Raw genomic sequence first — 72,089 nt, 5'->3', positions numbered from 1 at the left:
AGCCACAACTCAAGAATTTGGAATGAAATCTGAGATGATGATGATCATCGTTCACATTTTATAAATTGTGATGTAGCATGAAATGACCCAATAATTTAACATAATTTTACGTAATGCTTGCATGTATTGAGCTGTACAACTGTCCTTGCACATGTTAGTTTACCATCAAACTTTGTTGTGTGGTTTTTACATGCTCATTTAAAATAAATGCAAGCTTTTTTTCCCTGTGTTTCTACTTGTATAAGTACTTACTAAGTGTGAATGTTTTCTGTTGCAGGTAGGAGACAGTATATATGAAGACTTTGGTTTGAGTGACGATACATTGAATTTGGGTGTGACGTTTGCCTCAACAGACTCTAGACTTATTAGCAAGTTGAACATGGTGAATGATAATGTGAGAGCAAGAAAGAAGAGTCGTTTAAGAGAGGGTCGAATACAAGGGAACTATGTTTGTAAGTCTGTGGCTGGTTCAGCAAATCAGACTGTCAGGCGGAAAATGCCATATTTTTTTCACACATCTGTTTCACCAATGGTGAAACTAGAGGACCCAATTTCTCCCATATTAAAACTAGAAAGCCCCATTTCACCTATCATAAAGCTGGAAGACCAATAGACACTGCTATGTGTTATGTTTGTGTCAAGTGCTGCACTTGCCTTCATATTTTCTTATTTTAGGAATGTTTTACAGATATTTATGAAAAATGGTGTTCTCGAACGTTTGCAGAGCGAAATGAATTGTTACATGAAGCACGTTAATGCTATCATGAAACAGCAAGCGTACATAGGTAAGATTTCAGTATTCATCACAGGAAATTAAATACGGTAATTTAATAGTGAAGCTGTCAAAGCCAACGCTTACCAACCAGTGCTTTAAGACTGAAAATATTTAAGGGTCAGAGTTTAATAAACCTTCTTTGCATGAGGCCTAAAACAAATTAAATATCTAGCTTTGTATCATCTGTATTGATACATTCCAGTTTTTTGATTTGGATGTTTATTTCTTATTAATTTTCTAGTCTTTAAAAAAATTAAAGCTAACATAGATGGCGGTGGAGACAACAGTTCTTATATATGCAGGTATACTCTGATTTATGACACACTCAACTTATGTAAAACTTCAGAACTATTAATCAAGTAAAACTACAGGAGTGAGACATTTTAAAAATAATCTGTTTCTGTAAAATAATTTGTGTTAATGTGGTGATTAAAATGCTGTAACTCTTTCAACTGATACTGGCTTAGAACTTGAATTAGAATTTAATTAGTTTATTTAGTCGACTCATAAAACAATTAACAATAACTAACAATAGTGTGTGCATGACTGAGAACTGCTCAAGATAAGAGGCCAAGGGAAAAGCTGCATGCAGCAAATAAATGTAATTCACTGTTGTTCATATTTTCAGAATTTATGTAACCACAGATTTATCTAAGTTGCTTCCAGGAACAGATGCAGAATTTATTTCTGGAGGAGATTTGAAAAAATAAATTAAGAATTTTTGTATTAAAAAAAACTTTACATTAATAAAAATGGGTTTAGTTACATTATCATTCTAACATGCTTCACTGCCTTGGTAGTGTGATTCCAGGTGTAACATACTGCTTTCACCAAGATCTTACATATTTTATATTATCTCATAACTTGGAAGGGGAATGTAACCTCCATGTCTGCCACTGGTTGTTTGTATGATACTCTGTGGTCCAGGAAAAGTAAGATCTGCTGGCATTTTACCAGCCACCCATTGACTATAGTTTTTGAAGGATTACATAATTACATCTGATGCATATGCTACATATTTAGATTTAGGTTTTAAGCCTCATGCAGACAGTGTATTTTCACTTGTGATCATGTTTTCTGTCCAGATTGTTAGAACTGGGTTATATCAGATTGACAACATAGACTGAAGGTGCTAAATGCTGATTAGTGGTCTTTATTGAGGGTAATATGCATTATTGTGGTGATGAGAACCTCTAGTTGGCTTAGTGAAGAGATGGGCAGTATTAAGACACCCATGTGTTCACTAGCGGGGGAGATGCTAATCAAGCTGTGGCAGTCCTTCGTCATACGTACACCGATGCTGTGCTGTCAGTGCCTGCTTGTGAAATGTTGTGGCAGGTTGGAGATATCAGCACAAGCTTTTCTTAAGCAGTGTATTATATAATTTAAAGTTTGGAACAGACTCCCCCCCACCCCTCCCCATTCTTTAAACTTCCTGAAAAGGTGCACTGTGTGTATTATTTTTCATCATTTTTTCTCCCTAGGAAAACTTGTGTTAAGTTAGGTAAAGACAGTGTTCACATGAAATGAAATGCAGCTAGTTCTAAACAAATAGAGCAAACATGAATATTTAATAAGCAATTGATAGTACATTTCTGCAATTTTCATTGTGCAGTGTGTTTAGATGTTTTATTATATTAGATACTAAACACAATTTTATTTTATTTAAAAAAAAAACTACAATACATCTGTTAAGAAGTATCTCAAGGTGCTTAGAAATTTAGACTTCTTAACGGGGAAAAAATTGTATGTGTTTTAGGAACATGTCAAATTCTAACTTATTGTGCAGACTATTTTTGTAATAGGGATTTCCTTAACAGGGTTTAACTGTAATTATAATGAATTTGCAAGCTTTTGTTAGCTACAGTAAAGCCATCTTAAGAAAATTTCTTGCATAGTAAGTGTAATTAAAAAACATTGATACAAACAATTTTAAATAAGTTTTCCCTGTTAATGATTCTAAATTTTTAAATACCTAGAGAAACTTCACCACGGGGTTTTACAGTACCCCAATCCCTCAGTTAGCACGTCTTCAAATTGCGCAAATTCATTTAGTGTGATGTTCATTTTACTGCCCCAGTCTTGAATAACACATCTGTAAATTTCAGTTAGCAATAAATCGCCACATGCAAAAAAGAAGTCTGCTTCAACTTGGTAAACAACAGATGTACCATGTTATACAGTTAGCTCTGTGAAGTATTTATCGTTGAATGTTATTCTACACATTTATAATATGTGAAGAATATTTGCCTACACATTTTGGAACGCATTAAGTAAATTAACCTTGCTAATATGGAGACTAATGCTTCAGAATACGTAATTTCAAATAACCCAAACATTTTTAGGAACACGTTAGTTGTGCTAAGTGAGGGATTGGTGTATATTATATATTAAAGGCAGAGATTTTGTTGGATTTTTGCCTTAAAGCAAACCATCTTTTCTTTATAATTTGCTTATCTTGTGAAGAAAAAAATGTTTTTGTTTTAATACTTAATGTTTAATTCATTCAATTTCTTTGATATCAGAAGCAAGTTAAATGTAATTACATACTTTGTTACTCTTGCATCATGTGAACTGTGCCGAACATGTCAGTCAAAATAATGAGTAATTAAGTGCATAATTGATAGATAAGTGCAGCATTTGACTTGCCGGGGACTGTAGAGCCTTGTGCCTTTATGATTCCCAAGGGACCAAATGATCGCAAATAGTTAAAATAGATTTTGAGTGGCAGCTGCTGAATAGATTGGATATAACATCATCGTAGTGTGTGGACTTGTGATATCAGTATTAATAATTGTAAATTAATTCCGAGTGTGTGTGAACATCAACTTAGCTCAATTTTTTTTACGTATGTATTGAAATTATTTTACTTTTAATATATCCACATGAAAAATTTGCATTATTGTTTTTTTTTAACTTTTAATTTAACTGCTGCATCTAAATTTTTAAACTGCTATTTGTTGCACAATGCAATTCAACTTTGGTTATCAAAAACCTGCAAAGATGAACAGTTCAATTTTGGATGATTATTATGTATTATATTTGATTATTTATTCTTTGTGTGCATGTTATGTGTTGCTCAGCCACATTCTTGTGTAATTTTTGGCCAACACAATGACTATCAAACAACCATTTATTGGACTGATGTTTTTTTTTTTAAGAAAATTAAAACTTACTTGCATTAAAACATTTCTTGAATCTACAATATCCTTCTTTTGATCCTTGCTCTAAAAAGAAAAAGTTTACCAACCATTATAAGATCATTGTTTGTTAAGTGTCATTCTAATTTATAATGCATAGGAATAGATGTTAATATTTGTGTCATTTATTTTGAGTTGTTAATTAGTACTGCATAAAAGGTGTACCAAGGCTGTTCTGGTAAACCTTGGATTTATTTGGCTATGTCAACCCTAAATAAGAACAGATTGTTCTTTAACATGCTAAGTCTATCTGAAAAAAGCACAGTGGTGCACCTTTGGTTAACATTTTATATTTATGTGACATTTGACTAGTAACCCCTGTTTCTTAGTAAATAATCTGCTATGTATGTTTGTACTTTTTTTAAAAAGTTGAGTATGTAAATGCATGGGCGTCGCAATCGGGTGGGATTGGGGGGGGGGGGGGGGACACACGTCCCCTCCAATAATAAAAGTCTTCAATTTCGTCCCCTCCAATAATATATTTAGTTTCGTAGTTTCTCTTGATGTTTAAATTAATGATTTTGTGTGGATATAGCACCAGCAGATATGTTAACTGTGTTTTTAAAAATTTGTTCTCTGAAAATATTTTTTATAAAAAATAAATTATATAGTGCAACCAACTATAATTAGAATATTTAGGAAAGAAAAATGCCTAAAAACTACCTTTTTGCAGCTTCAAACCCCAAATATCACGGGGGAGGACCCCTGGACCCCCGCTTGTTTTCCAGGGGATGGATATTCCTCAAACAACTAAATCAATTGAAGTCCCCCCAAAAAAATATATCCTTGTGACACCCATGTGTAAATGTAAGAAGTCAGTAGAAATGTAAAGCACTACCCCATTATCAAATCTTAAAAAGTCAGTAACTTGCTGCATCTTAGAATAGAACAAATTTTGCGAAAGAAAGGTATTGTTTATTGTACAATAAAACCCATTTTCTGAGCTTAAAAAGTTACAAAAATGATTTCTTTTATAATTGAGTATTTTTGGCTGTTATTTATAGCAAGTACTATTTGAGTGTCCTCTATATTGGTATATTTTTTTGACAGATACAAGTTTGGTGTTTGTTGTACAATTTAGCATTTTATGTCACAGGTACAGAAGGGACTGTTTGGAATGCAAGATGCAAGCACATAAAATAAATATTAAGAGAGTTATGTTGCATAGTATGAAATGTGCCAGATTTAGCCACAATGAGACTCAATCATAGTTATCGCTTCCAAAATTAATAATAATTCCAATTTATTGTGGTAGAGGGAGCTCGAAAACTAGTCATGGTGTTTTTTAAAATTTAATTGTATTTTGGCAATGAATTGGTATCTTGTAAATGATAATGTATGGTTATTTTACATACTTTATAGATAAATTACTACACTGTCATGTTGCTTTTTGTGTGATAATTCACTTTTAATGGAGCAGATTTATTACACTAGTAGTTATTATAGAGGACCATGGATACATTTTTACTGAACTAATGAACTTTTTTTTTTAATGAAAACATTTTCCTAATATTTATGATCTCTAAATCTTCCTTTTGTACAATTCATTTGTATTTTTGGTATTGCAGAAGCCCTCTTTTGTAGAAAAACAGTATGTTCTTGAGCATTTTGATTTTAGGAAAATACTGAGAAACTGGTTGGAAGGCATTTCTGTTAGCAGTTATTAGTATTGTTGAATGCCTGCATCTCTATCAAGTAAGTGAAATTATAAACATTTTTAATTCAAGGGGCATAGTAAAAAATGTAGTGTAAAAGGTTCCTGCCCCTCCCCCATTTTTCTAAATTTTTAAATACTTTTTGTGGGACCAATTGCACTTGCAACTTTGTGAAAACTACTGACAGAAAGAAAAAAAATGTAAATAATATGCTAACTTTGTACAGATTAAATATATTTTTGATACAATGTAGCAGTGAGGTGAAGTGTGCACTGTTGTGTGTGGGGCAAAGTTATGATTGCTGTACAATTGCATACATTGATTTTATACAATATGTAATGATTTAGTGATGATAAAAACAAATTGCTGTGAATATGGTCATCAGTCTATGCATATGCCTTCAAACTAATGCTTTTTCCCCCCCGTAGGTATGTGGCATGTTGAATTGAAGTGAATGTAGTTGATATTCCATCCGACTAATAACAGTTGAAAAGTTATCAAATAGTATGTGCAGAGTAATGAACAGGAATCCTCTTATAAAAATTTCCTGCATAATAAGTTTAAAAATTTTAGCACTTCACCTATAAATACATAAACACTTGTAATAAGATTTCCCTGTTAGTAAGTCTAAATTGAATATCTTAACATGAATTTACTATTCATGTTCATACATAGATTTTACATGATAAACTACACATGGAAAAAACATTATGAACATTAATTTATATAATATATTAAAAGTAAATTTCTTATAATATTGAGCATGAATGTAATAAATTCTGACTTTTTGTTTACTCTGCAAAGTGAGATACAGAAATTAAACTAAAAAAAGCCCCTGTAATGATTTTGGTTTCTAGAAAGAGAGCAAAAGCATCATGCTTAACCTCTTGATGCATTATACAGCCAATTATAGGTTATACAGAACAATAATGGTGGTTATGTGTGCTATAATGTATACATTCCCATGTTTTGTAAGGGATTTTAAATGCAATCTACGTGTAAAGGAGGTACTGTAAAAACTGGCAACATTTGTTTGTGGCCACTACTAGTGTGCCAATATCAAAATACTGTTGTGACATCTATACTGATTACATATATCAAACCATTATTAAAATTAATAAACACCCTTAAATTTATTTTTGTAAAATTTAGGCCCACAAATATAAAATTACAAAAAAAAATTAAGAAAAGTGGTATTACAACTTCTCTACATTAGTATATGGTTATTTTGTAGTTAATATTACAATTAAAAAAATTGTTATATACATAATTATTTCTGAATGTAAAGTGGCTATGAAAATGCTAAGTTTGTAAACAACCTACTATATGAAATAGTTAAGAACCAACATACTAATTTACTGTTTGATATAGTAATTTAAGAACTTAAAGGGGATTTATTCTGAATCGAGAACAAACACTGGTAGAATTTCCTGTCTGCAGCCTATCACTAGTCACAGTAGTAAACTGTTGCCATTTTACCATCTTTCCACTATTTCTCTACCACCACACTTGCCCAGTATGCTATTTTAACACACAAAATCTGTTTGGTTTGTTAGCATTAGACACCAACAACACCGGGTATTCAGTCTTTTTTTAAACCAGCGTTAATTTTTTTCCTTTATAGTATTTAAGTTGTATGACATTTCAAAGTCACAAAATAATCCTCTACAGTAAGGTGTTCTGTGATAAATTCACATAGATCATACAAAAATATAATGTATTTTGGCAGCTGTTGTAAAATATCTGAATAATGAGGTGAAACATACTGATTAAAATTCAAAACACCGGGAGGGAAATAATTGTTCCCCGTGTAATTTTTTAAAAAAAAAGTTGTTTTTCTGTAGTGACAAAAGCATATAACTAAATACTGTAGTTAAATGAATGCTTGTGTCTATTCTTTTTTTCTGATTGTACTGATTTGTTGTTTTGTAAATTGGTTGTCTCTATGGGTTATGTCAACTACAGCTATCAAAACTAAAGTTGTTGACAAAATCCATATTTCCTGAAGGCTAGTATCAGCTATTTTCCATTTAGTTTTTAGTATTTTTCTGCAGAACATTCTTCATGATATATTTAAAATAACTCAGGCTTTCCGACTGAAAAAAATTCTGTTCATAAGTTAAATACTTTAAAAATTGCTAAGGCAATAATAAATATCCTGGTCAATTTGAAGTGGTGAAGAGCAGGATTGTTATAGTGGATTGCTTATGAGGCATGTTTTGTTGGCTGACAACATGGCCAATATCCTCCAAGCAGGAAATCAAAATAAGCTGTCACCTAGCACTGTATAAAGAAGATCTTTTCCAAAAAAAATTTAATCTGATTAAGTTTGAGCAGAAAAATTGAATTGTTCGAAGGGCTATGAAAGTAACTTAGAACAGGATCATTAATAAAACATATGTATCCCATCAACTCCAAATTATAAAAAAATTATTTCAATCTAGAAATGTAAGATGGTTGTGATAGTTTCTCAGGTACAGATGTTTTTAAGTTTTTTTTTTTTTTCTGTGGCACACAGTTCAATGAAAATGTAAGTGTTTATTGTAATGAAAAAATATGTCACATGCCTTATTGGCTCAAGTTATAGTTTGTTGAACTATAAAAGCCAGATATTTATTTTTTATGAATACACAGTAAGGTGGCCGGGTTTATAAACTATATGTAAGGAACACTATATGACACCAATGAAAGAAAATCATGGTTATTTATGAGGCACAAAAGATGCAAAATATCACCAACCTTAACAACTTTAAATTTAATAAAACAGTATATAACAAAATTTAAAAAAAACACTGGCCTACTACATACATAACATTTGCATCTTTAATAGGAACTCCTCTCTTCACGTATGGGAGGTGGTAATGCAAGAAATTGATAATTACTTTTTTTTTTGTTCCTCATAGTTTAAAAACCTGGCCTAAATGTACCTGTAAATATTGCCAGTGGTTTTTCTACTGCTTGTAAAATGGTTGTTTCTTAAGTATGTAGTTAAAATTATTTTTTGCCCAAAGTTTTATAATGGACTAGCATGCTTTTTATTTTTGTGATTGTTACCGTATTGGTCCGAATATAAGGCGACCATTTTTACATAAACGAGAGATGCAAAAATTGGAAGTCGCCTTATTTTCGCACCCAAGACGTCAGAACCGCAAACATTAGTTCCAAGCTGAAAGCTACAGTAGAAACATTGTTTAACAAAACGTTCACAATTTTTTATATTAACTAAAACTTTGTTACCTCACACGGGGAAAAATGATAAATCCACCTAATATTGCAGTAATTGACAATTGTTTGAAGTTGAAAATTAAAATATTTGTTCTTGAGTAAAAACGTGAATGTTGAAGCATCTCAAAATGGCAACCTTTTATTTCACAATTCATATTTGTACTTTGTGTACAATCGCGTGTTAACATTTACGGTAATTTATCTTCAGATTTTTAACGGAAATATTTGTACTAAAATATCACAGTTATTTTCAGAACGATTGTTTACGTTTACAAACATTTCGGATGTAATGTTTGGAAATTCACGGCTGCCAACTGTCTTTCCACAATATTTTTTTGTTGTAAAACGAACATTGCCGAACACGCACGAAGACGCCATATTAACAGGAATTTGGTACGTTGCTTCAAAAGCTATTTTAATAATCCACTCTTTATTTATGTAAAAACCTTTCATAATTATAATAGATTATTCTTTCAAATTCATAGAACAGACTCTCTCTGTCAGAGAGTAATATGGACAAATATACGCGGTCACGTAACCGAAGTTATTCTTGGCCGTATGCTTCATCATGTCAGCTAGCCACTTGTTTTGTTCCGGCAAGATGCATTCTTTGTTTGCTTTTTTTACGTTTAACACACTACTAAATAGTAATACGCCTTGTTCTGTGGTAATATGTAGCTTAAGTCAAACGGAAAGTTAAATGCTGTATTTTAAGAGGGATTAATAGCCATTGTAAAAATTGTGAAAAATGAACAATCACACATCGGTGGAACGGCGGGGAACGAGCCCTAGACAAATAAACAGCTCTGAAGATGACAATTATGCAGCTTCATTAGAGTAAACATACGAAAAAATTTCTAGTGTAATACTTAAAAATGTAAATATTTTCTAATTGCTTTCTTTTGACTTTTAGGGTAGGCCATTCAAACTTATTTTAAATAAGTAATGTGATAAATATAAATTAATTGTTATACATAAATGCAAAAACAATTTATCAACACAAAATGTATGTCTAATGAATTTTCACATTAATTTCTACCAAAAATTATTTTTACATTTGTTTGGCCTCCTGAAACTGCAGGTCGCCTTATATTCGGGCCAATACGGTATTTTGTTGTGTATGTGTCACATCTTCAGTGTTGTATTTCTAACATGTCATACAAATATAACTGATTGTTGTGTTTCTACTGACTAAAACATGGGTTAGTAAATTTGAAGAGAAAAAAAAAGTTTATTAGGCATATCTATGACCCTGAAAATATAAATGCTCTCAAAGAATTTTTTTTCTACTTTTTCTTCATTAGCTTGAACACAGCTAAAGGCATGCTGAAAAATAATTTTTTTCAACAGCTGGATTTTGCTTACAAAGAGGATACCACTGAACTGACGAGTAAGTAATCTGCACATTCTTGAATTTTGAGCTAAGGTGTTTGTAAATCTTGAACTCGTGGTATTTTAAAAATTTAGAAATTTAAGTGGAAGACAGGAGTGAGTTTGAGCTTGTGCCAGCAGATTTTCACTAATGATTTGCAAATGAGTCTTTGCTGTTAAATTTGAGCCAGGACTTGGGGAAAAAAAAAAAAAAGTTTGAAAGTGATTTAAACTTTTTAATCAAAGTCATTACAGGTGATGAGAGTTGATGTTACGGGTACAACCCAGAAACCGCGTCAAGCCAGTGGAAGACTCCCAACTCCCCCAGACAAAAAAAAACAAGCCAGACTTAACCAGCACTTTTATTTGGAAGTTTTAAGACGTTTTCGAGAGAACGTGTGAAGGAAACTTTGGCGATCAGGTCAGTCTACATTATGACAATGCTCCCGCACACACTGTCTTATGAGCAAACTATTTGTACTCTCGGGTATTGTCGCTCCCCACCCTCTGCTGTATTCACCAGTCCTAGCCTGGTGCGAATCTTTCCTGTTCCTGAGAATAAAGAAAAATCTTAAAAGGGAAGCATTTTGATGATGTGGTGGGGGTAAAAACAGCTTCACAAAGGGCACTGGAGGATATCAAAGTTGAAAAGTTCCAGAGGTGCTTCAAACAGTGGGGAAAAATACTTGACGAGTGCATCTAATAGAGAGTACTTTGAAAGCAACTAAATGAATTTTGTAAAAAAAAAAAAAAATTAATTTTTTTTAGACAAAAAACCACCTGTATTATCACATTTATATTGCCCTACCTTGAATAAACTTAAGACCAATCTTTATTTACTCATTTGTCTGTTCAATACACGCAGTTTAAAAAAAAAAAAAAACACAGATTAAGTTTAAAAAGTAAAGTAGCATAACAGTGCAAAATCAGGTTCAGGGAAAATTATAATTAGATCACGGAATTTCATATGATATTTTGTGTGGCCACACTAAAATACATCAATAAATATACATTCTAACTTAGTTTCATCTACACAACATAAACAATGAAACAGATCAGTAACAAATAACCACTAAGTACAAAATGTACATAAATATTTGGTGTCTTCAAGTCTACAATTAAATAATTTGTATGAGGAAAGCAGTGTCCTGCATATTTTTGGTTGACATTACCATTTAGTATGTAAAACAATTTATGTCAAAAAAACAGCATGATATAAAATACAAAAAATCCCATACAATGTGAAGAAATCATATTTGGTTACATTTTCATAGCCAAGCAGTAATTATTTAGAGAAATCTAGTTTCAAATGCCACAGTTATTTTCTATTATTAACTATGTCGGGACCGGGCCATGGTCGGAACGGCTAAAAAGTTAGATATCCGTAGAAGAAAAAAAACGCCTTTCCCAGCTATACAGTATGTACAGTAATACAACTTTATTTGTAAAAATGTTGCAGTATACATTTCAAACATTTACTGTTGTTAAATTATAAATGAGATTTAAAGAATTCAGTAATGGTTTTTTGTTTCAGTTTTGTCAATCTTGATTTTGCAGAAGTGTCCCTCCACTTTTTTGCCCACAATACATCCATTGGGGTTGCTTTTGGATGTTGCTTGATGTATTTCAGCATAACTTCAAAGGTGTCCTTAGCAGCAGAATGACTTACTACATTGTCACTGGCTGTTTTGTCTTCATCCGAGTCAATTTCTTTCTCGGATTTGTTCTGCACAACAGCGATGATTTGGTCGTCGTTGAGATCTTCATTGGTAACTTTCAAAACATCAGCCTCAACAAGCCACTCTTCTACATGTCATCTGGAGATCACACTGATACACTTGTAGATTTTGTAATGTTTCTGTTGTGTCTGTCTCAACTTCTGTTTCTGTCGAGGTCGGCTCATGATCAGTCTCAGGTTCTTCTTGTTTCATAGATGGCCAAATTTATTTCCAAGCCTTCTGAAGGGTGGTTTGATGAATTTCGTCCCAAGCTGAAGCAATGGTGTAGATAGCGTCTTTGATGTTAAAACTTTTCATTGCCTCAAAAAGGTTACATCCTTCTTCTGTTTTGTCCAACAGAGCCGATATATTTTCTTCAGTATCTTCCTTTTAACCACTCAATGACGCCCTGATCCATGAGTTGTATTAAAGGTGTCACATGGGGCGGTAAAAATATAGCCTTGATGTTTCCTTTCTTTAGTTCACATTCAGAGGGGTGACTGGGAGCGTTATCTAAGAGCAAAACAGCACGAGCAGGTAAGTTTTTAGACTTTAAATGTTTTCTTACTGCAGAGACAAATTCATCGAAAAACCACTCCTTCAAACAATGCAGCATCCATCCGAGCAGATGATTGATTCCGATAGTAAACTGGAAGTGTTGCAATGTTTAGATTTTTAAATATCTTGGATTTTCCTATGATGAACAACAGCATTTTGTGGCATCCATTGGCATTGCTAAAAAGTTGTAATTGTGAGTCTGTCTTTAGCAAGCTATGTTCCTAACACAGGTTCATTGTTAGCAAGAGTGGTTTCTGGAAGCATTTTGTAATTTAGGCCCATTTCGTCTACATTGTAGACTTGTTCAGGTACAAGATTCTGTTCTGTAACCAACTGCTCAAATTTTGATACAAATCCTTCAGCAGCATAATCATCAGCTGAGTGTTTTTCCCCGAAATTATAACATGTTGTATGCCATGATGCAATTTTCATTTATGAAGCCATCCTTTGCTAGCGCAAAACTTTTCTAGATCACCTCCCAACTTTTCATATAATTTTATGGCTTTTTCCTTTACAATGGGGCCTGACAAAGGCGTTCCCTTGCTCCTTTCCTGACAAAACCAGACCCATAACACTTCATCCATATTCAAGTTATGGTTTTTTTCAACATTTTTCTACTTTTTAATGCATGATGTCTCAACTGTCATTGAGTGTTCTTCCAAATCTTTACGGTTCTTTTTCCAATCTTTTACCATAGTCACCCCTACGCCCAACTCAGAAGCTAGCTTAATAACAGACTCACCTTGGTCCAATCTTTTTAACACATCAAGTTTTTGTTGCAGAGAAACACAAATACGTTTTTGAGTTGCCATTATTACACATGTAACCCCACAATAAAGCTATGTGTAGTCGTGAATAAACACAAACAGTATTGACGTTAAAAAACAGAACAGTACAAGATTATAGTTAGAGCACGTTCTACACCAACAATCATGGTTGAACTGACAGTTTGCAACACGAAAATATGTAGACACGTCTTTTTTCAAGTCTGAACAGGCTCACCAACCACAGAGACTAGGTCAGATATCTGGAGGAATTGGTTGTGGGAAGGTCGGATATGAAAAATATAGTTATGCTAAGAGTGACATAGCTCAGTGTACAGCATATTTACATTTGCACATTAGATATAGGTACATAGACTAAGCTGAAACCTGTCAAGTACACCTGTCCCTTGAAGTAATGCTTTAATTTGTTCCAGGAAAACAGAGTGCTAATCAAAATAATATCTGACTACCATTTTAAACAAGACACTGCTCCTGTTAAAATTAATTTACAGCATTAATATATACATACATTTACATTTAAAATATATGTAAATAAATGTTGACTAATATTTTAAGATCAACCCTAAAATTAAATTTTAAAAATTCATGTACCACATTGCTTATGTAATAGGCTTGGGCACTAACAACATTCTGAATTATAAAATAATAAAGCTATTAGTATAAGAGATATTTCAGTTTTAATCAAATATAACATTTCACATTAATATCATTTTTCCTGTTAACTTAATTCCTTGACATTGTTTACTAAATGCATGTCTACCATGATTTTCCACTAGCATATCATAGTATGCGCGAGGTAAACTAACTCTGAAAGCTTTACTCCCAGAGTTGCTGACATGTAGGATGGCGTAAAATAAACGTTGGCTGAACACAGTGATGTCGTCAAAGATAAATATGCAATGAAGGAAGTTAATAACTATTAAGAAAAGAGCAAAATGTTGTTTGTTGATTCCTAACATTATTAATAGGGATGGGATTTTCGAATCTTGGATTCGTCGAATATACCGAATCCTATGGATTCGTAGGATCCGAGGTGGGATTCGAGGTGGGTTTTTAAGAGTTTTAGGTAGTAATTGAAAATTGTATTGCTGGGCGAAGTTTGAAAATTTCGAACCGAACTGAATCCTTACGTTCGGTTCGAAACCTCTTAAAATATATTCGAAAAACCGAACGTTCGTTTAAAAAAAAATTACGTTTTTATAATTTTCTAACCCCCATTTGAGACCATTCACAAAACAGCACAACAAAATTCCATTACTTGTAATATTCCGACTTTTATCGCATAATCGTCGCCTCAACAGTTTCAAGCGCAGACAAAATAATTATAAAAAAAATTATTAATCGTCGCATAACTCGCATAGCATTTTTTCATATAGGCGCGCTTTGTTTTTTGTTTACTTTAGAGAATTTTGTATGCATTTCTCGCACTACGTAATATAAACTATCGTACAAATGCCAAAGGTATTGTATATTATACCTTTAACTATAGTGCATGTACGAGAAGTGTTGTAAAATCACCAAAGATTGCGTACCCCATACGTTAAACTAAAGCGCATGTACGAGAACTCTCGTATTTCGGCAAAACTAACGTGATCAAGTTAACACAAGACAAATGCGGTAGGAAATGATTACGTAAATTACGTATTTTAAATTACTGGAATGTATTTATTTTCTTTGGCCTTTTTGGTTATAACAGTCAGGTACTGAAAATATTAATTTAATCTTGTGTATTAAAAGTACTGGTCCAGTAAATTTTACAGTACGGTACTAAGTTGACTAGCGTAGTCGCGGCAGCCATCATTATTTCTCGTGTTTTTTTTTTCCGACGCAAATATTTATAACCACACTGACTTACGTTACGTTTACAATATTATTGTTCTTGAGGTGATTTGCGATGAGCAGGCTTACGTCCTTACGTGGAGAAAAGATAATGACGACCCAGATGACCCAGAACCACCCCAAAAAATGTCTAAAGTTTCTTCTGACGAGCAGCATTCTTCCAAGAAAACAGCAACTGCAGTCAGCGGGTTTTGTAATGTAGATTGGTAACTTAATTCACATTCGACTTTTTTTTAATGTCCTATTAAAAAGTTTTACTTTTTAAAAATGTTAGGTTATGTCTACCACAAAAATATGTTATGTGGCCTTATGCTGAATGTTCGTCATCTTTATGATCTTATATTTTTTTTTGATGAAGGTTAGTGTACACTGAAAAAGGAAGATAGTCTTTTTGAAATTTAGATGGAACTTCTTCATGAATTAAAAGTATATATATACATATAAAGAAATTAAATGCAAAATGATTTTCTCTAAACTGTTTTCTTTCCTTCATTATTTATTGCATAAACTTTACTTATAAAATATTTTGTAATGTTTTAATAAAGCTAAGCTATATAATGTTTTAATAAAGCTAAGCTATATAATGTTTTAATTTTACATATGGCTGGAGAACCTTTCTTTCTCACCATTCAGTTAAAGACCGAAATGTTGGTGGTCGGTTCATTTTAATTCAAAACAATTATTTCTGTATGAGGTTTGGTTAAAAATTTTTTTGCTATGGTTCGATTCAGTTCGGTTCGAAACCAGAGAACTGAGGTTCGCCCAGCTCTAGAAAATTGTATACCTAAACTGTATTATAAAGGTAACGGAAATAGCACAAACATAAGATAAACTACGCTGCATTTTGTCAATTAGCATAACTACTCGATCATTTCCAACCTTCAATAATATAACATTGCAGAAAAAACGTAACTTTTTTTAAATGGTGTCTGTTATACAAACGTATTTTATTGAAAACATAGGAAGGATTAATTTAACAGAGAATTAGACAGATGCAAACTTACGTGTGTGGTTTTTGAGGTTATTTGTCTCTATTTTATATCAGGTGTATACACTATGCACTTATTTTACAATTTTATAAATACACATGATTTTTTTTAATAACATGTGGTGAAGTTTAGTGTGGGACTGGGATTCGAGATTCGATGACAAACACTGAGGATTCGAACAAGGATTCGGATTCGACCAAAATGTGGATTCGTCCCATCCCTAATTATTAATTTATTATATTCAATACTACACAAGTGCCATTGCTATTGTGCACACTTGAAAATAAAAATTTATGTAAGAGTAAACGGCGGTACTTCAATTTTATTGGCGTCATTGCTTCTAAACCACGCTAATCGAAGAGCTTTACTTCAAGAGACGGGTGTACAATAAAGAAAATTATGGTGCATCACAAACTATATTCAGTGCTGAGGAACTTGTAACTTAACACTTAATATTACAACTCATCGTGAGACTGTTTCGTGTAGCTGGATTTTAAGTTAAACCAGTCACTGTATGCTAATAATGCCACATTTTTTGCACCGATAACACTCATTTCCATTGCACTTGCTGCCCACTCTATTGCATTTAAGTGATACAAGTGCCTATACAAAACAAATTTATCTGTTCTCTTGGCAGCTTCATAGTGAGGGTATGCCAGCCAATCAATAATGTTGACTTCTTCAGTTTCCAAGAACACACTATCTATTACTTCTTTACTAAGCGGAAACTGGGAAAATATTTTCCATATTTTGGAATTGTTTTTGCTTTTGGCTGAATTGTAGTCAACAGGGTGCACACGACCAATTGAATTAAACACCATACCAAGGTTTGTTGTCAGAATTTCATCTGCCATATCATCTTGGTTTGAAAACCCAAAGTGACTGTGATTTAATTGCCCATGCACCAATGTACAGACAGTTCTATGGTAAGTTCCTGGAAATGAGAACTCCACTGGAAACTGTGATAGCTGGATCCCTTTCCGCGTGTCTCTCGTCAGAGGTGCCGCAATGATGACAATGTTGTATTTGGATTTGTTCAGCTCACTTTCCACATCTTGGTGGGAAGGTGAAGATTCGACCGTAAACTCACCAGACTCATTCAAAAGTGTAACTCTAGACACACGAGCTTTGTACAGAGTTGCCTTCGAGGCTTCCAGCAGTTTCTGAGGAACCAGACTGTTTCCTCCGTGTACGGCCCACAAACCTGAGCTGGCTCCGGCAACCGACACTGAACCTACAACACAACCAGTCATTACACTAAGAAGAGTGTTTCTTACGAGTGATTGCTCTGTCAGGAATGCTATGTAAAGATAAAGGTACTTTGAGCACATCACAATCCAAATCTGCAATGATGTAAGCTTGAATTAGTAACACTGCTAAGAACTAAGTAACTTGCATTTTTTTCGTAAGTTGAGTGTTTCATAAGTCTGTGCTTACCAGCAATGTTTATGTTGTAAGTTTAGTTAATAGGATATGAGTAATCCACTTTAAATAAAATATGGTACCTTTGTTCACTAACATGCTACAATGCATGTTACCATTCTCTAATACACTACTAACATAAAATAATGTTGTAAATTAATTATACGAGTGGTTTTATTATAAACATAATGCTAATAGAAAAACAAGTCATCTGAGACAAAAAAATTGGTTTGAAATGCTAATTAAAAAATGAAACCTACTAAGATATGGTTTGGAAAGCTACATAAAATTAAAGCGGCTAAGGTACAAACTAATGCATGCCACCTAACATATTCTTTGGTGCTGAATAAACTTTGATATAAACATGATAACCAAGATGGCCATTTAACGCTATGCTTTTAACAATCTGTCTAATGGCTATGTAATTAGATTTTAACTTGACAGGATACAAAATAATAGCAGCAAGGGTAGGGAGGAACCATGAGCAAGGATAGGAGAATGTTCATTATTGAAGATATTTACGTGGTTGTGATAATCCAGTCTGCATGTGGCTACAATCAACAAGCATATAATCCTAGCAAAGAGGAATCTCAAGCTTAAAACTTGTGTCACTAGCATATTATATGACTAGCTCTAGAATGATGGCAACATCAATCTTTACTGCTCAATGATCTGAGAAAATGGACTTTTAGCATGCACTCTGATGAACATTTTATACATATATCATATTAATTTTTTTTATTATTGATTACTTTTTATTTATTTTTATTATTGACCTAAAGAAGAAATCTGAGGCCTGGTACTACAATTTTATGACCAATCAGATCTTTGCTAAATAAAGTAAATGCAATTTCATGCTTATTTTTGTTCACATAATCACTGTGATGAATATTCTACAGATGTTTATAGATCTAGAGCATTTCCAAAAACACCACTGTGTCATCTGAGCTCCATTCTTCTCCAGATTTTTTATCAAATTTTCACTTCAGAACTAATGTTGAAATTCAAGTAACCACCCTCCACAGTGCTGACCAATGAAACAACAAATGGAAAAAATCACTGTCGTTTGGTGGCAAGTGCATGTTCAGACAGGAAAATACTTTTGCCAGTAGGTGACGTGACCGCTACTGTCCGTCTCGTGAGCCAGTCAAACCAAACATTTTTTGTGTTGTGGCTTCTGGGTTGTAGCAGCATAGAAGGCGAAGATATTACCGACATGACGCTGCAGTTGCCATCATCAGGGAGCAGTTACCTACCAGTAGGTAGGCGACCGCAACGTCGACCGAAACGTTGCTACAACCCAGAAGCCAAGCAACTCAGACGATTGCCGTGAAAGCCTATAATCTTTTATCAAACCTTTTTTATTTTACTGGCTGCCACATGAAAGTTGGCTCTGAAGTGTTAAGTACCTATTTATATGGGGTAAGTGGACAGAGTTATCATATCCACCTCCACTTGCTCTATCTGTAAGGGGCTTTAAATACAAGGGGCAGCCAATGAGATGCAAGACATTGATGGAACATTGGTAGGAGCATCATTATTATTGTAAATTATTTTTATGTTACTAGGCTGTAACTAAAGTTAAAATAGCAGCCTCCAATCAACGCTCAGATAAAATCCCTATTTTCATTTGAAATGTTACCTTTTAAAAAATGCTTGCGAGGATAGGGCATCTACATTAAATGTGTTACAGTAAGATAAATGTAACTATAGTGGATACTTTATTTCATTAATTTTGTTTTGTAGCAATTCCACTGATATTTCTCTCTATAAGCATTTAATGTTTTTTTTCACAAGATGTATGCTACATATCATCTGCAAATTTTTAAAAAGGAAAAGCCAGTATCCATGCAATAACTTTTTGTTTGACTTGTGTTTTGGTCACTCAACAGAAGTTTTTTTTTTTCCATGTTTCTACAGCAATAATACATGCAAATTAACTTCTTTAGTTCCCTCTTTAAAATGTTTATTGATAAAATTCTAGACTTTGGAAGAAGAAAAAACTTCCGCACTGCAAGTGAGGTCCCAAGACACTTGTCTAGCTAACCATGTAGGTATCTGAATGAGAGCAGTGATGTACCGTCAACCTCAGCTGGCAGACTTCAATTTCACAGAAAATTTTTATTTTATTCCTGAAAAGATAAAAAGTAGTGACCATATATGTCACTGCTGGAAAATATTCATTGAAGTTCAAGACATATTTATTTCTAACTTAGTATACATTGATTATTTAAGGTTTCACTTTTAACTTAGTGAAGATACTGACAAATTGCCTTATGCAATTTTTATTATTTACATTTCAAACAAATAAAAGAAGTCTGCTTATTACTCACCAACAAATTCGTGAACTGTGGTATCTTGCCCATAATTTGCAGTAAGGGTCGCACTTACAAGCTCTTCAATAATTTTTTCAGAAAATCCAATATTTTTAAAGCCTCTGTCAACTGAAATGTTCATATATTCCACAAAATGGGGTGACATGGCTTCCAACAGTTCAGGGACTGTAAAAAACGAGCTGCCTTTGCTTTGGAGTTCATAGATTCTGAAATTCACAGTTACAGTAGGCCTACACTTTCTGTTTGGCCACGTTTGATTTTAGTGTAGTGAAAAGTCTTTAATCCAGCATTCTATGGTTCAGCATATTCTGTAATCTGATCAACTGAGCCACTTTCAGATTTTTCAGGTGGATTCTGGTTGTTGACTTTGACCACTAAGTCACATTACTACGCTGCCGACATTTATAGTTCACCCAGAGTTTATTGTTGCTATCAGTTTTCATTTCAGTACTGTTTTTACTGTGGGTTACATTTCACAAGTACATATCTGTAATGATTTTATGAAAAAGACCAACACTCATTTACTGTATATAAATTTTTCTTGTGTATTCCCACTAAAACTATATTTACGTTCAATAATCCAGCAATGCAGTGGTTTCAAACATGCTAGATTAAAGACTTTTCTATGTAATGTCAAAACAAGACCTCTACGAGGTATGGTTTTCCAAGGCAAAATATCCAGTAATGTATAAGTAAAAAAAAAATATTCAAATATACACCTCTATTATTAGTTGAGTAATTTGGCTTACAAATATTAATATTAATATATGTAACTTCTATGAAGCTTTGTGCTGATATTGTCCAATAATGTAATAAAATGATTATGGAATGGTTCCTATTCCATCCCAATTCCCCTGTAAACTAAATTTTGCAAATACCGTATTGGTCCGAATATAAGGCGACCATTTTTACATAAACGAGAGATGCAAAAATTGGAAGTCGCCTTATTTTCGCACCCAAGACGTCAGAACCGCAAACATTAGTTCCAAGCTGAAAGCTACAGTAGAAACATTGTTTAACAAAACGTTCACGATTTTTTATATTAACTAAAACTTTGTTACCTCACACGGGGAAAAACGATAAATCCACCTAATATTGCAGTAATTCACAATTGTTTGAAGTTGAAAATTAAAATATTTGTTCTTGAGTAAAAACGTGAATGTTGAAGCATCTCAAAATGGCAACCTTTTATTTCACAATTCATATTTGTACTTTGTGTACAATCGCGTGTTAACATTTACGGTAATTTATCTTCAGATTTTTAATGGAAATATTTGTACTAAAATATCACAGTTATTTTCAGAACGATTGTTTACGTTTACAAACATTTCGGATGTAATGTTTGGAAATTCACGGCTGCCAACTGTCTTTCCACAATATTTCTTTGTTGTAAAACGAACATTGCCGAACACGCACGAAGACGCCATATTAACAGGAATTTGGTACGTTGCTTCAAAAGCTATTTTAATAATCCACTCTTTATTTATGTAAAAACCTTTCATAATTATAATAGATTATTCTTTCAAATTCATAGAACAGACTCTCTCTGTCAGAGAGTAATATGGACAAATATACGCGGTCACGTAACCGAAGTTATTCATGGCCGTAAGCTTCATCATGTCAGCTAACCACTTGTTTTGTTCCGGCAAGATGCATTCTTTGTTTGCTTTTTTTACGTTTAACACACTACTAAATAGTAATACGCCTTGTTCTGTGGTAATACGTAGCTTAAGTCAAACGGATAGTTAAATGCTGTATTTTAAGAGTGATTAATAGCCATTGTAAAAATTTTAAATTCGTAGATACAGTAAACTGTGAAAAATGAACAATCACACATCGGTGGAACGGCGGGGAATGAGCTCTAGACAAATAAACAGCTCTGAAGATGACAATTATGCAGCTTCATTAGAGTAAACATACGAAAAAATTTCTAGTGTAATACTTAAAAATGTAAATATTTTCTAATTGTTTTCTTTTGACTTTTAGGGTAGGCCATTCAAACTTATTTTAAATAAGTAATGTGATAAATATAAATTAATTGTTATACATACATGCAAAAACGATTTATCAACACAAAATGTATGTCTAATGAATTTTCACATTAATTTCTACCAAACATTATTTTTACATTTGTTTGGCCTCCTAAAACTGCAGGTCGCCTTATATTCGGGGTCGCCTTATATTCGGGCCAATACGGTATGCTGATTATGACAATATAATGCATATTTATGAATTATTGTGCGCCTACCCATGCACACGTACGATAAGCAGAGGTTCAGAAAAAAAACTCACGTGATTTAAAAACTGCCCAAAATATATGAGCAGGGTCTGTTTACATAAAGCATTTAAGAATACGCTGAGGGTGGCCAATAGTTCTGTTTCCATATTTTGTTTTTTACACTGTTTTTTTTTTTCAGAAAAGTGAAAATTATTTAAACTTATGTTTTTAGAATAATGTTTTGGCATGAAACATTCAGAACAGATTCTTGAGTGTATCACCCTGGGCCGATGCTGACGCCTGGGGTCAAATTTCTAATAAAAGTAAGTCCAAAAGAATACAAAAAATTTTTTTTAACTAGGCCTGGCCCCAACCAGCAGGCGTGAAATGATCTATTCATTAATATCAATTCATTTTTGTGAGATGCCGACGACGTGACAGAACGCGGCGACAATCAAGCGACAACTTGTTGAACAACGAAGTTGTCTTCCCTTACAAAGATGTATCAACCGACTAATCACAAAACAGAACCAGGTACATAATCATATAAATAAAGTGCATTTCAAACATTAAAATTTGGAAAGTAACATCACACTACAGCATGGCTCGTCCAGATTGGCTGGTGAGACTGTGCTCCGCGAAAGTTCTAGTTCAATACTGTGCAGTCATGCATCTATGTGCTGGGTTTCCCCAACAACGCACTATCTTGAAGCGTGAAAAATGTTTCATGACCATATCTCGCCCGAGTCTTCCTTTCTTTTTAAACCTCACTCACCAGAATATGCTTCAAAATCGTAAAAAACCATCATTAATACATATGTTAATTTTAACGGACCAAGCAAAATAGAGAAAATAATAAAAAATAAAAATCCATTCATCTTTATGCAAAACCCAACCAAAAATAATAATTAATATTCAAGCACAAACAAAATATCTTAAATGCCTATGCATAACATAAGAAAAACAAGAATAAATTAATTATGAAACCTTACGAAAACATCAGCAACGTAACACATTCTCAGTTACAGGGTTGTTAGTAGCAGGAGGCAGGAATTAATGCTATGTTTTACAATTTGGCCAGGGAGGATCAGCATTTATACTTTAAATCCTGGAAAAATCATGGAAATTCCCCATTGATTGTAAATTGAAGGAAAAATATCATACTTCAATCTCCCATCACCCAGACTGTTGAAGCATTTTTTTTTTCAGATTGAGTTTTAGTGGGCGTAGTCATACGCACTATAGAATGGTGTATGCAAGGTTTTGGGAGGCATAGAAAGAAGTAAATAAAGTAGAGAGAAAACTTCAACTTTGGGGATGGTGAAAGCTGAATTCTCGAAAACAGCTGGGTCAATCTTAAATGCACACTTCCACCACCCGCCTGAACAGCATTGTCACTGGCCTAGTGAATAATTGTAGGCATGTGTCAAAATATAGAAATATTGCTATTGATAAGTAAACAGTATCAGACACCACCAAAATCAAACACAGAAATTCACTAAGACATTAAGTCAAGGAAAAACTTTTCTTGAGATGGTGACAATCTAACTATGTATACATACCAAAGAGTCAAAACATTATTTCAAAAGTTTTCAGTTAAGTCCACTGAACCATTTTATGAAGAGAAAACTCAAAAATATTAGTCAACCACATATAAATTATTTTTAATAAGATAAGTTTTAATAAATTTAGTTTTGAAACACTTGTGATGATAAGTAAATGTGATATTAAAAGAAAAATTATATTCAGATGTAAAATGTTTTAGAGAAGTACTTTTAGTTCCCATGTATTTAATGCAATTACAGTTAAAAACTTAAAATAGGTACATTGGGTTATTTGGCTATGTGTCTAAGCAAAATAAATCAAATTTAAGTTTTATTTACTTTTGTCGCTAAACCAAAAATGACGAACTAATCAGTTAAAATAAAAAAATGAAACAATTTACAAAAAAAAATAACACTATCTAAAAATATAGATTGTAAATTGAGATTTTAATTTTTAAAAATGTAAAAGGTAAAGTTAACATATATATATCTTCACACACATATATAGGTATAAATTTTTTTTGTTATGTTCTAAGATCAACTCAAGCAATGGAGAAAAAGTGACAGTAAAAAATTTTTGATGCAAGTCGCAGAAAACACGTGACATGACTCAAAATCACAAGAGCATTAAAAAGTAGCCTGGATTATCTGGCATCAGAAATACGTCTACCAAACACAAACACAGTCTGTGCACGGACTCACGACAGAAGCACAAAATCACAGAACGAATTAAAATTTTGACCACACAATGCAGCACAGTAATTGCATTATTGCAAGTGAATACAGTTAATAGTAGAATCTACACAGTGTTCCAGTCATCTGCAAACTGTCATCATTTAGATACAGGAGAAGATCTTAACTGCAATAGCCCCTTGTATTTCCTGGTTCAAAGAACTCTAGCCCACACAGACAATACGTACCACTCCAATAATATTGTTACGAACGTGACATTGGCCGGGACACGTGCAGGTGCAGAGTTGGCTGACGGCTGCCGCAACATGATATGTGCCGCGCGCGCCTGGAAGATAACAAGGATTGTCGCTTTCTCCCCTCCTTCCCACCACTCCCTGCGCGGCACCCTGCCTTTGACACGTAACTGACACCGGACAGCTGGGAGTTGCGCGAGCCGCCGACACGTGTTTCGAGAGATTTCTACCGTCGTGTCGGCGCGGAATTACGCGACGGGCCCCGGTCGCTCTTGAGAGTTCTGGAATTGCGCCGGGGCCTATATATATGCCCGAGGACGTCAGGGGAGGGAGTCAGTTCGGAGTGTTCAGTCGGGAGTTCTCCCGTGGCAGAGTTTCCGGGCGATAGTGCCGCGGGTGCGGCAGAGTGGCGAAGTCCTTGGACAAAGGTTCCAGGGCAGGGAGTGAGTGAGTTCAGTGGAGTCGGGAGTTTTCCCACGGCGGAGTTTCCGGGCGATAGGGTCGCGGGCACAGCGGAGTCCCGAGCGAAGTTGCGAGTGAGGCGTCAAGCGGATCCTCGGCGAAGGGGAAGTGCGTCTGTGGCGGCGGAGTGTGGCGACGGGGTTCCGCGGCGGAGACCCACGAGGGGTGCTGCGGTGAGAGTTGCGCCAGAGGTGCGGCCCAGCGAGGTGTGCGGTGTGCAGAAACGAGTGACTGGGGAAGCAACATTATTTTTGAAGTGCAATTCATATTAGCAATTTTAGAAGATTATTTGTAAGTGACAAGTAGTGGTAATAAATAAAACTGTGTGTGTGTTAAAATCTTTAATTGGGCTATCCTTTATGAACCCGCAGTAAATCGTAACAATATGTATGTGGTTCGAAGTGTATCTTGTAAACTGGCACATCACTGATTATGAAAGGGGTTGCCTGAGCAAATACAATATTTTTTTATGCAAAGCCAATATCAAATCAAATTTCTGAAATATTTGCAAATTCAAATCTAACTATGTATATTGTCCTTGGCAAAGCTGTAACACACTTGTTTTATATAATACAGGATTGGTGGAAAAAAAAATTATCATTTAACATTTTGAATATTTGAACTGATTATGTGATTAACAGACTGGACCCTATGAATAACATAATTTAATAAAAATTATAAAATAACTATGCACAATATTAAAATTGACTATTCATAAAAGCAAACGGAGTGCCTTCTTTTGACATTTTTAAGTAACTTCGTTCAAGCAATACATACCTATACAACAGACAAAAAAAAAAATCTTTTAATTTTTTTTATGGGCGAATCTTAGGCTTCTGATGTTTTGTAGCTTTGCATTTGAACTGAAGCTTCAAATTAAACAAACATCAAATTTCCTGGCCAAGTCAAATTTAATATTATAAAGAGCTTTGAATGATTTGCTTAATCAAATCAAGGCTTCGCACATGCCTACCAAATAATAACATTAAACATGTAACAAAATGAACTAAAAACTGAATTTAAAACACCACATCAAAAAGTTTGTCATGAGAAAAAAATACCTTTCAAACTTGGTGAGCATATCATCAATGTAGTTGTGTAGCTTCATTGGACCAAAGCCATACCTCCACAGTAGCTTAGCAAGATTTATTACCATCCACTTGCTCTCAGTGAAAACAAATTCTTTCCCATCAAACAAGCCTACTGTTGAATCAGCTGTTTTACGTTTCTTCAGTCCTGAGAATAATAAAATGTAAGAGGGATATTGTGTTTTAAGGGCTCAAATCAGCTGAAATACAATTCGACAAACACAAACATATAGTGCATTCATCGGGTAATGTAGTTCAGCTGCTCTGTTGCACGGCAGTCTGCTGTGTGTTTAAGCAAGAAAATTCTCGCTTCTACGCAAGCAGATAGGTGACTTTTACTACGATGACTTCAAATACAAATAACAGTACGTATGCTACCGATTAAAATAAAAACTCTGAGGTGAGAAATCATCTGAATCATAACCACACATTATGTAACTTTTAAAAATAATTTAATACTACAAAATTTGTACACACGGAAATAAGTGAACCTCTCCTTATAAAAAAAACATTGCTAGCAGTAATTCAGTCAGAAGCTACAGCGCTGCACAGCTTCAGTGGTGCTTTGCCTACTGAATGTGCCAGTAAAATTTAAAAGTTATCATGGTAATAGGAACCAAAATTTCAAGTCCATGTCTCCAAGGTGCTGCACATGTTCGGCCTCGGAAAGTGATGGAATTAGACTGAAACGAGAGGTGACCACAATGGCCGCTGGGTGGCATACTCACACCACTGGATTTAACTTAGACATGCCACAGACCTCATGAAAAGAAAACATAAATACACTTGTGACATTAATACGAGTCCCCTCATAGCAACATTGGTCTTAATTTTGTTTATTAAGAACTGTGTCAGCTTAAGGAGTGTTTAACTCCTCTTCCGAATTAAGTTCGAGTTGTTCCTCTTTGAAAAGTTATTTATTGTTCAACAACAGCCTCAAGACATCTACTAGGCCAAGAAAGAACATGTAACACTTGGGGTGAGAGAAAATATTAAATGAACAATTATTATGGAATCAAGAAATTAGGGGTGCGACACACTGATTCTACAGTGTTGCCTCCCCTCTTCCTGGGTCGGCGGGCACGCTGTTCAAAAATTACTTGCACACATGGGATATGCATTCACATGCACACTCCCGAGGAAAGATACTATGAAAGGGGTGGAAGGGTAGAGAGGATCGGAGCTGCATCTGGCTCCTAATGACACAGCCCTTGGGACTTCAAAATTATATTACTTTATTTTAACAAAGATCAACATTTCATAGCATATGAAACAATATTGAATATAATGAATTATTGTAAACTGTTTTTTAATAAGAAAAAATTATTTTCATGAAGGATACAATTAAATTTTTGTGTAGTGAATTATTTTTATATACTGCATCTATCTATCTTAGTAAGGGTAAATATTTACTTGGGCGGTATTTCCGAAAAAAAATGTTAAAAATCCGAAAATACCTTTATATAATGCTCTTCAACTTCCTCTTTTCATTAAAAGCGGCGGAGATTAGAAATTCCAAATACTTTAGGAGATATCGAATTTTTAAATTTCTTCATATGTAGTTGAGCGGTATTTGCGAAAAAAAATGTTAAAAATCCGAAAATACCTTTATTATATGCTCTTCAACTTCCTCTTTTCATTAAAAGCGGCGGAGATTAGAAATTCCAAATACTTTAGGAGATATCGAATTTTTAAATTTCAGCACAAAACCAGCGCATTCCTGTGGCGTGCGTGGACCATTGTTTCTTGTTTACGTACGAGTATTTTTTTTTATTGGATAATGATGTCACGTGATTGTTCGTGATAGGCCAGAATTCAAATTAACTAATACGTGATTATTTAGTTCAATTATTGTTTAAAACGGTGTTTAATTACCGCCTCCAACTTAGGTGAGTTTTTAACGTTTCTAATTTTAAAGTCTTATTTGTTATTTTGATATTGTTGCGCAAGTAATAAGTAACAAAAAAATTTACCTCAGTTGTTACTGTACATCCTTTGTTACGGGTTTGTTAGGTAAGGTCAGTTACATTATAAATAATTTAAAACTAAGGAATAATTAAAATTAATTCACATTATTTTTAATATCACCTTAGTTTGAAAGTATTTATAATGTAACTGACCTGACCTAATCGACCATTTTAGTTTACTGTTCACCCTTTGTCCGGGTTTGTTTGGTCAGGTCAGTTACATTATAAATATTTTAAAACTAAACAGCCATTAAAATTAATTCACAAAATAATTTTTAATGTCGGCTTAGTTTGAAAGTATTAATAATGTAACTGACCTGACCTAATCAACCATATTATTAATTACGCATTCACGATTCACGTATTCACGTCTCACGAACACACGGCAAAATAACAAAAATGGCGCCGCTCGAATGGTTCCACAGGTCTTGTATTGCAAAATTAAAAAATTCGATATCTCCTAAAGTATTTGGAATTTCTTATCTCCGCCACTTTTAATGAAAAGAGGAAGTTGAAGAGCATAAAATAAAGGTATTTTCGGATTTTTAACATTTTTTTTTCGGAAATACCGCCCAAGTAAATATTTACCTTAGTAAGTAATATGACATTAAGACCCAATCAAATTTGACTAAATAAACAAATGTCAAATCAAAATCTAACAATATATAAATGCATCACACAAACATGTGTACACACACAGATAAAAAATTGAAAAGCATTTTTCCTTAAGAAAACCAAACAAAATAATTTTGAAAATTATTCTTTGTATAAAAAATTAAACTTAAAACTAATTAAAATATAATAAGCCCTAGAGAAATTAACAACTAATTTCTGTGTCTTAAAACCAAAATTAATTTTAATAATAGAGAAAAATTACTTGAAAGTAATTAATTAAAACCAGAAAGTGACTTACCTAATGTTTTTACAAAGTCCACCATATACTTGTTTCGAGGATGTATAATGGCTCCTCCGACTTCATAGTCCCGTCCAGCCATTTGAAGTGACGCTAATCTCCCACCAATTCTTTGGGATTCATACAGGTCAATCTGAGCTCCATTTGACCCGAACAGTTCATGCAGAAAATAGGCTGCAGATGTTCCACCAATACCTCCACCAATTATAGCTGCAAAATTACGACAAAAATATACATACTTAGTAGCCTAAGGGATTATATCACAATAATTAAATATTTCTGATGTATAAAATATAAGAGCAAAAAGTATGTCATCGGGATGTTCTACTAGCACTTACATTAGATCCACACCCAATATGAATTCATTTTGGCAGAACTCAAATTCCGGGATTTATTCTTGGCATTGATAGCCTGGAGGCTAAGTTAAAGTAATTATTGAACAGAGCAGCTTACTGAAACTAAATGAGGTAAATAAACAAAACAAATTTCCTCAGTCCCTTCCATAGAATAACACTGTTTTTTTGCAGAAGGGCCATTGAAATATTACAAGCATTATTTTTGCCAGACAATGCACTTCACCACACCAATGATTTGACAATTTATAAAAAAAAAAAACCCAAACTCTGCTTTAAAATCTTTAAAAAGTTTTTATTACTTCCTAGGGCCCACTCAGGTAGGAAATTGAAAGGGGCACCTACCTGCTTGCTTCTACTCGCACAGTTTAAGCCAAATTTGTGAGCCCCAACTCAGACCCTCACCTTGTTAGAAGCAATACCGCACTAGAAGCACCAGCGAGTACCACACTTATAATCCCGCCTTACTGACGGACCACCACCACCCCTGACTAGGCGGGCCATTCTAACATTATGCCACAATATCACATTTTTAAAAGGTTTTACAAGATTAAAAATTAACTCTTCAGGAGACTTATCAAGCAACATTTAAAGAACAAAAAACTTGTGAGCACGGAGCCCATGCAAGACAGAAGTGAAATTTCTTACTGATTAGGTCTAGATAGAGATAAAGTAATTAAATTTTGAATCACACTATTCACATAAAAAAAAGATACTTAAAAAGTTAATTACACAAACCAAGAACTCTTTTACACATAAATACATAAATTGCAGATACTTAAAATAAAATAAATATGGTAGCGTCAACCATTAACCATTACGAAAACTCAGGAATAGACAAACAGCGTTATGAGAATTCCGTAGCATCACTGTTGCGTCATTTCTACCTACCCCTTGTCGACTCTCCATCCAACCGCTACAACTAGCATATAGCATGATACACTACGTAACTATTATCCCCCTCTTTAACCTCATCCCATTCGACCGCTAGTGCATGCATTGGAGTGGCATCGCTACTGAAGTAACTGGTTCCCCCACCACGTACTTAATTACTCCCCTCAGGTGATTGGAATTTTCGTAACGATCGAAAATTGTATGTAGCCCCTCATAAAAAAGTTAATTACTTTTATATGAAACGTTGGTTTTCAAAATAATAAGTTATATTTATTTACACAATATTAAAAAAAAAAAAGACATAATAGTGGATGGGGTTTGGCTTGTTTGTTTGTGCGTCGTATCATCAAGATTTACAAGTTTAGTTCAGAAATTGTAGGCCTATTGTAGAAGATTTATTTCACATGTATTTCACAAAAAGTATTGCATATTTTCATTTGAAATAAACTGAAAGGTTCGCATTTAATTCTAAAATCAATCAATCCCAATTGTCTTAAAAAAAATTAAATTGGAAGATTTACCCACCTATTTTCGGTACTTTCGTCTCGCAATAAATAACCTGCAATAACGAGATGACTGAAACGCAAAGAAACCCTTTTAGCGAAAACTTCATCTTTCATTATTTAAATAAGGGTTCAAGAAGTCCGCCGTCCGCACCAAACACATTACGCTCTTTCAGATCTCTCATTAGTGTTGTTTATTTTACGTTCGATTTAATCAGAATCATAGAACAGTATCAGAATACTATCACCAGCTGTACGGTCACGCAGCTTTTGTGACGGGAAGCCATCATTTCACAGACGAGAGAGCCACACCCGAAATTCCCCGAAGTTCATGCTAGCTTTTTTTTCTTTCAAAATAACTTTTTAATATGTAGCTATCCAGGGTTAGGAAACCATTTACATGATTTCACAGTATCTTTAATGTAGCTATCCTAACCAAATCAACCGTCCACAATGTTTTAAAGTATTTATAATGTAGCTAACCTAACCTAAATGACCATTAGTTATCAAGAGTTACAATGAACAAAACAAACCGAAGATACACGATCGGGATTTTGGCTCTCTCGGCTGTGAAAAAAAACTTCCCTTTTGAGACACCATAGCAACATAACATGGCATAGTCATCGTGAAATTATAAAGGTGGCTTTTACATACATATAAGTCTGTTTAACAATTCGTGACGTCACTGTGGAAGAACTTTTCTATAGAAAAATGTTCCTTAACTGTGTATACATTGTTTAAACGGCGATTATTAAAAAATGTTTAAAATTATGATAGTTTAATTATAACTAAATAGAATAAGGACAGTTTTTTTTATTTCCGTAGGACCTAAGTTTCAAATGCGAAAGTTACAAGAGCATTTTTTAAGATTATCCAGTTTTTATACAGAATGTATCAAAATTCATGTTACAACGCTTGAGGGTAGAAAGCTCTTATTATTTGCAACCATTTGCCAATATACATGTTGCCGGAAACGCGTAGTTAAGTCCCTGTAGCCCCAGAAATAATCAACGTAGGCAACCCGTTGGGCTTTGTGCGAGACAGACGATGCTGTGGTGAATTGCGTGTTTACGACGCCGGGCAGCACTCGAGAGGACTGTACGATGTCGAATGCTGACCCCCGCCCTTTTTTTCTTCCGATGGTGGCGCCCTCACCTCTTTTCTTCCGTTCGTGCCGTGCCATAGCACTACTCAGCGTGAGATCGCAGTGTCACAGTGTGTTTTGATATCACTGGTGGTCTGTCGTTAACTGTTCTGTCGTACAAGCAAACTCGTGGTGTCATTTCTTTCGATGTGGTTCTGAAAAGGGCGACATTTTAGTGGAGCTTAATGGAGTACACGTTTAGTGAGTACACGGACATGCTGCTTGTTTACGGGGAAGCTAGACAAAATGGACGAGCCGCCCGTCGTCTGCACGAAGAACGATATCCGGGTCGAAGGATTCCAGCTCACACTATGTTTGCAAGACTTACTCAGCGAATGCATAATACTGGTACATGTGCCGTCACAAGACCAAATGCTGGTGCTCCATGCAGGGTTCGTACTCCCAGTTTTGAAGATGTACTGATATCCCTCGGCTTTAGGTCCCTGATTCCCTGTTTGCATAATTGCCCTGTCTTGCCCGTGCAGCTCTCGTCGGTGAGGTGTGGGTCCAGGCCAACGTGGCCGGGACCGGGAAATGCGGGACCTGGAGGGAGTTAAGGTGAGGAGGAAGAATGGTAGGCAGTTCCAAGGATAACTCGGTGTTGACTGTTCCACAAGCCCCTTTTATTGTCGCTTAGAGAGCCTGCTGCAGCCTGGCGGATCCGTCGTGGAATGAGCGCCCTCCCCACTACGACCCGGACTCCCGGAAGAAAGTCTCGTCCGTTTACACGTCCCGACACAAACTGGTAAGTTTTTCCCGTAACAATTGCTCCGATTAAGATTGCTCCGTAACGATGCACAGCGCGTACACTGTCCGTCAGGTAAGAGTCTCGTACTGACTGCGAGGTTCGGTGGTCCGTAACTGCGCGTACACGTCCTATGACGTTCGTATGGTGACGTCCCGGAAAACTCGTAAAACTCAATACGGTGAGCGATACATCGGATGCAGCTCGGCTGCAGTGACAACCCGTCATGTTACACTGTCGTCGGACTACGAACTGAGAAGACGCGCCTCACGAGCAGCGCGGAGCGGCGTGCACGTCTGCTCTCTATCGCACCCAGAACACCACTGCACTTCCCCGCCCGCCAGCGGACCGAGGCCCGCGGGCCGCAGAGGAGGGGAGGGGAAATCGGCCGGCGTGGGAGAGGCCCACCCCGCGACGTGCCAGGCTGCGATTTCATTACTAGCACGGCAAAATCACTTGAGAAAGATCACAGAATTATTTACACATGAATTAATAAGTTACGATTACAAAACATACACAATTATTGAGGCCCGTGACCATTTAAAACTACATAAAAAGCATACTTATTTACACACAAAAAGAAGCCCACTGGCATACTAGGGCGCACACGGGTGCGTCCCTGACCGTCGCACTTCACAGTCGGTGCACTATAGTATTGCAAGAGAGGACGTTGACGAGGCATAACGACCTGAAGGAGCCGAGGAGACATTTGGGTCGACGTCAGTACTTCAGAGATTTGAGGAGAGTTCGGATACAAGCACAAGGGCAGAAGGTTCCGATATGGATGCTGACAAAATGGATGTTTGGCGAGTTCTTCATGAGCTACTCTTGTACCTGTACCACCTTCAAAAAGTGCAACATATGGGTCCGGCGGACTATCCTCTTCGCATGACCTTTTCTCGTTGGTACATTCGAAGAGTATTGAGGATCCCCGAGTTAGCGGTTTTATTCAGCGATGAAGCCAAGTTCACTCAAGACGCTATCCTCAATTCGCACAATAGTCATGTTTGGAATGATGTCAATCCGCATGCAACGTGTGTTACAGCTCGCCAGGAACGTTTTTCAGTTAATGTGTGGGCCGGTATTGTTGACGGCGTACTCATCGGGCCTTTTTTCCTTCCGCCACGACTTACCGGCGCCAGATACCTCCACTTCCTTCAGAATGAACTACCAGGTCTTCTTGAAGAGGTTCCATTGCATGTCCGACGTGTGATGTGGTACCAACATGACGGGGCACCACCTCATTTTCCCCGGCAAGTGCGAGAGTATTTAAACCAAACATTTCCAAACCGATGGATTGGACGAGCGGGCCCTGTCGCATGGCCACCAAGGTCACCGAACCTAACCCCGTTAGTTTTTTTTCTGTGGGGTTACATAAATGGCTTATCTACGCTATGCCAGTAGAAACGGTAGAAGAGCTTACACAGCGAATCATTGAAGCGTTCGACTCCACACATGCTCCAGCGTATCCGTGAAAACATGATTCGCCGTATCCACCTCTGTGTCGCTCAAGGTGGGCGTGTTTTTGAGCCGTTGCTTTAGGCTGCACGTTGTTAAAACGTATGCAACAATTTCAATGTTGTGAAACAAAGCCGAAGCTGTGCTTGATTTCAGAGTGAAATTAAAATCTGTGCCACGATTAAAACGGTTAATTCTCTACTCGAACGCCCACACATCCACAACATAAAACTCTACAAAACAGGTTGCATACCCTGACTCTTTCTGGGGCTACAGGGGCTTAACTACGTGTTTCCGGCAACATGTTTATTGACAAAAATGGTTGCAAATAATAAGAGCTTTCTACCCTCAAGCATTGTAACATGAATTTTGATACATTCTGTATATCTCTGAGTGGTTGTGGTTTTGTTTTAGTGAACTACATTTACAATATAATTTTGACTTACCAAAGTTATACAGTTTTAGCAGTGAATCCAATTAATTGCTTGCCACGAACGTGATGAATGACTCGTCGATGAATACATACACAATAAATCGTTTATATATAACAAAAACTGCCTAGTCTAATAAAATACTATGCAGGAAAATAATAAAGTGACGACAGTCGTCGTTCCCTCATAGACTTAGAGGCCGTTTCTGCCCACCGCCAGGTACCTGTGGGAGGGGGGGCCTTCCCCCCTAACCCCTCGGTGCAGTGCAGTGAGTGCTCCGTGCTAGGGACGCACCAGCGTGCGCCCTAACTTCGTTTCTGGACCGCTAAAGGACGGACATCTTTGTATAATTATTTGTAAATAACTTAACTTTGACGTCGACCCAGGTGTCGACCCAGCTCTCACAGCCCGTTATGCCGCGCCAACGCCTTCTCCTGCCCTGTGTTGAGTGTGCGACGACAGTGTTGTGCGGCTAGGACTGGATTTGTTGGCGGGGGGGGGGGGGGGAAGAGATGTTCACGCGCCAGTGAAAATTAATGTAAATACTTAATAACCGGACGGGATGAATAGTTGTATATATTTTTTAACATTACTTATTGTAACTTGTGTATTTTATTATTTGAAGGGTCGTGTTTTCTTTATTGTAAATAGTTTATTATATTGTATGAAATGTTATGTAGAATAAGTTCTCACGTGTTCACTGGGCGCCAAAGCCGTGGCTTCCGCCTGTGACCAATCAGCGTGTTCCGCGGGCTCGCGAGGAGGGGTGGGACGCGGGCGCTGGGTCGCGCGAGGCGGGGAGGGAGTCAGTCGTCAGCTGGGCGCTGGAGACAGCGGTCGTGTCTGCGGCATCGCTCCAAGACGGTGAGAACGGGCGCGGTGTCTCGCTGGAGTTCAGGCCTTGCCGAGAGGAAGTAATTCCTATCTTTCAGTCGTGTTGTCATTTAGGCGAGTGTGTCACTTCTCTCGTGTGCGTGTTTTCTCTGGTGGTTTACAAGTCGCGGAGTTCTATTTGCGGACTGGATTTTCGCCATCGTTTGCACTGTAATTTACGGGCCCTCCCGGGCACCGTGTTGTCTGGTCAGTCGTTCAGCTTAGGGGGCGAGTCATATAGAGTTCAAGTCTTAGCGACGCGGGTATTGCTCGTCACGAACGGGTCATCACGTATTTTTCCCATACAGTAACAGTGCGCGGAACCGGGCTTCGCCCTACAGGATCAGTCACAGGCGGGAACGCGGCAGCCCCTTGTAAAGGGTTTGATTTACCGTATATAAAGAACCTGGAAACTGTCTTTGAGTGTGTCAATTGCTATCCTGGTGACTAAGTCCCTTGGCCACGCTGTCCGAACCCCTCTCTACCGAACACTGCGTAGCCGGCAAAATACTATCATTCAGGGGCTAGTCGGCTAGGCTACGACAAGTGTCGCCCAACTTGGTGGCCTATCAATCATTTTCAAACTTTCAAACTTTCAAACTTTTTAAATTTTCAAATGTTCAATTTTTTCAAAGTTTCAAATTTTTTCAAATTTGGGAAAATCCGGTAAAGACAGTGAAAGTGCAGGTCACGTGCGCCACGGGACGGGAAGATAGGCGCGCAGGTGCAGAGGGAGTCGGCGCGACGGAGCGGCGCGGAGCGCAAGATAACGAGTCGGCTTGTATTACGGCGCGTCTCACGCCTGGATCGGTTGAGCGATAAGGCGGCGGAGATACCGCGTAACTTCAGCCGGGAGGGAAAGTGTCAGGCGAGCTTGGAACACGGAGATAACAACCGCGAAAAGGAGAACATGTTATCGGCGGCAGGGAACATGGGAAACACGTGTGCGTGGTGTGACTTAATGTATCCAGTGACGAGTGACATGAGAGGGGAGACAGAGGAGACGTGTCGGTGTCCATGGGGCACGGCGGTGAAGGGAGAGGCTCCCAAGGCGATTCACGGACAGTTCGCGGGCAGCGCCGGGGACAGTGTGACACGTGCGGACAACTACGGACAACTGCCAGTTGCCATGCGCCTTGTACAGGACTCGACATCGTTACCAGAATTTGCCGGAGAACCACATGTGAATCCTAGGGCATTCGTCAGGGTGTGCAAAGCCAGGCTGCGACACGTGTCAAAGGACAACTGGGTGGACAGCTACGAGGCGGGGCGCGGACGTGGTGGACGGACACGGGAAGCTACGTGGTAGAGTGGGAGGAGTTCGTAAAATTGTTTGAGAGACATTTTGACGGGCAGTCTGCACAAGTCAGTTGTCAACAGATGTTGTACAGTGAGAGGCAGGCCGAGGGCGAGGGCGTCGAAGCTTTCATTCATAAGAAGGTGCGCCTGTACCGCCGCCTGGATCCAGAGGACTCTACTAGTGTTATTATGCCAGTGATATGTGAACTCTTATTGGCGGACTTGAGGCCATTTATGCGAGGTGCCACGGGACTGGACTTATCGGAATTCGTGGAAAGGGCGCGTGAGGTGGAAGCAGATGTACAGGCGAGTAGACTCGGAAGCGGACATCAGACGACCCGCCACGAACCACGAGCGGCAAACGTAGTAGCACCGGAGTACGCTTTGGCAGTAGTCCCGTACCAGACACCAACCAGCAGCCGCGGTGCGCGGACGCCGACGGCACCTAGACCAGGGACAGCAGCCCGGTGGGACAAACCACGAGCGGACAGGGAACCGCGAGGAGGCCGACCACCTCGCTGCCAGTACTGCCGCAGCACAGAACACCATTGGCATGCGGAGTGCCCCACTCGTGTCGCCGTGTGGGCCATGATAGAGCGGGAGGGACGCAGTCCGGGAAACTCCCAGTAGGGGACAGTGACACAGCCGGCCACTGTCCCCGGGACCTTCGCCCAGCGGACCACCAGAGGGACAACACGGTGCCTACCAAACGTGACCAAGGCCGGAGCGACCCACCCCTAACATGCCCCAGGTCCCCGACGAGGAGCAGCGTGCGGACAACAGTACCACCGGCCAATACACCACCGACAGCACCACTGTCCCCGCCAACCAACATGGCGCAGATGGCTGTGGCTGACACCCCGCGCAGCAGCAACAACCCATCAAGGGCCACTGCCCCACACACCACGTCACCTGGCGACATCCAGGTCTCATCAGCGGCAGCAGCAGCGCCAGCGGCGCGCGACGCAGAGCCAGCCAGCCTGGGCAGGCTGGGCAGCGATGGGGCTGCACTTCTGCGGGTGCCTGTCTGCCTGAATGGGCGACCCATCCATGCCTTGGTGGACACGGCGGCTACCCATTCCTACATCGCGACTCATCTGGTAGAGGAGGGGAGCTGTCAGCCGGAGCGGGAGGAAGTCCTGCTAGCAACGGAGGGAGCCAGCGCGCCCACGTCTGGGCGCGCCCAGGTAAACATCGAGATACGTGACCAGTGCAGTCGGACCACCTGTTAAGTGATGCGGAACTTACGGGAGGACCTGATCTTAGGCCTTCCATGGCTGATCCAGGAGGAGGCGAGTATCGACGTCAGTGAGTGTAAGCTACATGTGGGGAGGCAGGGCCGTAGAATGGTGTACTGCGTCGGCCGCCCACAACCCCAAGTCTCCCACACACCTATCAGACTCGCGGAAATCCGCAATGAGGTTCCACAGGAGTACCAGGAGCTGTTCGAGGACGTGCTGGCCCAGCAGCCGGGGGTATTCGCCACCACTGACATGTTGAGGCGGACCACGGTAGCTAAGCATAGTATTCCAACCAAACCACACACCCCGATTTTTGTCAAACCCCACGACTTTGGGACCAAGGAACGACAGGTCATTCAGGAGCAGATCGAGGAAATGCTCCAGAACGGGGTTATCGAGCCCAGCGAGGGGCCCTATAACAGCAGGGTAGTCATGGCCAGGAAGAAGGATGGGACATTGAGGTTTTGTGTTAATTTTAAACCCATAAATTCTGTCACCATCCCGGCACCACCCCCATTAATAAAATTCACAGATGCCCTGGCGGGTCTCGGCGATGCCACCATCTTTTCATCCCTTGACTTGAAGTCGGGGTATTGGCAAGTGCCTCTCCGCCCAGCAGACCGCCCAAAGACAGCCTTTACTGCCCCCGACGGCCGCAGGTTCCAGTTCTGCGTCATGCTGTTCGGGCTGATGGATGCCTCCGCGACGTTCCAGGCCATGATGGTCCGCGTCCTGGACGGGTTCGTTGGCAAGTTTGTCACGGCCTACCTGGACGACGTGATCATCTGGTCGCGAACGTGGGAGGACCATGCACGTCACTTGGCCATGGTTCTCGAGCGGCTGTTGAGGCATGGGCTGACCTGCGTGCCGCGCAAGTGCCACCTGGGGGCGGGGGAGCTTCAGTTTTTGGGACTCCTTGTCAACGCGGAGGGGTGCAGGCCTCTCCCAGAGCACCTTGACCTGATCACCGCGAAACAAGCCCCCCGAACAAGGAAGCAGCTGCAGCGGCTGCTAGGCCTGCTTAACTGGTTAAGGACTTTCGTTCCGGATTTTGCCTCAGTCACAGCCCCTATGACAGACTTGTTATCGCCCAAGACTAAGTTTCGCTGGACGGCGGAGGCCGACCACGCCCTGGACACGGTCAAGCGCCTGTTCAGGGAGTCATACCCTGACACGTTTGCGACTGGACGAGCCCCTGTACTTGCAGACAGACGCAAGTCAGGTCGGTATGGGGGCCGTCCTGTATCAGCTGGGACCCGATGGCGAGCGACGGGTCATTGAGTACGCGAACGCGAAGTTTGGCCCAACAGCACGCAGGTATGACGTGAATGAACAAGAGTGCTTGGCCGTGGTGTGGGCGGTAGGCCGCTACCGGCACCATCTAGAGGGGAGATCCTTCACATTACGCACAGACAGTCAGTGCTTAAAGTGGCTAGACACAATGCAGGGAAGGAAGTCTAAGTTCACCAGGTGGGCCATGGCATTGCAAAACTATGACTTTAATGTAGAGCATGTGCCAGGGAAAGCCAACCAGTTAGCTGATGAGCGGTCCCGGCATCCCGACGCACACACGGAGTACGAGGACGAGGGGAGCTGGGAGGACCTGGTGCCTCCACAGGGCTGCCGGCGGGCGGACGAGGTGGTTCCCGAGCCAGCTACCCTAGTGACAGTGACACAGCCAGAGCCCTTGCCCGACCCGAGCCCCGCGAACACGCTGGACGCCCTCTTTCAGGCAGTGCATCAGGCTCAGCTGGGTGACGCAGATATGCAGGCAGCAGTGGCAGAGTGCAGCGAGCGCGTCATGCCATTCCAGCGCTGTCTGGAAGGGGTGTTACAGACCCGGGTACCAGGCAACATGGAAAGGTGGTGTACCCAGGTACCAGCAGGGGCGCGGGCTGAGTTTGTACGTTTTTTCCACGACCACACACTCGCAGGACATCCCAGGGCCGAGCAGACCCTGGAGGCCTTGAGGCAATCATTCTATTGGCCCGGGGTGACAAGCGATGTCAGGAAATATGTCAGGCAGTGCCACACCAGTCAACAGCGAAAGGTGGGAGGACAGAGGGGGAGGAACCCCAGCGCCCCCGCCGGCCCCAAAAAGCTTTCCAGACCATTGCACTTGATATAATGGGTCCTTACCCCAGGACCGCCAGAGGGAAACGTTTTTTAGTAGTGGTGACAGACTTGTTTACCAGGTGGGTGTAGGCTTACCCCACCTCAAATGTGAGGTCCGGCACCTTGGTGTCCTTGCTGGAAGGGGAAGTGTTTCCTCGGTTTGGGTATCCGGAGGTACTGCTCAGTGAAAACGGATGTCAGTTTCGAGGTCACAGATGGAAGGAGGCGTGTGGGACGTGGGGTGTGCAGCATCACACCACCCCCACATATCACCCCAGGGCGAACCCGACCGAGAGGCGAAATCAGGAAATCAAAGCACAGCTTCGCCTCCGGTTGGGTGACGACCACAGCAAATGGGACATTCACATCCCCAACCTACTCTACTGTCTACGACGACGTACCAGTGCTGTCACGGGGTACTCTCCCGCGGAGTTAGTGCAGGGGCAGAACCTGGCCCTCCCGGGGAAGTGCCGGGTGGCCTCAGCCGCAACAGAAGGGGAGTGGGGAGAGGAGCTTCGGGAAAAGCTGAAAGTTATCAGGGAGCAAACCAGGGCAAACCAGGAGAGGTATCTGCAGCACCACACGCCGCAGTCTAGCAGGCCCCCAAACATGCTGTGTCCAGGGGACCTGGTGTACGTTCGCCAACACCCACTGTCCTCCAAGGTCAAGAAATTTCATGCCGGACTGGGCCTTAAATGGCAGGGACCTCGACGGGTCATCCGCCAGGCGGGGCCCACGTCCTACCTGGTTCAAACACAAAGTGGGCGACCGGCGAAAATACACAGAGACGACCTGCGTATGGTCGCCGGGGAGGCACCACTGCCCCAGACACCAAACGCAGGGACAGAAATAACGTAGGCTACGGGCTGACACCACGAGACTGGCAGCAGCTTGTGTGCCGCACGTGTGTATGGCGGCGTGTGGCGCGCTCGTAGGCCATGCGACAAACTGTGCGCGGCATGCGGAAAAAAAAATTCAACATTTATTATTATTTTTATTTTTTCACCCGCGTTTAGTGAAAACTGCGGATGCAAAGTCCGCACAAAGGCGGGCCATACTGTGCGTGCTTGCCGACCTATTAGAACACAGGCGGTGTTTTATGCCTTTTGACCTTGGTCACATCGAAACATCGCGGTTATGCAACAACGCGGGTAAAAGTTATGTCCCCCAACAACCGCGTTAAATAGGGAGTGTACTGTACTTATTTGCATTAATGGTAAATTGTATTATACTTGTGAAAAAGTCTTTTCAAATTGTTGATTTATATAATTAAAAAGTGTATATTTACTAGTTTAGAATTTTGACAATTATTGGTATCAATGATATTACATACATAATACATTGACGACAGTCGTCGTACCCTCCCAGATACAGAGGCCGTACCTGGCCACCGACGCGGGCCTGAGGGGGCCTGTTTCCCCCCCCACCCCCCCAGTGAACCCCAGTGTGTGCGACGGCCAGGGACGCACCCGCGTGCGCCCTAGCATGCCAACGAGTGTTTTTCTATGTGACTTTATCTTTTATTTCAGTGTGTATATATTTGTAAACGATTAAGGGATTTGAATGTGTGTAATTAACTTATTTTATTTATTATTCATTGTGCAAGTTCGCTGTGTAATTAATGTCTCGTGTATGTCTTTGTAAATAATTCAATAACTTTTTCTGAAGTGTTTCGCCATAGTATGTAATTGCAGCCTGGCGCGCCGCGGGACGGAGCTCTCTCCCACGCCGACCGATTTTCCCCTCCCTCCCCAACACCCGCGGGCGCCGGCCCGCGGGCGAGCGGGGAGAGGCAGTCGCGTCCTGGTCTCGAGCGGAGACAGACGTGTTCGTTGCTCCGCGAGCCGCGCACGTTGCGCTCGGGATTGAACGTTCGCTCAGTCCGCAGTTGGTCACGGCAGCTGAGCTGCCACCGCGAATCAGCTTAGCATTGTTAACTTACGAGTCATCGGGAGACGTGTCTAGCGGGCAGTTTCTACAACGCGAACGTGGTGCTACGAGTCTCTGAACTTTTCGCCGTCCACGGAACATTACGTAACGGGCCGCGTACGTACAGCGCTCCGTCTTCGGGCCCTCTCTCACTGGGTCAGCTTAGCATTAATAAACTTTACGATTCGCGCCGAAACGTATTTGAGAACCGCTCAGTCATCAGGGAGTCCGTGTCGCCGTGGTAGGGCACTTGTTCCGCGACGGTTCCGCCAGGCTGCGGCAGGTCTTATAAGCGTTAATAAAAGACGGCTCGTGAAATTCGTTAATGCCGTGTTCTGCTTGCGACAACCTACCAACATTCCTCGCAATCACTTCACTCTCCCTCCAGGTCCCGCCTTTCCCGGTCCCGGCCACGTTGGCCTGGACCCACACCTCTCCGACGAGGGCAGTACGGGCATAACAGGACATTTATTTCAACGGGAAAACGGGGACCAGAAGCCGAGGGACGTCATTTGGCGCCCAACTAGTGTGGCCGTAAGCGCACGCAAGCGCACGCAAGCGCACGCAAGCGCGCAGGTGCAGGACAGAACGGAAGCAGGTGCGACCGCGCGGCATGGGAGCGGCTCGAATTCGAGACGGCGCGCCGGCGGGAGATAACGCGGCGCGGGAACGTCGCGAATACGAGTCGTTTCGGCGAGAGATAACGTGTCGTGGGGGCGACAGAAATACAAGACGGCGGTGCAGCGGTATCCCGGACTGAAGATAACGCGCCGGGGAGGATCGTATTGTATTACTGGGGGAGATTGTGTTCACGATCCGCGGATCAGTAGCACAGGAGGACAGGATGGCGTGGAAACAGGCGGGACAAGAAAGATACGATCTAATCAGTTTCGAAACGGACTTGTGTGAGGAGGGAGACTCCGCGAAAATGGACGTAAAAAACGAGGTGTGCGGGTCCGGCGGCGCGGCCGAGGGCGCGAACAGCACGGACAGCACGGTTGAGGACAGTAAACGGGAACAGGGGGACAGGCACGCGGACGCAGATGGGCCGGTAGTGCGGTACGTGAGCACGCAGTTTGAGTTGCCAGAGTTTGCGGGGAGAGACAATGAGGACCCGCGGGAGTTTTTGCGGGAGTGTGAACACCTCCTAAAACTGTACGAAGTGCGACGGGCGGAGTGGACGCCGCGAGTGGCGGGACAGCTCCGCGGCGAGGCAAGGAACTGGTGGTCAATGGCCGGGAGTTTTGATACCGAGTGGGGACATTTTGTACGCCAAGTCAAAACTAGGTTTGATAACGATCAGGCGCGGGCAATGTGTTTGCGGACATTTTATTGCCGAAACCAGGAGGAGGACGAGAGTGCAGAGCAGTTCATTTACGAGAAGTTACGCATGTTCCGCCGATTGGGGACAAGTGGGGACGTGAGTGCGGCGTTGCCAACCATTGTCGAACAATTGCTGCCAGAGTTTCGCCCCTTCATGAGGACGGCTGCTGGTCGTGACACGGAGGAGTTCGTGGCACTCGCCCGCGTGATCGAACGTGACATGTCGCAGTGGAGGACGGCACTCAGGGGCGCGAGAGCTCCCCGTGCTCGCTCGGGGCCGCGGGGGGTCACTGTCACAGAGGTCACGGACAGTGACTTGGCCGTGGTGAGCTACGCCGGCGGCGCGGGACCGCGCAGGACAACAGACCGCGGTGGCACCAGGGAACGCCCGGAACCAGCTGCGACAGGAGGAGGACGTCACGAGCAGACAGCTACGAGAGAGAGGGACGAACGTCCGCCACGATGCCGTTTTTGCCCGGACGCGTACCATTGGCATCGCCTCTGCCCCACCAGAGCCGCGTGGGAGGAGGCGCGCGAAGGCAACACGTCGCAGGCGGGAAATGCAGGACCGGGGGCGGAGGGACAACTGGGTGCCGCTCCCCGGCCCGCCAGCCACCGGCAGTCCCAGTAACTGACAGAACACGTCGACCACCACCGGCGCCTACCGCACTAACGTCCTGTATGCCGCCGGGAAGCAGGGGACAACGGGACTGCTCCTCATCAGCTGTCCCCACGCCGGGGCAACTGCGGGGACAGCTGACTGCCGGCGCCACCACCGCGGCCCTGAGGCCGGGTATACCAGGGCCGGACCAGCCGCCTCGTCGACACGCCGTCGACGGGGTGGACAACCAGAGCGTCAGCGCAGGCATCCCGCCGGCCATCTCCGTGCAGGGACAGCTGACTGCCGGTGCCACCACCGCGGCCCTGAGGCCGGTTATACCAGGGCCGGACCAGCCGCCTCGTCGACACGCCGTCGACGGGGTGGACAATCAGAGCATCAGCGCAGGCATCCCGCCGGCCATCTCCGGGCAGGGACAGCTGACTGCCGGCGCCACCACCGCGGCCCTGAGGCCGGGTATACCAGGGCCGGACCAGCCGCCTCGTCGACACGCCGTCGACGGGGCGGACAACCAGAGCATCAGCGCAGGCATCCCGCCGGCCATCTCCGTGCAGGGACAGCTGACTGCCGGCGCCACCACCGCGGCCCTGAGGCCGGTTATACCAGGGCCGGACCAGCCGCCTCGTCGACACGCCGTCGACGGGGTGGACAATCAGAGCATCAGCGCAGGCATCCCGCCGGCCATCTCCGGGCAGGGACAGCTGACTGCCGGCGCCACCACCGCGGCCCTGAGGCCGGGTATACCAGGGCCGAACCAGCCGCCTTGTCGACACGCCGTCGACGGGGCGGACAACCAGAGCATCAGCGCAGGCATCCCGCCGGCCATCTCCGTGCAGGGACAGCTGACTGCCGGCGCCACCACCGCGGCCCTGAGGCCGGTTATACCAGGGCCGGACCAGCCGCCTCGTCGACCTGTCGTCGACGAGGTGGACCACCGGAACGTCAACACGTCGGCGCCGGAGCGAGCCGCGGACCTCGCCGCGAGTTCCCCACGCCCGGACGGCCAGGTGGCAGGGGGCGGTGGGGGACAGACGACTGCACAGCTGGGGCAGGTCGGCCCCGAGGAGCCGGAGCTGCTGCGAATTCCTGTCCGCGCTAACGGGCGGGAGATGCTGGCCCTGGTGGACACCGCCGCCAGCCGAACCTACATCGCGGCCCACCTGGTGGGAGCGGAGGCAGTGACACCGCGGAGGGAGCTGGTGCAGCTGGCCACCAGGGACGCCGTCGTTGCAGCAGGGGGCATCACTCAGGTAACAATGAGCATCGTTGGTCACGTTAGCCACGTCGAGGCCTGGGTGGTCCCCGAGCTCCGCGAGGGGCTGATTCTGGGGGTCCCATGGCTGCACGAGGTCGACGCCACCGTGGAAGTACGAGCTGGCCGGATGCACTTCGGCACCCAGGGGCGCTGGACGGTGTACGGCGTGAACCAGGTTCCCCCTAGTCCCCCTCAGTCAGTCATTCGCCTAGAAGACCTTCAGCACGGTGTTCCAGAGGAGTACGTCGATGTCATCAACCATGTCCTCACCTCTCAGGCACAGGTATTTGCGGCCGCGGACCGGCTACGACGGACAAACGTGACGGAGCACCGGATACCGATGGTACCGCACCGCCCTCCCTTTGAGAAGGTATACGGATTTGGCATCCGGGAACGGGAGTCCATACAGACTCAAATTGACGAGATGTTACGTGACGGGGTAGTGGAACCCAGCACCTCCCCGTATAACTCGCGGGTGGTGCTGGCCACCAAGAAAGACGGAAGTCTACGCTTTTGCGTAAACTTCAAGGCGATAAACAAACTGACCATTCCCGCCCCGCCCCCGCAGATCAATATCACAGACGCACTGGCAGGACTGGGGGACGCCACTATTTTCACGACACTAGACTTAAAATCAGGCTACTGGCAGGTGCCGGTATGTCTGGAGGACCGCCCTAAGACGGCATTTACGGCACCAGACGGTCGACGTTACCAGTTCTGCGCCATGCCGTTTGGTCTCATGGACGCCCCTGCCACGTTCCAGGCCCTGATGGTACGTGTTCTGGATGGGTACATTGGTGAGTTCGCCAGTGCCTATCTGGACGACGTTATCATCTGGTCCAGGACGTGGGAGGAACACGCGCACCATCTGGCATTGGTGCTAGAACGTATGGCCAGACACGGACTGACGTGCGCCCCAAAGAAATGCCACATTGGGGCCACGGAAATAGAGTTCCTAGGACACATAGTGACGGCGGAGGGGTGCCGCCCCCGACCTGAGCAGTTGGAGCTAATAGAGGGAAAGGGGGCACCGAAGACCAGGAAGCAGCTCCAGAAGCTGCTGGGGCTGCTCAACTGGCTGCGGTCCTTCGTCCCCGACTTCGCCACGGTGACGGCCCCGATGACGGACCTACTGTCGCCGAAGACTAAGTTCCGGTGGACCCCCACCGCGGACGAGGCCTTGCGACAGGTGAAGCGCCGGTTCAGGAACTGTCACACGCTCTCACGCCTGGTGCCCAGCCGCCCCATCTTCATCCAGACGGATGCGAGTCAGGAGGGGATGAGGGCGGTGTTGTACCAGATGGATGACCGGGGCGAGAGGCGCGTGATCGAGTACGCCAGTGCCAAGTTTGGGCAGGCTGAGCGGAAGTATCACGTGAATGAGCAAGAGTGCCTTGCGGTGGTCTGGGCCCTACAGAGGTACCGTCACCACGTCGAGGGCCGCTCATTCACGCTGAGAACCGACAGCCAATGCCTCCGCTGGTTGGACTCCGCTCAGGGCCGGAAGTCTAAGTTCACTCGGTGGGCCATGCTGATCCAGGAATTCTCGTTCACGGTCGAGCACATTCCTGGACGTGAAAATCAGTTGGCCGACGAGTTGTCCCGGAATCCGGACCCTGAGAATGAGTTCCACGACGACCAGGGCTGGGAGGAAGTGCTCCTCCCTGAGCATGAGCGCGGGGTAGAGGACTCGGTGCCGCGACCGTGCGCGTTGTACGCGCTGACAAGCCCCACTGCTCCTGCACCCGACGCACGACCCGAGACTATGACTGACCTGCTGGCGTGGGTCCACGCGGCGCAACTCCGGGACCCCGACACCCGGACCCGACTGACAGAGTGTGGGGAGGGGGTGATACCGGGCTGCCGGAGCCTGAACGGGGTGCTCCAGACCAGGGGGGCTCACAGGTCGAGCGGGTGGCGGACCCACGTGCCGCCCGAGGCCAGGCGCTGGGTCCTGAGCTACCTGCATGACCACCCCCTGGCGGGACACCCGGGCGCGGAGCAGACGCTGCGTGAGGTCAGACGGACGTTCCGCTGGCCTGGCGACGCGGCAGAAGTGAGACGCTACGTGCGGGCCTGCCTGCGTTGCCAGGAGCGGAAGTCCAGGCGACCCGACGGCAAGGAGCAGCAGGTCCCACGACGGCCCCGGAATCCCTTCCACACTGTGGCGGTGGATATTATGGGGCCGTATCCTCGCACGTCCCGTGGTCGGCGATTCATTGTTGTGGTCACGGATGTCTTCACCCGCTGGGCGGAGGCGTTCGCAGTACCGAACGTGAAAGCCGGCACCGTGATTGCCCTGCTCGAGCGCGAGTTCTTCCCGCGATACGGGTACCCCGCGGTCCTGCTGACGGACAACGGGGTGCAGTTCACGGGGAGAAACTGGCGACTGTCCTGCGCGGGATGGGGGGTGGAGCATCACACGACGCCCACCTACCATCCGCGCGCGAATCCGACCGAAAGGCGGAATCAGGACATTAAAACTCAGCTGCGCATCCGGTTGGACGAGGACCACACCAAGTGGGACCTGCACCTGCCGACGCTGCTGTTTTGCCTGCGCCGTCGGACGAACGCGGTCACGGGCCATTCCCCCGCTGAACTGGTGCAGGGCCGGAACCTCGCCCTGCCCGGGGAAGCGCGCGCAACCCCCGACTAGCACGACATGACCACGGACGATCTGCGCGAAGACGCCCGACGTCGCCAAGCTGACTACCTGACTCGACGTACGCCGCAGACGCACCAGCCCCCAGCACGACTAGAGCCTGGCCAGCAGGTGTTTGTTAAGTGTCATCACCTGTCGGCTGGCGAGCGGGGCTTTTGCGCCAGTCTGGCTCCTAAGTGGGCGGGGCCACAGGAGATCGTAGACAGACTGGGCACCACCTCGTACCTCGTGCGTCGCGCCGACGGACGGACAACTAAGGTGCACAGGGACGACATTGGACTGATAGGCGACCCGCACGACGAGTACGACCACGACGACAGCGGACCAGTGGACAGTGACGAGGCCGAGGATGACGTCACCGAAGGTGTACTGGCCGACCTCGGCGCCCCTGTGGTGGTACCGCCGGAGCCGGACCTGGGACGTCGACGGGGACACGCCTACCCCGGGTCGCGGCGAGTGGCAGGCGAGAACGCTGACGGGGACGGTGACACACGGGACAGGACCGATGACAACGTCGCAGTAGGAGTCCTGGTCGACCTCGGTGACCCCGTGGTGACGCCACCGGAGCCGGATCAGGGACGTCGACGGGGACACGCCCACCCCAGGTCACTGCGGGGGGTGGGCAGGAACGTTGACAGGGACGACGACACACGGGACAGGACCGATGACAACGTCGCAGTAGGAGTCCTGGTCGACCTCGGTGACCCCGTGGTGACGCCACCGGAGCCGGATCAGGGACGTCGACGGGGACACGCCCACCCCAGGTCACTGCGGGGGGTGGGCAGGAACGTTGACAGGGACGACGACACACGGGACAGGACCGATGACAACGTCGCAGTAGGAGTCCTGGTCGACCTCGGTGACCCCGTGGTGACGCCACCGGAGCCGGATCAGGGACGTCGACGAGGACACGCCCACCCCAAGTCACTGCGGGGGGTTGGCAGGAACGTTGACAGGGACGACGACACCTGGGGCACGACACATGGACGGGCCCCCACGACGACACCGACTCAGCCTCCTACGGGGGGACAGCAAAAGGGGAACGGTGGTTGGCAACTGGCAAGAGGGGGCAGGGAACGGACGCCCGTCAGAAGGGGCGGAAGGGGTCCGCGTGGCGCAAGCATGGCAGAGCTGGAGCGCTTCGTGGACCGGGTGCTCCCGCCTGATGACGTCAGCGCCTACGCCAACGACACTGATGGACCACTCATCGAGGACGTAACACATGACAACACTGCTCAGGGCGACCTGGTCGACCTGAGTGAACCAGTGGTGACGTTGCCGGAGCCTACCCAGACACGTGGACGGAGGTACGTCCACTCCTGGGAACGGCGGGTGACGGGGACGGACGTGAGCAAGGATGTGACAGACGGGGTAACGGTCCGGCTCCTCAGTGGGGAGGGCGATGTCGACAGGGCCCAGCAGGTGGTCCTGAACTTGCCTTCCGGGGAGCCGAGGATGACCGCTCACGCGGGGAGGGGACCGGCGTTGCGCCGGTCCACGCGTGAGAAGACGGCCCCCCACTACCTCCGGGACTACGAGTGGGGGAGTCAGCGCAAACCCCGAGACGTAAGACAAACGACCGACGGGGGGTTACGCTGCAGCGTGATGCAGCTCCTGCCCCAGTTTGCCCGACCCGGACGGAATGACGTGACGAGCTCCGACGACCAGACAAGTGGCCGGACGCGGACGCGGCTGCCGGTCTAGGTCGGCGTCGGGGGCCAGGACGGCCTCGGGAGAGGGGGGGCATATGACGACAGTCGTCGTACCCTCCCAGATACAGAGGCCGTACCTGGCCACCGACGCGGGCCTGAGGGGGCCTGTTTCCCCCCCCCCCCCCCCCAGTGAACCCCAGTGTGTGCGACGGCCAGGGACGCACCCGCGTGCGCCCTAGCATGCCAACGAGTGTTTTTCTATGTGACTTTATCTTTTATTTCAGTGTGTATATATTTGTAAACGATTAAGGGATTTGAATGTGTGTAATTAACTTATTTTATTTATTATTCATTGTGCAAGTTCGCTGTGTAATTAATGTCTCGTGTATGTCTTTGTAAATAATTCAATAACTTTTTCTGAAGTGTTTCGCCATAGTATGTAATTGCAGCCTGGCGCGCCGCGGGACGGAGCTCTCTCCCACGCCGACCGATTTTCCCCTCCCTCCCCGCCACCCGCGGGCGCCGGCCCGCGGGCGAGCGGGGAGAGGCAGTCGCGTCCTGGTCTCGAGCGGAGACAGACGTGTTCGTTGCTCCGCGAGCCGCGCACGTTGCGCTCGGGATTGAACGTTCGCTCAGTCCGCAGTTGGTCACGGCAGCTGAGCTGCCACCGCGAATCAGCTTAGCATTGTTAACTTACGAGTCATCGGGAGACGTGTCTAGCGGGCAGTTTCTACAACGCGAACGTGGTGCTACGAGTCTCTGAACTTTTCGCCGTCCACGGAACATTACGTAACGGGCCGCGTACGTACAGCGCTCCGTCTTCGGGCCCTCTCTCACTGGGTCAGCTTAGCATTAATAAACTTTACGATTCGCGCCGAAACGTATTTGAGAACCGCTCTGTCATCAGGGAGTCCGTGTCGCCGTGGTAGGGCACTTGTTCCGCGACGGTTCCGCCAGGCTGCGGCAGGTCTTATAAGCGTTAATAAAAGACGGCTCGTGAAATTCGTTAATGCCGTGTTCTGCTTGCGACAACCTACCAACATTCCTCGCAATCACTTCACTCTCCCTCCAGGTCCCGCCTTTCCCGGTCCCGGCCACGTTGGCCTGGACCCACACCTCTCCGACGAGGGCAGTACGGGCATAACAGGACATTTATTTCAACGGGAAAACGGGGACCAGAAGCCGAGGGACGTCAACATGTTACTTTTGGCACCAAAAATTTGTTTTTTTAACTAGGTACTTTTAAATATTGTAGGCCCTAAATGTTTTAAAATATAGGATAGAATGGCAATGACTTCGAACACTTTTTTTTTGTTGCAATGTGAATCTGTTGAAAGCAACTTCATCTGTTTCAAACACTTTAAAAATAAATGTCTAAAAATATGGTAGTGACTCTCAAAAACAGATAAAAAAATTCTGGGAAAAGCTGTATTTTGGACTACAGCCGCCAGGGTTTTGTTTAATGAATTTCCATCACTCTAAACAGAAATGTTATGTATGAAATAAATAAAATAATTTAACAAGACTGACGTTGCTTTATTTTTTGACGTGAATTAAATGAGTCTCTTACTTGATGGTCGGGTGGCCACGCCAGAAAAATTGCGACACTAAACCACAACAAACTCGGCCCATTGTTCACAAACACTGGCTCAACTGACTATATAAACATCATAATCATCAGAGGGCATATAGACATCCATCACCAAACAAGTTTCTGCAGTCCCCATCGCTTCTCGTCAGGTAGACGGCCAAGGCTCGTTCGGGGGCTTGTTTTGCCCCACGGGCTCATTTTTCTCTTCTACTTTTTGCCTCATTCAATACCAAAGACACTTCTCTGCATGTTTAATTGCTTCTCCTTTGGCGATTTTGCTGGTTTTCTTTCTTTTCTCTAACATAACCTGTTTTCGCTTTGGCATTTTGCGATTAATGGCTCCAAAATCAAAGTTAGTAGATTATAGTTATTCCAATCAACTAACACCACTCAATACTAACTCATGAACAATTTACAAAGTTTAAATCACGCAAATCGGTCTATTACTTTTGGAGTTACAGCTCTCACTGACCTCAATGTGACGCTTCCCAACAATGCTCATTACATCAGCACTGCAAATGTTAACCGGGTGAGTCATACGTAACAACCAGTGTTGTTAAAAGTACTCGGAAAAAGTAATTGGGCTCAATTACAATTACTGTGGTGACAATGTAACTAATTACAAGTAAAAATTAATTTATATAGATGTAATCAGTAAAATTACAATTACAATTACTTTCCGCTACCATTTTAAAACTGACTTACAATTTTTTTTACACACTGTTACATAATTATACATACATATATGTTTTGTTAAAAAAATGATTTCATGTAATGATTAAATTTATTATCTTTAATTAAATGAATAATATTTGAGGACAAACTTGCTTTAATAACATCAAAAGACTTCATACAAGTAGCTACCTGTAATAAAAGTAACACTCTTTAAATTTTGGAATTGACCTTACAAAACAATTACAATTGTGGAAATACAGTAGCTAATGTCAGTATATGTTGTAAAAACAGTGTTAATACATATCATTAATAAAATTCATTATCTAGTTTGCTTACCGTGCATACGATCGTAGCACTACAAGCGTAAAATTATAAACTTTACTAATACAAAAATGTATGTTCTTCTTGTTCTTAATTGTATTCATTATACGTTCCGAGAATAAAAGTAACGGCAAGTAAATATAAAGCATCGATTACCTTAATGTATCGATTACAATTCATGTTATGTATTCTGATTACAAGTACGAATTACATTTTTTAAATGTAACTCGTTACAAGTATAAATTACTTGGAAAGTAATCATTACAAGTAATCCGATTACTTGTAATTCGTTAGTTAACAACACTGGTAACAACCATGAGCAAAGTCTGCTCTACTATGATATACTTACTCAACTCTGTTGCTTTCATAGTTTACGAGTTTTAAGCGGTGTCAAATTCACAGCCAAAATGACACCCAACCCGAGATTAAAGACTGTCAGAAATTCATGTTAAAAATATTTTTTGTAAATATTGTTTATTTTTGTTCGAGGCTGCATATTCTGCTGAATAGCAATGGGATATTACTTCAACTGTAACCACCCAACTTTTAAAATATACTTATTTATCATCTACACAATATCTATTTCATTTTTTCTTAACAATAAAACTTGCCTCTTGAGTGCAGATGCTGGGCAGTCATGGCCCAGGTTTACTTTAATTTTATCTTACTCAATGGCCATATCTAAACACACATACAAATTGAAATTTTGCACAGAACATTAAATTACTGATTAAAAAATATTATTCCATTGAATTAAGGTCAAAATGTTTCACACAGGACACTAGTCATGATGTTCTCACAACCTAGCAGGTAATTAAACTTAATGTTACCTTAACTTTAAAATTTTGTAACCTGGCAAAAGTATAAATGGATACAATCACACACAAGTAAAATAGTATTACATTTTAAATTCATCACCAAATATTGTTTCTACCACTTTCATCTGTGCATATATTTAATTTATTTATTCCTGTCTAAAGTGCTAGCTAAGTTTATATATGTGTATATAAAGGGGCAGGCAGGCAGGCAGAGGTAAGAAATATAAACACATACATGTACCAATTCCCTAAGACTGCACAAACATACTGTATTTACTTACATATCACATAACATTTGCCTTCCATAGCAATGGGTACCACATTTCCAATTCCGCAATTGTTCATGTTCCATTCTTAAAAAATCATACAACTACCTACATATTATGTTTATATTCTGAAAAATATTCAACAATACAGACATATGTCAACATTGCAGGATTACAGACATGGATAAAAATAGTGTCTTTTTCTCATCTTCACAGTTTATAATGCATAACCAATACAGTATTCCATCCCACAATACACACAATGTGGATGAATGAACTAAAAATAGTTCATCCACTTTCTGCGAGTGAAATCTATTTGGTGTACAGCAGCCAAACTATTACACACGTGTTTAAACATATTAAATTTTGATTAATTGACAGGTTATCATTTCATACATTATTCTCACAAAATACTTTTAACAGATACCACAGATACAACAAGGAGCATTCAATAATCTAAAAATCATCATGGAAAAAAAATTTCTTTATGTAACAAAGCTGCCATGGATTAAATTTCTTTGAACAATATAGGCAGTAATGCTTCTACTGCCACCTTTTTTTGTAAGTAGTAAGCCAAAATCAACTACTCTGCTGCTAAAACGAACAAGCTATTTATATTTGCGAAATGAAAATATATACCAGAGACTAGGGGGGAGGAATGTTTATAAATATTTCCTTTTTTAATTGAAAGTCATTTTGAACAAAGACTTGTTTGGTGAAACATGATGAAGCATTCCTTCTGAGGCCTCTATGCCCTGGCTTCTCTAATATGGTTGCTCTCGGTTAGAACTAACAGAGTGTTTTTGTTTTATTATCTGTTCCTTAACTTACAATTATTTATTGATTAAAACTCTACAAGCTGGAGGTGAGTCTTTTGCCTCGATGGTACTTGTGTAATCAGCATGTTTGGAATCGACGGCAGCAGACAAGTCTCCGCACTAAGGGGAAGTGGTGTGTGTCACACACAGCAGGAACGAGCCACATGGCAGGTGGACAGGAGGCGAGGCGTGGCGAGCTTTGTACTGGACGGTTGTGTAGAGCAACGAGAGTAGTGAGTGCAACAAACACGCCCTTTGGAGTGCATTGTACAGCAAGCAGGTGTGGCCTGACTTAGTGGTTTGAAGTGGATTTCATCTTAGGTGCCAATGGGATACGGTTTCATCGTCTCGCCGTCAATGCTGTGAGATGCAGTGTCACTTCTTCTTGGAACAGCAAGGGTTGGAGTTGTTAAATATTGATATGATTATAAGGATTGAGTCTCCCCTCATGCCAAGCCCACATGCTGTGTCCAGCCTGCACCCCTTCAGCAAGGACGTTGCGTTTCAGATACAATTACGGTGGACCTTTCAATAGGTGTTAGTGGTGCCTTCGTAAAATTTGTCACATAAATCTATCAATAGAAATGATTACACCTGTAAGTGGGCTTGGTTTGTCATTTAGGTGACACCAAGTGTGTTGTGAGCTCGCAGGGGAAGTAAACTGTGCCATCAAATGGAAAGGCAGCTATGGATTAACTTAAACTATAATTTTAATATGCGCTTCACAAAATATGGTGACTAACTATCCAAAACTTTAGTCAAGTTAGACGTATGAAACAAATAAAACTTTGAGTCAAAGTGAAAATTATATTTAAACGTGTACATTGAATAGCATACTTAAAAATGACTGCTAAGAATATATAGACAATAAGTTTTAAGCATGGGCCCCAGAGTATTATTAAAACTGCATAATGTTTATTGTAATTTTATTGCATGTATAATAAAGCGGCCAATAGTGAAGAAAGCGTGAGACTGTTTAATTTACACACTCCCTGACTCCACATTGTTTCTTTAACATGACATGGTCCGTTACCCTGTGTAAAGTGTTTCAAGAAGGTCTTAATTTTAGTCACTTGGCCAGTAGTAAAACTATGCTAAACAAGACCTCCATCAATAACATGAAAAATGATGGCCAAAACTACTGAAATAGCTCCACAAACAAACAAACAAATTTATGGAAGATAAGAGGTGATAGCAAAAAAATATAGCCAGTTTTTATTAAATATACAACAAATGCAAGTGTGCAAGGATTTAACACATAACTAACCCAATGAAACCTTGGTTGCTTACAAAATACATACACTAGTCACAAATCACCACCATTCAACAAACCCTAAGAGAAGTACAGTAATAGACCTGTAGGAATTCAGCACAAAATACTTTTAGGTCAACATTTTATGTGAACAGATAATTCTACTTCAATTTTCATGTAGAAGTATTTTTTCCTCCACCAGATATTTACAATACTATCACAAAAGTTAACAAATATTTGTTGGTCTCGTCTCTCAACAGTGGATGCTGGTTTCCAGAGGGTTCTCACAGTCTGAAGCACCTGGATTTGAGAACCCTCACCACGAGCTGGGCGCGAGTCTCACCACAGGAAAGCTCACCATTAATTACTGCTTGCCGTCGCGTTCACATCGAAGTCGATAAGAGACAATTAAGGGTGATGAGTAGGTACAGGATTATATGGTGAGTTGTGATAACACCGAAAAGTATCTCAACATCCCATGCCATAAGTCACCAAAATGCAAGTTAATAAACCATATAGCAACAAGTAAAATTATGAAATTAAGCAGCAATTAACGGAAACTAAATTTCAATCACAAATTTTTTTTTTAATGTTTGAAATTTTTACCACAGTGCACAGATTAGAAAAAATTAATTTGTTAGTGCAGCTCATATTACTATACAAAAATGTTCACGTTATATTTCGATCATTCTGAATGTATGTATGTGTTTTAGAAACTTATCACAAATTATTTTATCATAAAAATGAAGCATGTCAACTCTACACTATTTTGGCGGAATAAGTATTAAAAACAGGATTTATAAAAATAAAAAAACAGTAACACCAAAATCTTCTGTTTTAAAAACCAAAATTGAACTAAACAAAATCCCATAAAATACTTACTTCATTCATTGTTTAATTTGTCACATGCCCATTAACAGCCTGAGGGCTTTGAAAGTCAGCACAACACAATTACAAGGACAAAAATGGTCACTGCAAGTAATTAGGACACTACACCCTCCATCTGAACTAAGGTAGGCACATCTGTGGATCCTCCACATGTTATAACACCCAATTCCTATGTTTTAAAAACAAAACTGACTTAAAAAAACACTGTAAAATAGTCTATCTTAGTGACGAGTGCCCAGAGAAACCTTATCAGTTAAATGCAATGTCCATCGTGACCATCCACTCGCAACAAATCAGAGTTTGGCCCTGCTTGGGAATCAAACCCAGGGCTCCGTACCACCATCAAACCAGAATTGACGGCCTAACCAGGCGTGTAGTACCGTGCCACCCACCTCACTTCTCAGCAATATGACTAAAGAAAGAAATACAGAAAAGGAAAAATAAATGTACACATGCTTATTTTCGTGATCATTCAGTGGAAAAGGGAGGGGGGGGGGGGGGAAACAGTTTCATGAATTATAAAATAAAGATAATTTAGGTACTTAGATTTATGATAGTGAACTTGTGTGTGAATAGGGCTAAAGGTACAGAAGATTACAGCTGTTTGACGAAAACCATCTCGTACAAAAATCACATACATTGTCAGTTTCAATACCCACTATTACAACTGTCCAAAGATTAAAAAGAAAATATGGTAGTACAATATCATCATACAGTAAAACCTTTTTGTTGTGACCCCATTTATTGCGACCACCTCTCTATTACAACCCGATTTCGAGGAACCGTGAAAAAATTGCCGAATATCCTAAGAAAATCGGACAGAAAATAAGTTTCTTGTGGTGAGTAGCGTGTTACTGCGTTTCTCTTGCCGAGTGCTTCCTGTCGACCGCTGTCAGCGCTTAGCAACCCCCATTCCACGTCTCTTTGACGGCAGGGTGCAGATAAAGGTTTTTGTGGCAACGTGTTTACGTTTAGCTTTTTGCGAGTGTAGTGTGGTACGCAGTTAAGGCAAAGCTACCTGCTGAATTTCTCTTGATTTTGATTACTATCGGTTGACAATACAAAGCGACCGACTGGATGCACGCCCGCCTCGACTTGTTTTAACTGCTGCAGCGATGTTTATTTTGACAGCTCAAGAAATTATCTTTTCCCGTGGGTTGATAGAAAAAGGTCGCTTCACCCAGCATAAAAAAAAGGCTACGCCACTTATTCCCCGCGCAGGAAACACACTGGCTGCCGTCTGTCTACCCCGCATTTATCTTTCTTCTAACATTCCACGTCTTGCCTCTCGCGCAAGCAATAACTAGGGCCACGATTATATGGTAAATCGCGAAATCGCGAAATTTTCCGCGAATTTATATGGAAAATGCGAAAAAAGCGATTTTTAAGAAAAACCGCTAAATAACACCGAAATTACACAATACAAGTCTCTTATATTTTAATGTGAAAAGCTTGATAGTCAAGACTTGCCCGGGTCCTGGTTGATAAGCTAGAAAAATTTCCTGCCTTGCATTTCTACATGCTTCCTCTAATCAGCTTTAGTGCGCCGTCTGGTCAGCGTGTGTGTTAGTGAAGCGGGATGATAAGAGCGACGCTCAATGGTAGTTCTAGTGCGGTAAAACCTCTAAGTGCAAGGCTCTGAACTGGCGCGCAGTCATCTCGTTCCCGTCAGATAACTGTGAAATTTGAGCGGTGACCGTAACATTATATGGCGGAAAAATAAAGATAAAGGTGTAATGCATTTCCCTATGATACTTTCAAGAAATTTGTAACGGGTTTTTTACACCTAAAACTTCGAAAACATGCCTTTTAGCCATTTTATCTCAATAGAACCAGTTGGGCATTAACAAATTCTTAAATGCTTTTCGTAAACAGACTCCAGTCGGATATCTAGTGTAGTTTGGAAATCGCGTAGGTTTTTCGTGGCTGTGCACGGCACCAGGGGCTTAGCCGGGGGGGGGGGGGGGGGGGGAGGGGGGAGGGGGTGGTGGTTAGGGGTTCAAACACCCCCCCCTCCCCCTTAGCTCCAAATATTTAATTAATTTCTTATTCATCACTCAAACAAATTTCATATTAAAATTAATACAAATTTTACCATTACAATATTTAAATTTAAGCACCGAAAACTGCTAAAATAGCAAAATTTTACACCTTAAAATCTAAATATTCCCGGGGGAGGACCCCCGGACCCCCGCTTTAATTCGGGGGGGGGGGGGGGGGGGGCATGCTTCTTAACACCCCCCATACACAAATCCTGGCTACGCCACTGCGCGGCAAACGACTGTAGTTGCCATGCGTCACGCGCCGAGAATGTTGTTAGGCAGGAAGGGCGAGTATAGTTCATTTGCGGCAAAAATAAATACTTTTACGGCCCTGCTAAATTTTTCCATTAAAGAAATTTTGAAGTTTCAGTGATTTTCCAGCAGAAATAATGTTGTGTAACTAACAAACAAATTGTATCAAAACAATTAACGGTAAATGGCTGTCGCGGGGGCCCTTAACATTTTTTCATTTTACCAGAAATGGACTATACAAACCTTGCTTTCGTCGCACGCAGTTTTTGGGAAGGGGAGGATGGATGTTGACAGTTTCACATGCCAAAGGACGACGAGGGAGGAGGGGGAGATAGACACGATGGTTTGTATGCCTGGGAGGGATGAACCTTTAAGTCTGGGCAAGGGAAGGAGAGGTAAGCCATATGACATCATGCATCTGCTGCCTGTGCTGCCGCCAGCCTGTCTAGACGTTATTCCCGCGCTCCCACTTACGTTGCACAAGCTACTGCTGCCGTATTTTTAAAGGAAATGTCCCATTATTTTTTTGTTATTCTTACATGAACATTATTGTAAGTATTAAAGCCGACACAAAAATATGCTGTGTGCTAAAATTAACAGATTTTAATGATCTTTCAATTCGTTTTTTTTTTTTTTTAATTTTTTTCTTCTGATTTTCACATTTTGGTCAAAATGTCCAATTTTTTGACGGTTCCCGAGAATGTATTCGTAAAATCACTGCTTCGTTAAATCCGGGGTTCGTGACATCGGGCTACGGCAAGCAGAAAACGTACATGTAAACTAACCAGTAAAAATAAACTGTCTATTGACATATTTTCTTTAGAGGTGGCCTGTAGGGCGACGGACTTGTCATGAAGGTTGAAGTGGGTTTAAAGCAAAGCCGTCTAGCATTGTGAGTGACAGCATCCTGCCATTGTACGGCTGGCTTCTTAGCGAGTTTTGGAAAACATCTATTACGACCCCTCCTCTTACGACCCTATTCCTGGGAACCGTGAGGGGTCGTTTCAGAGAGGTTTGACTGTATAAGCTTGCCCACTTACATACCTAGCATATACAAAACAAACCTTTCATATGCATCACAATTTCTACAACATTAACTATTTTAGATTTTTATAAACTGAAGGAAAAGAAGAGTGTACACAAAGATGCATTGTTATGTTAATTTCCTATTGAAGACATAAACCAGGTACAAAACAGCCTTGGAAATGAAATTTTAAGTACTACATAGGTTATAGATTTTTTACACATGACTAAATATAAGAAACACTATTACTCAAATGCTAAGTTTAATTTATATTAGAAAAATACATACATGTTTGTTACAAAAAAATTTTTTAATTTAAGAAGTTTCCTTAACACACAATTATTTAAACAAAAAGTTAAAACAGAGTAGTATTTTGTATATTTTTAAAATAGAAAAAGAAAATTAAAGCAAAGAAATAGGAGTTATAGAAAATTTTTTAACTAATCCACACAAAATTTTGTTCAAAATTTTTTAAAATAAATTATGTTCTTTCTTCTGTACCCCCATGAAATATGTTGAATACCAAAAAATATCCCCCTCCCCCATTTTCCCTTCTCTTTAGAACTGGATATGCCCTTGCTGCACAAGTCAATAAGAACTATGTACAGACTTACTTTAAGTTCAACATGCTTCAAATATATTTACAGGTCTCTATTTAAAAAAAAAATTAAAATAAAATTTTAAAAAAATTACAATTTTAAAATGTTTTATTGCTAGAATTACTTATGAGAGATTAAAATTTGGAACACAAATATGTGACATTTTTCAATTAAAAAACTAAGGTTATTGTGTAGGACTTAGGTAATATTTTTCAGTGATAATGAACAATAATTGTCAATTACTAACATCAGGTGCAATACTGTAATTACTGATAACACATTTTATCACAAGAAATTTTACAACTCAGTCAGTCCACACTGCATCCATGTCTCACATCCTAGGAATTACACAATGTAGGTTTAGCAGTTTCACAGAATGTATTCAACACGAAAAGTGAATGTCAGGTAACCATGGGGACTATAAATTACACAGCTAGGGTTTTCCACTGCCAACACAATTCTTCTTTTTATATACACACAGTAAATAATATATATACTATATATAACCATTACTTTGAGTAACACACATACAGAAAAAAAATTTACCCCATGGGTTGTGTGTACATTTTTATTCTTTTAAATTAAAGACTATGCTACTTAGATCCCCAACATGATTAAAACATAATGTACACTTTATATATATACACATATATGTATATACGTGATATACTACAATAGCAAACAGTAGGCATGTCGCAAGCACCTTAACCATGAATTTATTTAAATATTATATCATATAAACTGAAATGGCTAACTAAAGTTTTGTATCATTCATTAGAAATTCAGTATAGTAGAATCAATAATTTTAGCAAAAAGGATTTGTTTCCACATTTAATATATCACAGATATTCATGTAGCAACATTTAACTGTCAGAATTAAAATCAATTGTTCTCTATCTTAGAGGACACAAAGTCTTGAAACATAGGGGAAAAAAAAAGTATAGTGTTAAATCAATAAACACTGTCAAACAGTGTAATAATACCACAAACAACCACTACGGTTATACATTTAATGACATATGATATGCAACGACAGCTTCTTTTTAACTACATAAATAATATTCTACAAGAAAAAGTAATGTTACTTTACACTATTTTTACTTACAACTGGGCATATATATTTAATGACTAGCTTAAATTTTTAAAATGCAAGGTAAATGCATGACAATATGAAATTACATTCAAGGATTTAAAATACTTTCAGAAAAATATATGACATAGACGAGTCTGACCACTTTGGGTGGGGTGTTTAACAGCAAAATAGTTTACAGGAGGAACAAAAGCTTAATTCTAAAAATACATTTTCCATTTAACTTTCACTCTAATAACAATACAAGAAATTTTAAATACTATACGTATGTTAAATTAGAGTAAATATGTAACATATTGTATGTATATTTATAACTTAGTTTAAAATGTGTTAAACCAACTTAGTACATACTATTAAAATCAAAGGTGAAGTAAAGTTGCACTGTAATACATGGACAGACTATAAAATGGAAACTTCGTTTCAATGGATTGCGAACCACTTGGTGACAAGAAAACCTGCTCATAAGTTCATTCATGCCATCAACTCATTTTTACTGTTGATAACAGTTATCTTGAAAATAAATTATTTCTATAGACAAGTGAATAGGGTGCACAAAATGTTGATTTTTTTTTTTTTTTAATTTTTATAATGGAAAGTTTGAATGAATTCTGTTGAAAGCTTTTAGCAGAACCTGTACAAAACCTTTCACCTTGGCATATAGACTTAAGGTGCCAAGATTCATCCAACTTAAATGATCCTGTAACATTTTTGTGCACCCTTTAAGGTTATAATAGAGCTCTCAAAATTTTTTTTTTATAGTTTCTTCTAATACTAATACGTACATCAAAAGAACTACATATGTACTTAAAATATGGAAAAATATAAACTACTAAGAAAACCCAAACAAATAATTTTAACTGCACTGACAATTTAAACTGTTGAATTACTTTTATGAAAAATTAACCTTTTGGAAGAAGCATGAATTAATTTGATTTTGCAAGTTTTGATATTGTTAGACACATGACATATCACTGCAATGAAAAAATATATAAGCATGGTAAAATTCTCAAAACTGAAAACAAAAGTTACATCAAAGAATGTCTCTTCATATATTAAAATTCTGACCAAGATTTTTGATAAAATTATTCACCAAATTACAAATTGCACAGCATGTTTATTATTAAATAACCATCACAGTCAAAATGAATTTTTTTTTTTTTTGTAAAAGTATTCCCTTGCATTCAACCAAATTTGGTATCCATTCACTATGAAGCACAAGAGAAAATTGTACTGCCATTTTAAAAATGTTTTCTCAATGACAATTGCCCTATAACAACATTATGGTTGATGTCTCACACATATTTTGATTAGTTCTCAACTCACCACAAAACTCATGCACATGATTCAGGAAGACTCTCCAAGCTTCAAAAGACGAATGAATAATGCAGCTTCATAAGTCAGTTAAAAAAAAAAAAAAAGAGATGTTAATATAACTATGCATAACGCTGTGTCCAACAGCTGGAAAATTAAATACAAAGAAAAAAATGGCACTAGTAAAAAGGGGCAAGAATCATGGTTACATGGCTTGAGGAAAGCACACTGCAAACAACGTAGGTAGTTAGTGTGTTTACAAAAGTAACATATCTATAATTAAGATGCGTCTAAAAACACACACGTATAAAATGAATAAATTATGCAAGTGAAATAACGTTAAGCTACTATATTTACGGGAGCCACAGACACAAACACAAGATTACGGTTTTTGAAGGGCAGCTGGTTAAGTTTTCAAAATGTGCCCAAGCTGCCACAATCTTTGTCCGTAAATGATATAGCTGCAACACTATAAAATAAAGTTAAAATAATATCAATACACCTGCAGGAGGTCTGATGCGTGAACGCCCTACATGTCCTGGGGCAGGATGTCCGGGATGAGGTACTTGCACAGCTCTTCTTCCGTGCTCACAAACACCACCTTGCTGGACGTATTCTCGTCCAGCCTGCGGCAACAGTGCCCGGTCAGAACCACACGCACACTCTTCCTCGCGACACGAGTGGTATATCACAACCAGGGGTGCAACAGGGGGGGGGGGGGGAGGGGGCAAGGGTATTTTGGCCCCCCCCCCCTCTGAAATCTTGAAGTGGGGGCAAACGGGGGCAAAGAAAGTGCTGTGTAATCAATTTTTAGATAATAAAACTACTTAAATAGCACAATTTTCCAACTTGAAATACAAATTTTCCTGGGGGAGGACCCCCCGGACCCCCCCCCCTCCCGCTTCAATAGGGGGGGATCGATGATTCTTTATAAAAAGGTATATTGCCCCCCCCCCCCCCCCTTTGGAAATTTAGTTGTTGTGCCCCTGATCATAACCGATCCTAAGGTTTTCTATCAGGGTTGGCTCATTTAAACCACAATGGTTTAAAAAAGTAGTTTTTTTTTATAAAAACCTTTTTTTTAATAACGATTTTCAAATATAATAGCTTTTAATTTTTTTTAATGAAACGTCTAATTCCACTCCAATAACAAAAGTTTGGTCATTAATGTTTCTTGTGACTTACAGGGAAAAAAAAAAATACTAATCAAGATCATATCATTAAAATTATCTGAATAAGTTGTAAATCATACACAGCTAAATACTTCTCTAAAATAAAAAAATAATAAATAGTTAATTCCTATTCTGTGGGAAATCCCCAACTGTTCTACGAGAAACACCCATTCTATGGAAAATCCTCTTTCTGTGGTTAAGTCCCAGTCAGATATGCAAATTTATGGGACTTTGATGTTATTAAATATGAGTGGCAGAAAGCGGGATTTTGTGTGGCTTTCATTTGAACATGCTAAGAACAAATATAACTAATGTAATAAAAAACATGGTTTACACCAAAAAAAAACCAGGCTGTTTGGTTTTTTTTCCAACCCTAATTCAAGCCGAACTTAATATTCAAAAGCTGTGCCCTATGGTTCTGACACTCAATTTCAACTGCATATGAACGGTAGAATACAATTTATTCAGTGTTAGCAATATTTTTTATGCTCATGTTTTACTTTAGTTCATAATTTTCAAGTATTTACGATAATTTACTTTATTTAATTTGGTAAAGCTGATGAAAGTTATTCTTATTTATTTTTATTGCTTTTAAAAACAATGTATGTAATGCATTTCTGTGATATTATTTGCTATACTGCCTTTATTTACCAGTACCTGGGTACCAACATGGTTCTAGAACATTTGGATTATGTAACAGTATTCAGTCAGTTCGTGAGAACAGTGAATTATAAATTTTATGGACAATACCAATGTGATAAAAGAGACAGAATAAGAAGGCCCTAGCTATATGGTAGTAGAGATTTTTTATCTCCAGTAATGTCTGCCAGGATTAATTGATTTTTTTTTTTTTAAATTATGTTTGGTGATTGGTTGTTGGGGACATATGACCACCTTCCTCCTTCATGGATAGAGGTTAAGGGTCTGCGAGTTCTCGAAAAATATTCCATATTCGTGATTAGTTTTATATTTTATCGTCATGAATAATTTGATATTCAATTTGACATTTTAAATGGATTGATTTTATTTCCAATTATTTGTCACCAATTGATAGGCCTACACCATGTCGGACACATTAAAAAAATATATTGAAAAAAAGAAAAAAAAAGTAAAATGTATGAGGCAAAGATTTTTTATTGAAAAATTTATATTTTTACTGCAAAATTTTTCACACATTGTTTCATATTGAACAAATAATCAATTATTATGATTTTAAATTATTAATAATATTTATTTTATGTATGCAGCCAGATAAACAAAACAACTTTTAAACTTAAAATTTATTGGTTAAAAAAAAATGCATTGCAATGTAAATTTCACTGTATGTTGAAATTTGATTAGAAAAAATATATTCAATATTCGTGAATATTGTGAAAATTTAAAATGGGGAAAAAAAAGTATTCACAGAACCCTAACAGAGGTAGTCATGTCGTACACTAGTCAATTGCTTGTCATGGTAGTGAAAGGTCGTGTCTGGTGATGGTTCACAAAAGAAGCATAATAATGTAGTGAAAATGTAAATTTCACAGCTGTGGTCCACACGATGAATAATAACTTTTTTTGAGACATTAATTTAGAATTTCTTGGCCACAGACGTGATTACTTTCGCCACTGTTCCAAGGAAGGAATCCTTTGTTTTTACCAGCATCATAAGAGACAGTGAGAAGTAATTTCGGTAATACAATTTTTTTGTGTGTGACATTTTGGTACCATTTGAAAGGAAACTGTCTTAGAAGCAGCTAACTTTTGTTTTTGTTTTTGTGAATAATATGGATAGTATCTTGAACAGAATATAGCCACCATGGTGCTCTTGTAAATGTTCGGTAATAAAAAAATTTAAAAAAAGTATAAACCAGTTAATATTTTTAAGAGTTTATTTCATTCAAAAATTGTTGTGGATAATGATTGAAGGAACTTAAATAGTATTTTGGAACCGAGCAGATTTATTTAAGTGTTATAGTATGTACACAACAGTCGGACCATTGAGCTAGCCAGAGGTCTGGACTCCTATAAGTCCTTCATGGAAGGATAGATACTACATAATTCTAAATAATAAACTAATCAAATCAAATCAAAGTAAATAATTTATCACTTCCTTTCAGCACACCTATAGGCGCAGGTTGATTGCAAAGTTCCTAAATAGCTTGTCAGACCTGCCAACATACAAATTTAAAAAATCATGAGGTCCTCAATAAAAATTTTCAGGCCCATAAATACAGGTTAGATATAAAAAACAACAAATGAGAATCTTTAAATTTAAGTGACATACCTGTACATATGTTACATGGTCTCTGCTTCAAAATTTATTTCAACAAATTATAGGTTGCAGATTTAATTTAGTTGAACATAATTTAGCGCTGTCGTGTAGTGATCATGCAGGGCCGCAACTAAAAAAGATGTAAAATAACATTCTGCTCGTGTAACACTATTATCACTGTTCACAGCAAAATTAATTTTTTTATTGGAAGCAATACACTTCACGTGTTAGTTGTGTTTTTTTGTAGCGACATGTTTCACAATGTCTCCTCTTCCACTATGCGAGATAGAAAAATCAGCACGGCACACACTACAAAACGCAAAATTGCTTCCTTTATGTGACTCGAGTATTGATGGAAACTCGTTACTGTAAGCTTTCGTAAAACTTGTTTTGTAACTTTTACAAACAAAATCTTGGGGCCCCGAAAAATCATGAGGAAACACTATTTTGGCGTGAGGGCGTGAGATGGACCTTAAAATCGTGAGCCTCACACCAAAATTGTGAGAGTTGGCAGGTGTGGCTTGTTAATGATAACAGAGCCAACTACAGCGCAAGGGGGAACGAGAGGACGCACCAGCCTTTGATGACGGCCCAGCAGCCGGAGAACAGGCCGGGGGCGTTGAGGACCAGACACACGCCCAGCCGCTCCGGGTAGTGGCGGCTCAGCAGCCATATCAGGTTCTTGATCATCTGGTAGTCCATGCAGTTCAGACCAAAGTCTTTGAGGTCGAAAACTATGCACAGGTTGTCCACCACTTCCTCGAAGCACTTCTTACAAGCTTCCTCCTGCACACACCGATAAGCATTAGCACTAGGTATGGCCCAACAAACATATTAGTTATATAAAGATTCAATATTCACAGAAAAATTTTTTAAGAAAAAATACTGATGGATATTAGTTAATTCAACGATACCAATACCTAAGTTAACTAGGTATATTTTTTCCCTTTTACCTATCCTATGACGGGTCACAGAGATATCGTACTTTTAATATGTAATTATTAATTATTTATTTTATTTACTTTTATTATTTTTTTTAATTTGTAACATGCCTATCAACAATCAAAGCTAGTTAACTTTTGAGAAAGGCACAACACAAACACAGATAAACTATAGACAAAACATTTAACTGACAGAACTAAACAAAAATTAACCAGATGTAATAAATTAACAATTATGGAAATTTAGTCCATGAACCAAATATTTTAAAAAGTGTTAAATTTTTCAATATCACTGTTAATATTTTTAATTTCTTGTGCATTATTTTATTTTTGACCCTTGAGACCTATATTTGTATTCAAAGGGTAGAATGAAGGCACCCTATAGGATTAAAATTTGAAATTAGGTTTCGAGAAAATTGAAATCAGATCCATCCCTTATGTCACAGTTTTCAGTTTATACACCTTCAGCAATACATTTATTGAGATAAGTACATTAATTGACATTATAAGTATCACATTATAAATATAATGACTAACTATTAATAGGTTTTTAAGTGACCTGTTAATATTATTTCATCCAATTTCATCCTAAAAATATCCATTATCGAGTATTAATGAGTTTAAAAAATAAAGATTTTTATTATTTTCAATTAATTAATTATATAGATAAAAAGTCTTCTAAATTGATGGTTCTAGACTGTTTTTGATATGACTAAATAATGACAATGGTTATTATAAGATAAATTAATTTTTAAACAATAATTACTAAAAACTCTTTAAAATAAAAGTGTCTGCCTCTGCTGGCTACACATGCTCAGTGATGATACATGACTAAAAATGCTCAAAAAACATAATACATAAAAATCAAACCACATGTGGGTCTGTTTTCCCAAATATAATTTTACTGTAAAATTCTGAAGTGATGCAAAAAAAAAAAAAACAACAACAAAGAGCTGTAAATATGAAATATTGAAGTACACTTTAGCAATATTCATATAATCAGTGGTAAAATTGCCTGTGCAAGTCAGCTCGCCAGTTTTCTGCCTCAGTGATTTGGAAAGTCGTAAATGTGGCGCAGAGTGCTGGAGCAGTTATATTCCCACAACCATACCACTGCATTCAATCAATACTTCTTACAACAGAAAGGACCACATTGCAGCTGCAAGTTTTTCTTTAAATCAATGGACAGCACAGACAATTAAAGGATTTGGTGATTTCAGATCAGGCAAAAAATTTAAAAAAAGTCATAGTTTATCATTGAGGAAGCCAGACACGACATAGAACATAAATAAAAATAAAATATATATTAAAATAGGGACAAAGTTACATTAATAATTTTTTTTTTATAATTAAACTCAAGAAATTAAAATGTAATCTGAAACCTCGAAAAGCATGATATTCAGTATCATAATGAACTTTCAACCCCTAAACTGTGTACCTCTGGTGACAGCACACACTTGCTCTTACATCATTACATGCTGCTGTAACCCTGCCTTTTCTAGCGAAGCCTAGTCAGCATAGGCGCAGCCCAATTCTTTAACTTATTCCTCCCTGGAGGTAGACACCATCCCACCACATCCAAGGTTAGAATGCAGTGTTCTGCAGCAACTAGTTTGGTTCCAGTTACAAGAACGAGACACCAGTATACCCACTCAATGGTGTAGCCTATCAGTTATTTTACCTATAGTTTAGTGCTCTTTTGAAAAGTTTGGCACTCCTGAATTTTTTGCTAATGAATTTAAAGTTTTTTAAAATCTTAGTGTTTGTTCTCCAATTAATTTTGATACTGTTTTTATGGATTTCTGGCCTAGTGATAAAGACCAGTACTTGATTTGCTCATTTTTTAATGCTTTATTTAATGCATTAAATTTTTTAATGCCCTAAAATACACACTGAATGAACCACAGAACTGCCCTAAAATACACACTGAATGAACCCCACCCCCACCACCCCACACACATACACAAACACACACACACAGATGGATGGACACTTTAGGCCCAAGGAAGATCCTGACTTTTTTTTATAAAGGAATCTAGGAGAAGTTACATTTCTTTGCAAGTTCACTTCAGCCTTTATTTTGTTTAGCTTTTGGAAGCTTGTGGTGTCTAAATTATTTTGATTTTTGAACATAAGATACTGCACAATCTCCATATGGTTGTTTAGATTACCTGAGAGTAACACCAGCCTATAAGAGGCAACTCATTTTACAAATTTTTCAAAATCTTTAATTTTCGGGATAAACAATTATACATGTTAATCCCACCCCTAGTTAGACCACTACTCAAATTCTCACCTCATGTCATTCTAATCCGAGTGCATTCACTCCACAGTGAAGTTAGCCCCCCCATGACATCACCATCATTAAAAAAGCAATTGATTTTACCTCACTAAACTTAGTAATTAATAGTATAGTATGGTAAAAACTCACGAGACAATAAACAATAAACTTAGTCAACTCATCTATGCTTCTATCGTTGACATTATGGTTCCTCGCTGGAATGTAGATTACAGGCCGTCCTATCATGTCTCGATGACGTAATACTCTTGCCTTGTTGTTTTCTAAATGTTTTTTAACAATTATATTATCTTCGTTTAATGTTGCAACCTGATACTCATTTCGCCACTTGTTTGTCTTTAATATGGCCTGTAAAATAAAATGAGAACACATTAACAGCTCGCCCTAGTACAATAGTTAGTTAGTATAGTAGAAATGGCCCTCTGTAACTTCACTTGCATTATTGCCTCACTATTTTATCATTTGAGGCAAGACATTAGGAAACAAGCAATTACAGTTTTATCTGAGAAATGATTTCCACAGTCAAGATTTATTTGAAAAACTATTTTATTGAGAACTGATATGACATTTAAAAGGGGAAAAAAAATTGAATAGCTACAGCCTGGATTTTTTTTAAATTTAACTACAGTGACGTAGCAGTTATTCTAAGCAAGTGTTTGATCCCTCGAATACACTACAAAACAGTGAGAGGGTGGCTAGAAACTAAATAACAAACCCAACAGAAACAGAGATATAAGTAGCCAGGATGCAGTTCAGTATTTGAGATTCAAGTATTCCTAGAAATAAATTACATCAAATTCCTAAAGTGACCAACAGAACAAATTCAAACTGTACAAAATTTTCAAGAATAATCACAAAAACCTAACCAAGAGCTACAAAAAAAATTTAAGAATGAGGATCAAATAGCAGGCACAGTGTGTTTGCAGGTTGTGTTAATTAATACAATGTAACGGGGCGAACATCCGTTACGTCTCCGCTCGCATGAGAAGCAAGTTGCCAAACATCCTGCGAGCTCGTGTGACACAGACCTGGACAGTATTAGTTGGTTCTCTGTCCTCACGACTGTTGGTCCTGGCAAGTATATAAGGTCACCAAGAGGGTCTATTGGTAGTCACTAGGAAATGCTAACTGAAAATCGATGCCACCAGAAGGGAGCCAAGATATAAAATGTGTTTTGTAGTTAATCATGGAGAAGAAGGTAAAAAAAAAAGGTGTGTCTGTTTGCAAAGTTCAGTACGATACAAACCACTAAGATTGTTTGATTCTTAGTTAAATTGAATTCTTCAATAATTAGTCTTTTATTTATACTTATATGCTACAAACAAATATATAAATTTATAATAATAAAAAATGAATTATAAGGTAAAAGATATACGAGAAATCCAACCTTTTGTTTCATTTCAAATATAAGTTTAAAAAAAAAAAAAAAAAATTGAAAGTAATATTTTACAAACACATCCCAATAGGAACATTCTGTGAGTCAAAAAAAGTTAACAATTCAATAACATACATTAAAATCTTGCAGAAAAGAGGCACCTAGCAAACAGTGGTTGAAACTAATTAGGCACACATTTTGACCCGAAAAATTCCTTTCTTTCATGGTCGTGAGTGTCGTAGCAGCATAGGCAAAGACCAAAAGCACAGTAATAAATAAACAGTAGCTTGAAAACAAATACAGAGCCACGTTCAAAATGCACTTGTATTTGTACCCTGTCATATGGAACAACACACTGTGGTGTAACTTGTGACAAGAATGTGCAAAAGAAAATATTTTGCAATTTAGATCATGGTCGAAGTTGCTACTGTCAAACAACGGTCTGCACCTAAACACTCACGCCAAGCTGTCTATTGGGGAACGGCCGGGCAAATACATGCAGATGCAGACACTAACCAGATACATATGATCAAATCTGACAGAAGATAAAATGTTACGATAGCATTAGTTGTGTCATTCTACAAATAGTGTAGTAGATTTAGACTATTACAAACAACAAGCATACATCAAACATACTGTGCCATACTTAAGTCAGAACAATACATACAACTATGGTAACTAACCTGAAAGGCGGCATCGACTGTATTAAAAGCTTTAAGGTATCTCTTTAAAGATAACTCATTGTGGTACTGATTAGGATCTGCTTCCGAAATCAGTTTCATTCTTTCTTTCAGATCCTTCAAATCAGCATAGCTGACCTGCTTACCATCCGTAATTTCAGACATATTCAAGCTGAAAACAAAATAAAATAATAAGCTGAACAAATTTTATTTAAAGCAACGCGTAATAGGTTAAGTAAAAGTAAATAAAATAATTAAAGGTTCAAAACATTACTTAATATGACACTTCAAAACGTTATTTTATTAGAAAAATCAATTATAAATGAAAAACACTTAATACTGTTTCAATAAAAATTATCTTGATGCATATTAAAACTTTCACCACAATTCAAGTGGGCGACATACTTGAAAATACCATAGAGTAAATAAAGGTACTATTTGTTTTGTTAAAAGCATAGAGACAAATAACAAAAAACTGCTAGTATGTAAACAGCTAGAGTGACTAATTTTTTTTTTGGATGAACTTTGAGTGGCTATTTCGGATTTAAACTATTTTCGGTCATAACCAATGCGTTTATGTAATTATTTATTTCAAATTTGTCTTGCTAGAGTGTAGGAAATATCTTTGACGGAATGCCTGAAGTTGATTAAAATTAACTGCCAAAAATAGTTTGCTCTGTAAAATCGTTAAGTTTCAGATTTTATGCTAACGATGTCTACCATGAAAAAAGTTACGTTTGGGTTAGGAAAAAAAGGAGGTGTACGCGCCAGCTAATGTGATAGAAGAATGACTGCGCACCAGCTCATTGTCGATGAATCAGAAGACTTATTAGGGCGAAATAGGTTCCATCTAAGAGGCTGAAGACTCGTTGCGCAATGGACCTAACTCCGACAGTAGTTCTCCGGGACGCCGTTCACAGAACAATAACTT

The 72,089-nt window shown here is 40.4% G+C and overlaps 3 protein-coding genes across 10 annotated transcripts in view; 1 reads left to right on the top strand and 2 right to left on the bottom strand.

Annotated features, from left to right (window-relative positions):
• The window catches only part of LOC134533868 (forkhead box protein A2-like), a 22,946-nt gene extending 16,943 nt beyond the window's left edge, over positions 1 to 6,003 (top strand). For both annotated transcript variants that reach the window (XM_063371577.1, XM_063371578.1), the window contains exon 5: positions 278 to 6,003. In XM_063371577.1, the coding sequence (XP_063227647.1) occupies positions 278 to 613 (336 nt within the window). In that variant the 3' untranslated portion in view covers positions 614 to 6,003. The remainder of the gene's footprint in view (positions 1 to 277) is intronic.
• A 4,438-nt stretch (positions 6,004 to 10,441) lies between these two features.
• Positions 10,442 to 31,098, bottom strand: LOC134533869 (prenylcysteine oxidase 1-like). Of its 5 annotated transcripts, XM_063371579.1 has the most exons (5): positions 30,764 to 31,098; positions 28,992 to 29,201; positions 26,085 to 26,259; positions 19,871 to 20,079; positions 10,442 to 17,349 (listed from the first exon to the last, which is right to left on the bottom strand). In XM_063371579.1, the coding sequence occupies exons 1-5, from the start codon at positions 30,849 to 30,851 to the stop codon at positions 16,571 to 16,573; spliced, it is 1,461 nt and encodes a 486-aa protein (XP_063227649.1). In that variant the 5' UTR covers positions 30,852 to 31,098; the 3' UTR covers positions 10,442 to 16,570. The 5 variants fall into 5 exon arrangements, with proteins under 5 accessions (XP_063227649.1, XP_063227652.1, XP_063227653.1 ...); XM_063371582.1 differs by lacking the exons at positions 26,085 to 26,259; positions 30,764 to 31,098 and having other exon boundaries at positions 28,992 to 29,078; XM_063371583.1 differs by lacking the exons at positions 26,085 to 26,259; positions 28,992 to 29,201; positions 30,764 to 31,098 and adding an exon at positions 20,935 to 24,517 and having other exon boundaries at positions 19,871 to 20,038.
• A 22,034-nt stretch (positions 31,099 to 53,132) lies between these two features.
• On the bottom strand, positions 53,133 to 71,594 carry LOC134533867 (uncharacterized). Of its 3 annotated transcripts, none has more exons than XM_063371574.1 (5): positions 71,433 to 71,594; positions 71,162 to 71,330; positions 69,236 to 69,451; positions 66,438 to 66,649; positions 53,133 to 63,060 (listed from the first exon to the last, which is right to left on the bottom strand). In XM_063371574.1, exons 2-5 carry the CDS (start codon positions 71,321 to 71,323, stop codon positions 62,964 to 62,966), a joined length of 687 nt encoding a protein of 228 aa, XP_063227644.1. In that variant the 5' UTR covers positions 71,324 to 71,330; positions 71,433 to 71,594; the 3' UTR covers positions 53,133 to 62,963. The 3 variants fall into 3 exon arrangements, with proteins under 3 accessions (XP_063227644.1, XP_063227645.1, XP_063227643.1); XM_063371575.1 differs by having other exon boundaries at positions 71,499 to 71,587; XM_063371573.1 differs by having other exon boundaries at positions 71,162 to 71,354; positions 71,433 to 71,574.
• Between the last annotated feature and the right edge of the window lie 495 nt (positions 71,595 to 72,089).

The sequence above is a fragment of the Bacillus rossius genome, chromosome 7, assembly GCF_032445375.1.
Source record: "Bacillus rossius redtenbacheri isolate Brsri chromosome 7, Brsri_v3, whole genome shotgun sequence".
Lineage (NCBI taxonomy): Eukaryota > Metazoa > Arthropoda > Insecta > Phasmatodea > Bacillidae > Bacillus > Bacillus rossius.
The sequence above is the reverse complement of the archived record's forward strand: the minus strand, read 5'-3'. Positions and strand labels throughout refer to the sequence as shown.

Excerpts from the sequence above, each read along its gene's own strand:
- LOC134533867 (XM_063371574.1), bottom strand. The coding sequence starts at position 71,323 with ATGTCTGAAATTACGGATGGTAAGCAGGTCAGCTATGCTGATTTGAAG. Across the intron at positions 69,452-71,161 it reads CAGTCGATGCCGCCTTTCAG|GCCATATTAAAGACAAACAA; the intron begins GTTAGTTACCAT and ends TTTATTTTACAG. Across the intron at positions 63,061-66,437 it reads TGGGCCGTCATCAAAGGCTG|GCTGGACGAGAATACGTCCA; the intron begins GTGCGTCCTCTC and ends CTGTTGCCGCAG.
- LOC134533869 (XM_063371579.1), bottom strand. The coding sequence starts at position 30,851 with ATGAAGTTTTCGCTAAAAGGGTTTCTTTGCGTTTCAGTCATCTCGTTA. Across the intron at positions 29,202-30,763 it reads GACGAAAGTACCGAAAATAG|CTATAATTGGTGGAGGTATT; the intron begins GTGGGTAAATCT and ends GTAATTTTGCAG. Across the intron at positions 17,350-19,870 it reads CACAGTTCACGAATTTGTTG|GTTCAGTGTCGGTTGCCGGA; the intron begins GTGAGTAATAAG and ends GTTGTGTTGTAG.